General features: G+C 42.5%; 1 protein-coding gene across 2 annotated transcripts; it reads left to right on the top strand.

Moving 5' to 3' along the window:
* The first annotated feature begins 15,245 nt into the window (after positions 1–15,245).
* On the top strand, positions 15,246–60,805 carry ADGRF1 (adhesion G protein-coupled receptor F1). Of its 2 annotated transcripts, XM_057303930.1 has the most exons (16): positions 15,246–15,536; positions 21,496–21,556; positions 28,422–28,552; positions 29,878–29,935; positions 31,944–32,093; positions 33,337–33,510; positions 35,187–35,287; positions 36,140–36,198; positions 40,405–40,565; positions 41,714–41,877; positions 43,522–43,710; positions 45,373–46,746; positions 48,367–48,408; positions 49,676–49,735; positions 59,125–59,191; positions 60,589–60,805. In XM_057303930.1, the coding sequence occupies exons 3-16, from the start codon at positions 28,484–28,486 to the stop codon at positions 60,660–60,662; spliced, it is 2,742 nt and encodes a 913-aa protein (XP_057159913.1). In that variant the 5' UTR covers positions 15,246–15,536; positions 21,496–21,556; positions 28,422–28,483; the 3' UTR covers positions 60,663–60,805. The 2 variants fall into 2 exon arrangements, with proteins under 2 accessions (XP_057159913.1, XP_057159912.1); XM_057303929.1 differs by lacking the exon at positions 21,496–21,556.
* The last annotated feature ends 11,284 nt before the right edge of the window (positions 60,806–72,089 follow it).

Here is a 72,089-nt window from a genome sequence, read left to right as displayed (position 1 = left end):
GTGGAATTGGCTTCAAAACCAACAGGTGTCCCCCTGAGCCCCTATTCTTAACCCCTGCACTATCTGCTTCTCATGGTGGAACAGGAGAGACAAGATGGAGTTCTGGGAAGAAATGGGGAGTGGATTTGATTGGCAGAATGAATGCAGTCTACATACATTTTCTGTGCTCAGACATGGGATAAATGCTTCGTACTTTGGGCATCTGCTGATCTAACAGTTATTATATCAATGTTATAGAAAACTCGGCTGTAACAGCATAAATGAGATGCCCCAAATTCAGTTTCATATAACGTAGAATCAACTCATTGTGAGGTGAATGAAATGACCTGGATGAGTCTGCTCTTCACCCATCAGCCCTATTAGACCCAAGTTCCTGTTATGTTGGGTGAGGTGGTTACACTAGTACTGTTTATTTGTCCATGTCCTTTATTAATTTGCATGTCCCCTGAGGGCAGGAATTGCTAGTATTTAGCTCAGTGAAGTCCCTCAGTAATTGAAGAAACTCTCTCTGGTTCCCTCAGTCCTCTCAAGATGTTCTCAAGTTGAGTTAGTTAAATCAAATTATTTCGTGGTAATCATTTCACAATATATGTGTATATCAAGTCATCACATTGTACCTTCAAACTTACACAAAGTGATATGTCAGTTATATCTCAATAAAGCTGGAGAAAAGAAAAAAGAAAAACAACTTCAGCCATATGATTGTGAGTAAAGTTACAAAACAGCTAGACTCAAGGTCCTGTTGTCTCCTCAAATGGTCAAACTCCTTTTAAGAATTTAAAGCAGTGATTTAAATTTATGTTCTGGGACCCAAAGAAAATCTCTGAAGTGGCATTTCTTTTAACCAATAGGTCCAGAAACGTATATGCATTGCACCGATGGGGGAACTTCCTCCTTTGAAATATCCCAAGACCGGTAAAGTTTGCTTTAAACCATATACTTAAAGTCTCATGATTTCTAAATTTGGACAGAGAAGCATTAAGGCATGATTTAAAGATAAATAAGGAAAAGCTCAGAAACCCGAGGTAGACAGACCTAATTTCCAGAGTCAGCTTTTCCACTGATTCTGTGACTTTGAATGAGCTGGCTAACCTTTCAAAGCCTCAGTTTCGTTATTATAAAATAGAAGAAAAAGTAGAACCCATCACAGGCGGTTGTTGTGAAATTTAATTGAGAAAATACATGTGAAGTATTTCCTGGAACTAGTGTGTTCCAGAAACGTGAAATTAGGAGGTGAAGTAAGTAGAACTGCCTTGGTTGTTTCCATTCAAAGGCTACTCGTGTCCCCTAGGAAGGAGTAGGTGGCACAGGGGGTGGGTGGGTGGAGGAAGCCCTGTGGTCTGTTTGTTGTGGGACAACCACAGGGAGCAGCTGCTACAACGGGTTCCATGAGTCAGTGGGGGGAATTGCGTAGTATTGTTGTGCCTGAATGAAATTCACTGCTCCCCCTTTCCACGCCATTAAGGTGGAGCCTCACATTTTCTCTGATTGGCAGTTTTCCTTGTTTCTTAATATAGAAACCTGTGCTGTGAATCATTACACTTCTTTTCCAAAGACCTGAAATAGTCTATTCTCAGAAAAAAGCTTCTTTTCTTTCCCTTGGATTTTGTTCCTTGTATCTAGTAGGCATGCCAGTGCCTTAACGTAAGGAAGGACTGATATTAATAATGCTCAGTGTATTCCCCCTTCCCAAGTATTCACTCTGAAAAGACGTTGCCCTTGGAGACCTCTTGAAATGTTGGGTCATGGTAAACACAGTAGTGATGCTTGTTGAATGAACGCGAAGGGTCCGGATGTTCCTCTAGCTCGTCAGTTGTTGGGGACAGTTGGATTTGATCTAGGGACCTTCATGTATTGTGTGTCCAATCACCTGACATCTACCAGGGTCAGAAGAGTTATCTGTGGGAGCAGGGTGGCTTCATCCAGATGAAGTGCCAGAAAATTTCCATACCCTTGACAAAGGATGGCCGCTCTTGATGTACCGATGGCTTTTGCGCAATGCCCAGTTTCTCATTGACTTTTGTCTATTTCTGGTTGGTTAGATAGATGAGTCTCAACAAAAAGTACGATATTACAATTTTCAAACAACGTGGTCGAAATCATATAGAGGCCAATAAGAGTAGCATGAAAAATCCAGACCAACATGGGTTGGATCATCTGTGTCTACCGCTAGTTAGCTTGTAAGGAGGGGCGGGGTGTATTTGGATGAGATTAACATTCGAACTGATAGACTGAGTAGAGCAAATTGCTCTCCATGATGTGAGTAGCCCTCATCATATCAGGTGAAGGCTTGAATAGAACAAAAACACTGACCTCCCTGTGAAGAGAGATAATATTTCCACTTGATTGATTGAGCGGGGACCTTGGTCTTTCCCAGCCCTCAGACTTAGACTCTTCTTGGATCTTGGATCTTGAGTTTGCCAGCTTTCAGCCTGGAACCTACACCATTGGCTCTCCTGGTTCTTAGGGCTCCAGTTTCAGACTGGAACTACACATCAGCTCGCTTGGGTCCCCAGCCTGCCCATGGCTGAACTTGGACTTCTCAGCCTCCATAATCACGTGAGCCAATCCCTTACAATAAATCTCTTTCTGTCTATGTAGATATATACAGATAGCCTATTGGTCCTATTTCCGTGGAGAAGCCCGACTAATAATACACTTGCTAAATTAAACGTGCTTTTGTTTTTGTTTATTCTGTCCAGGCATTTGATGAGTCATTTAAATTTGCTTTCCCACTTTAAGTAATTGCATCCCAAACTCTGGCCTGCTGCCTAACTGTGAGCTGCCGTTATGACGGGGAACTAGAAAAAACAATGTAGGTTTATAAAGATAAATTTACATTACCCCCTAAAATCCTCTATGTGGATCTTTCTTTAAAAGTTCTTGTTAAAAAGTTTTGTGTATGACAGATTATAAATTAGGTCTCCAGCTTGCGAAGTGTGAGTGTGGGAATGTGTTTGATCAAGTTCATGAATAAAGGCTTACAGAATATGTGAAAGAAGCATTACATTTGAGAATACTCCACGTAAGAGCCTGCTTTGAGGTCTGAAAATTAGAGTTAAGTCAAGTTGAAAGAAGTCTTTTAAGAGAGGTTGCACTCGTCAATACCAGTGCTTGCCTGGGCCCTGAACACATATTTCAAAAGAAAGGTTTTGGATTTATTCTTTATCATTTGCAGTACCCTCCCCCACCCTGCGTTGCAAGGCAGAGGAACTGCCAAGGTGAGGAAGAGGTGGAAGGGAGAGGGGCAAAAAAAGGAGGTAACAAAGATTGATAATGAAGCATGCTCTGACCCTGTTTCCCTTTCATCTGTGTGCAGGAAAATAGAAGCTGTCTGCAAATGCACACCATATCCCAAGGCCATAAAGAAGGAGCAGCAACCACCATAAATAACCAGAGTAGCAAAAGTGAGTGTATTTTTTCGGTCTCTCTGTCTTTCCTCTCCCCTGCCACCCTTTCTCTATGAAAGAAACGTATTGCTCTTTAAAGGTGTATTTTTTTTTTAATCCATTTATCCCAGGAGCTCTTCTTTGCAATTTCATGGTAAACTTGCAATGGAACATCATCCTGAGTGGAACTATTTCTCAACATCAGGTTAATTTTGTTTGTATTTTATTGATGCGTGTGAGCATGCTCGCGCGCCTCACAAGCCTTGGATGGAACTAAAACTCTTTTGTGTTCTTTAGTAAATATGGAAGGTGTGTTCATATTGATCGTGTCTATTTGTTGGAATCGTTCCTTGCTATTTTATTTGAAAAAGTAGAAAAATCAAGCCATATTCTTAATTATGGGAACCCAACATTCAAAAGATACTAATTATCCTCAAGTTAACCTATACATTTAACACAATCTCAATAAATATGTTAATAGATTTTGGGGGCACCTGGGTGGCTCAGTCAGTTAAGCGTCTGCCTTCAGCTCAGATCATGATCCCAGGGTCCTGGGATCGAGTCCCTCGCTGGGGTCCCTGCTGAGCAGGGAGTCTGCTTCTCCCTCTGCCCCTCCCCACTGCTCATGCTCTCTCACTCACTCTCTCTCTCAAATACATAAATAAAATCTTTAAAATAAATAGATTTTGAAGGAGGTAATGTTTGTTGGAGGGAGGGACCCACAGGCTGATTTTAAAGTCTATATGGAAAATTATTCCAAAGTTTAGATAAAAACTACTAAACAATAGAAAGAAAAAAAACTTGAAGAGGGAGAATGACAAGGGGGAATTATTATATTGGGTCTGAAAACGTGTCATGAAGCTACAGCAAATAGTGTTGAGCTTGTGCTTGCATAAACACAGATGAATAAAAAGGACAACAAAGTCCATAAGTAGAGCCCAGGACACATAGGAATTCCATATTTAATGAAAGGAACATCGCAAAACAAGGAGGAAAAGATGGATTTTTCAATCAATGGTGTTGGAACAAATACCTAGATAACTGAAAAAACAGTTATTAGCATGATTTCGCTGCTACTGGTCCACTTTGACTACATAGCCTAAGAAAACAATGACTGGTTCTTAAGCAGGAGGAAAAAGGAGGAAAAATAAGGACAAAAATTCCAGACAGAAGACGCAACTAATTTCTACCTCTAACTACTAATATATACAACTGAGATGGACTGTCAGCGATGAGGACCAATTACAACTAAGCCTCCTGACAAGGAACAAGTCAGCGTATGGCCATTAAGCCTGGTGCTTAAACAAGTGGATTAAGATGGTTCTAAGTAAATCCTTTCAGTTGGAAAAAATTGTTCAGGGAAAAGACACCAAAGGTATGGCTGTCCCCAAGAAGCCTGATTCCCTCAAGGTATCTGCCTGGAAAAGAATAGGGGCCATAGCTATTGGCACTAAGAGTTCTGTATCCAGTTCCAACATGTGTGGGGGGGGACAGGTTTCCCCCCACATGTCCAAGCAATTCTTGGACACCAGCTGGGTGACCTACAATTTAGCTCAATTCCGACATTGTCTATCTGGAAATAGCACCAGATTCCATAGGCTGAGGGCTAGTCCCACAAGATTGCCCCCCACACCCCCCACTTCAGATGCCAATTGCAACTCCAGGTTGCTACCTGTACTTCTGAACAACTGGCTATAAATCAGAGGTTTCCATGACTCCCTCCTTGGGTTTGTGCAATTTGCTAGAGTGGCTCATAGAACTCAGAGAAACATTTTACTTTAGATTACCAGTTTATTAAAAAAGGATATTACTCAGGAACTGCCAGCTGGAACAGATGCATAAAGCAAGGTTGGGGAGAGGGCTGGAGCCCTCTCCCAGTGTGCCACTGTCCCCAAATTGCCACCTGTTTACCAGCCTGAAAACTCTCTGAAACCTGTCCTTTTGGATTTTTATGTAGGTTTCATTACACAGAAATGATTGATAAAATCATTGGCCATTGGTGATTGAATCAACCTCCAACACCTATCCCTTCCCGGGAGGAGTGGGGCTAAACGTTCTGTTCTAATCCTTCAATCACTCAGTTGGTTCTCCTGGCACCCAGCACCCCCATCCTTAGTTGCTAAGCAAAAATCATCTCCTTAACATAACATAAGACAATTTTACCGCATTCATTACTTAGGAAATTCCAAGGGTTTTAGGAGCTCTGTGCCAGAAACAGGGACAAAGACCAAATACATGTTTCTTATTATTAGTCACAATATCACAGGCACAAAGAGCTAATTGGAATGAAATAGATAAAAAGACAACTATGTTTTTAAGAGAGTTGCATGAGGGAATCCACTGTTATACTAAAAGGAATTCTAACTCCTTTGCCTAAAGCCAAAAGCGTGGTTAGCCCCTTATCTGCCATCTAACTTCACACAAATGTTTCACTGCATCCCACCTACCACCTCTGTTCTTTTCCAGTAAGTTTCCTTGCTTCCCACCAGCCAGACCAGAAGCAAATGCCACAGACTTTAAGATTTCGCTTAGGAAAGAGTTTGTCCCACGTTTGGTACCCATTTCTGTATTAACTTAAGCTAATTTACACTGCAGTAACAATTTCAGAATTTCAATGGCTTGAAAACAAAGAAAAAAGTTTATGTTTTGAACATATAACATTTTAAACAAATATAATCCACATTTATTGATGGACTTGCATACTGCTTTCAATGTTCACATATTGCAAATAATTCTGCCCTGGATATATTTGTATAGATATGTATTTGAATGATATATTTGTATTATTTTGCACATGAGCAAGCATATTTGTAGGTTATAGTTCTAGAAAGACGGGCCTATTTTGGAGATCCTGCCAGTTGGGTTCCTTACCACCACAATAAAGTGAACAGAGCAATAAAACAAGTCAAATGAAAATGTTGGTTTCCCCGTGCATAGAAAAGGTATGTTTACACCACACTGTACTCTACTAAATGTGCAATAACATTAGGTCTTAAAAAAAAAATGTACCTACCTTAATTAAAAAGTACTTTATTGCTAAAAATTGCTAACCATCACCTGGGTTTTCAGACAGTTGTAATCACTGATCACAAATCACCATAACAAATAAAATAATGATGAAAAAGTTTGAAATACTGTGAGAATTACCAAACTGTGACACAGACATGAAATGAGCAAATGCTTCTGGAAAAATGGCGCTGATAGACTGGCTTGATTCAGGGTCACCACAGACCTTCAACTTGTAAAAATGCATTAGCTGTGGAGCACGGAAGAGTGAAGTGCAACAGCAGGATGGATGCCGGTAGAATGGCTAAGCCAAAGGCTACATGCATTTTAAAATTTGATACAAATTTACTAGTTTATACACCCACCAGCGGTATATGAGACTGCCTGTTTCCGCCTACGGACAAAAATACCATCAATTCTTTTGCTTTTTTTCCCCATCTGAGAGGTGACAGAATAATTTTTCATTATTTGTATCCTTTTTTGGTTTATTCCTGCTTGTCCATTTGTCTCTTTGGTTGTGTTCATTTTCTTATTGATTTATAAGAACTCATTACATATTCAAGAAAAGAGGCATTTATGATATAAATCAAAAATATTTTTCCCATTACTTACTCATATTTGGATGTTGTTCGTTGTATTTTTTTGCCATGGAGGATATCCTCCCTTTTTTAGGAAGTCAAATACCAACCTGTGCGTGATGTCTGAGTTATGGTCTTTCTTTACAAAAGGTCTTTTTCATAAATGACCATATTATTTAAAGAATACAATGGAAAGCACTTTTTTGTTTTCTTCTAGTATTTGTAGTTTCATATTTTGTTTTAAAATTTGTAATACAGATGAAATTAATTTTGGTGTAAGGGGTGAGGGAGGGATACAGTCAATCTTTAACTGGTAATAATACTGAGGGCCTTTCTGGGTGATGATTTGCTGGCTGTGGAACAAGGCATAGTAGAAACTAATTTTCCAATGACTATATTCTTGTAATTCTGACTTTTGCACCCCATTTATATGAAATCTACCAAAATTTCATTGAAATAAATTCTTCGTTGTTATGAGAAAAGGAACAGGGAAGTAAGCAGCCCTTACTCAGCTCCAGTTAAATATCACCCTACAGGAATATGGAAACAATGTTGCCAGATCTTCTCATTTTTCCAAAGAAGCTGAAATCTGGATTTTCATGTGAAATCCCCTGATGTTTAAATGTTAGCAACTAATTCAGAGGTTTAAAAACACTGCATGGGCCAAGCAAAGCACATCTGCAGGCCAGATGGGACCCACAGGGTGCCAGTTGGAGACCTGTGGTTTAGACGTTTATTCTCACCCTTGGGGATTCATTTAAGTGCCTTTTCTATGGGCCACTACAACACAGGGTGGTCAGCCTTTATCACAATGTATTTTATTTTATTTTATTTTTTTTTTTTAAAGATTTTATTTATTTATTTGACAGAGATAGAGATAGCCAGCGAGAGAGGGAACACAAGCAGGGGGAGTGGGAGAGGAAGAAGCAGGCTCATAGTGGAAGAGCCTGATGTGGGGCTCGATCCCAGATCGCCGGGATCACACCCTGAGCCGAAGGCAGACGCCCAACCGCTGTGCCACCCAGGCGCCCCTATCACAATGTATTTTAACTGATTGTGCTAGCCTAGTCTTTCTGTTAAGCTACAAGGTCCTTGAAGGCCGTATATATAGATTTTGAGGTCCCCAGTGGCCTTGGAGTGTCTTCTATCTCGTAGATATTTAACAAGTTTGTTTGTTGAATGAATACATGGATGAATGCATAACTCCGCTGCACACAGAATTCCTGCCCAAGCATCTGAACAAAATGGCACAGGGTCTCAGATGTTACCCGATTCAGACCATTCCTTCTTTTTCCTCCCTTCTCACCAAGTGCCCCGTTCACCCTCATGGTAACCAAACCTCTGGACCCTACGGGAATTTTGTAAACAGGTGGCCTCTTCCACGGATGTGAGTCTTGGCCACTAGGTGTCTCCCTTTGCTTAAAGGACATTCTGAAGCCCTGGGGTCAATGGGCGGTTTGCTAAACAGAAACAACACTTACGCAAAAAAGAATGTCTTAATCTCAGGCCACATCTTCAGATGTTTGTCCTCATGAGGAAGTTGAGCACACCCACAATGTCAAAGCAAAAATGCCCAGGCACAGAATCAGATTTATTTTGTTCTGGGAGAGCTTCTCACCCACAGGAATTCTCCCCCAGGGGACTGAATGGCCGCCTGTTGGGTTTTAGCCTCTAACGCCGCAGACGCTTGACTGTGCTTCTGGAACCTTGTTTGTGTTCCTTCTTTCTGCTGCAATCAGCCAACAGAGAAATGCGTTCTACTGTTAAGGATCCGGGATTCTAGGACCTGCATCGTAAAAGCAGGATTCTTGTAAACTGTGATCAGGCCGAGCTTCACCAAGGCTGCCCTGACCCGCATGCGCATTTCCCCCACATCACGTGAACACGGGGTCACGTGGTCGGTTGCCTGCAGCCCAGTCTTCCCTGCCACCTAGGGAAGGTCCTCCGAGCTTGGAAAGGAGGATGCTTGATGCTGTGTAATGCTCATTTTAAAGACAGGCAGAGTGAAAAAAAACAAAGTTCTTTGCTTTCATAGTGCATAGCTTTCTCTCTCAGTGTTAGCTCTGCCATTGAGATACTGTGTGTGCTGAACCGATGAAAGGCTATGGTGGAGTTGCCTGGCCCTGCTGGCTTTGCCCAGGCCTTGGTTTTTAGTGACATTGGAAGCTTCCTTGTTGAATGAAATGGAAAGGTGGATTCTACAGGGCTTTGGGAGCTCTGCAGTTTACTGTGAAAGGTTCAGATGATAAGAATCCTACGTCTCATTAGCATCTAAGCCATGATGTCACCTTTGTCTTTTCTTTGGTTATTTTGGAAGAATTGGATACTCCTGTTTGCATTTCTTTCTTTTCTTTCTTTCTTTCTTTTTCTTTCTTTCTTTCTTTCTTTCTTTCTTTCTTTCTTTCTTTCTTTCTTTCTTTTTAAAGATTTTATTTATTTATGTGACAGAGAGACAGCCAGTGAGAGAGGGAACACAAGCAGGGGGAGTGGGAGAGGAAGAAGCAGGCTCTTAGCGGAGGAGCCTGATGTGGGGCTCGATCCCAGAACGCTGGGATCACGCCCTGAGCCGAAGGCAGACGCTTAACGACTGTGCTACCCAGGTGCCCCCTGCATTTCTTATCTGTCTCTGAGAAGTAGCAGAGTACAGGGTAACAGATGACAGCCTTTGAAGGCAGGTTGGCGCCCTGGCTCATCATTTACCTAAGCGCTCTGTACCTCCATTTCCTCACCTGGGAAATGGCGATGGTAGTGGTGATGCCTTGCAGGTTGTTGGGAGTATAAAAACACACAGGTGCTGCTCAGAACAGTACTTGGAACATAGTAAGTGCTTAGTAAATGTGAGCTGTTACTACGTGCTCAATCATTGATGTCTTCTCTGGTTTTCTGTCCCGACCAGAGTTCATGTGTGTAGATTGTTACTCTTGTCACTGATACCAATGGAAAAAGATTTCCTAGAGTTGTGTGAACTCTCCCTCTGTTTATTTGAATGTACTTTATTTAAAGGCTAACATTACATTTATTATTGAATATCACCCCCCCCAAGAGTTTCTTATAAGTCCCTTTGACTAAGCTTTATCCTCAAATAGCTTAATAATTCCCTGTCCACCTCTCTTTATGTTAAGTCCTAGTTCTGAGTGTTAGGAAACTATATCTGTTTTGATAAAATCTTATCATATTAGTTAGGAAAACTTTATAATTTACATTTTACACTCAACCTTTTTTCTTTCCACTGTTCTTTTCAGGGTTTTAAAAAATATATACCTGAAATATTTCTTTTCTTCTCCTTCCTTCCTTCCTTTTTTTTTTTTTTTTTTTTTTTTTAGAGAAAGAGAGAGCGAGCAAGAGTGAGTGGAGGGAGAGGGAGAGAGAATCTTAAGCAGGATCCATACCCAATGTGGAGCCCAATGCAGGGCTTGATCTCACAACGCTGAGATTGTGACCTGAGCCGAAATCAGGAGTTGGATGCTTAACTGACTGAGCCACCCAGGCGGTCCATACCTGAAATATATTTTTTAAGATTTTATTTATGTATTTGAGAGAGTGAGCCAGAGAGAGAGAAAGAGAGAGCACGAGTGGGGGGAGGAGCAGAGGGAGAGGGAGAAGCAGACTCCTGCTGAGCAGGAAGCCCCACATGGGGCTTCATCCCAGGACCCCGAGATCATGACCTGAGCCAAAGGCAGATGCTTAACTGACTGAGCCACCCAGGCACCCCAAAATATATTTTTTCAAGATTTTATTTAATTAATTATATATTTGAGAGAGAGAGAGTGTCTGCGAGCAGAGCAGGGGGAAGAGCAGAAGGAGAGGGACAAGCAGACTCCACGCTGAGCACAGAGCCCAATGTGGGCCTCGATCCCCTGACCCAGAGATCATGACCTGAGCCGAAATCAAGAGTCGGATGCTCATCCGACTGAGCCACCCAGGCGCCCCTGAAATGTTTCTTACTGCACTGAATCATTTCATAATATGAAATGAAGCCACTTGAAACAGCTCAGGGCCTATCCACCCTTGAGTCACCATATCACTCAAGGCAGCCAATTGTGTTTGCGGCCCCTGGATTAGAGCTTCTCTAAGACCAAAGGCAAAGAATGCCTAGCACCTCTGAGGGTTACACACTCTCCTCCAGAGTCTGCTCCAGGTTCACCTACTGCCCTCATTCAGATATCACCTCACACCCGGTGATAAGACGGGATGAGATTTAGAAAATGAGTTCCAATATCGTGATTCTGTTTTCCAGTCCTTTCTCCAGGGCCTCAGGTTTGTTGCTGTTTATTCCTGTGACTCTGCTCTTTTGCTGGGAAACTAAGCCATCGGACTGTTCAGGAAACCAACACAAACAAACAGAAGACATGGCAGGTCTCAAAGTGCTCCCTCAGCCTCTGGTCTTCCTCCTTGTTCTCTTGGGCATCTGTAGAATGCTGGGCCCGGCCTAGTCAAGGAAACTCTGTGGTCAAGATTACCAGAAAAGAGATGTAAAGTAGACCAGAAGGACTAAAACACATTTGTTTAGCTGCCTTTGTGTGCTCAGGTGAACAGCGTGTTCCTGCTTCACGGGTGAATGTGGGTGAGATTTCGTAGCGGAAGGAGAATTACAATTATACCAGAGGAGCAAGGCTTCCTCAACTCTGCCTTCGCAGAAGCTCAGCTCTTTCTGGGCACAGAACAATGATATGTCACAATGCTGCCACAGTGCTAAAACCCGTGCTGCTTTCTTTTGTTTTCTGTCCTCTGCAGGGACTGGAGAACCCTATAACCTGACCAGGAAGTACTGAGGAATTAACATCGCATGTGTTAGTACATCATTAGGGGGAAACTAGAAGGGGTGAGTAAGTGGCTTACTGGTGAGTCATCAGTAATTCAAAAGCACACCCTCTTTGTGAAGCAACCTAAATATTGGGCATACGCTATGGTTGCCTTCCATTAGATATGGAATTAAAAACTATTAAATATATTCATTTGTTTAGAGTCAGATTTCCCCCCCAAACCAATGTGCTCAAGAAATTATTGATGTCTATTGGTTGTCTCATTTTCTACTATCTGTTAAAATGTTTTTGGTCTAATAAGAAACTGTAGGGATTCCTTTGGTTCCTTGGGCCATAGGCCAGCCCCTCGGAAGTTACTGGGCTTTACAACACAACGAGCTGGAGATCAGTAACAAAGGTCTATGCGAGCGTCAAGCCCTCCCCACGCGAAGCTCCACAGTGAGGGGCCATTTGGTCTGCCTTACTCTTTCCCTTTATCCCTGTCCAGTTCCATAGCCACTTTTCTCCCTAAGTCATCGGTAGATTATTAGCCCCGTTTTATAAACACATTCCCACTAAGGTATCAGTGACTTCTGTGCTCCTTCAGGCACTCACACTTTAATACAGATAATAGGAAAAGGGCAGCACTGAGCTGAAAAGATAGCATTTAATCCTAGGACTTCAGACATTGGATCAATTAAGTGAAGTCCTTCTGGAAGCTCTCCACTCTCTGTATTTGGTCTCTACTTACAATTGGTGGATCAGAGAAGAGGCAAAACCCTGCGGAAAGGGCACAGAGGAGAATGGGATTAACTTGATTAAATTATGAGACCAGCTCTATCCTGCCCAGGCTGGTGGGATACAAAGGCTGGTTGATGCCTTTGAACAGTTAGGGGCAGTCAAGGAGACCTTTTTCTCTTGACAGGTTTTCCCTGGACCAGATTCCTACTTAATCAGGAAGAATTGTGCTAAAGACCAAGTGGCTCAACTGGTGTAGGAAACAAGAGGGTCACATTGTGTTTGGGCCTTCTTGGCACAAAAGAACTTCAGCATGAAATTATGGGCTCCGATTTTATTAGGAGTATTGTTCATTCTGTAAAAGATGTTTCTATTAGACTTTAGTGCTCCGAAGATTATTTTCTCCTTCCTAGGAAGAAGAATGTTTCCTCTTTTGTGATAAGAACAATATACCTGATTAGCTTCCCCTTTTCTTTGAATGCTAGGCAGCTCTGCTCCTAAAGTGAAGTTTCAAATTTATAAAATAGTGTAGATACCGCATAGGTTTTTATTTGCATTCTTTTTCTTAATCGACACTCTGCTTTTATAGCTTCCCTTTTTATAGTTTGTGTAGTTTATAAGGAAATTTTACAGTTTGTGTTTCCTTATTTCTGTTCTTTTTAAAAAAAATTATTATGTTAGTCACCATACAGTATATCCTTGGTTTGTGATGTAATGTTCCATGATTCATTATTTGCGTTTAACACCCAGTGCTCCATGCAGTACATGCTCCTTAATACCCGTCACCAGCCTATCCCAATCTCTCACCCCTCTCCACTCTGAAGCCCTCAGTTTGTTTCCCAGAGTCAATAGTCTCTCGTGGTTCGGCTCCCCCTCTGTTTTGCCCCCTTTATTTTTCCCTTCCTTCTTCTTTTTTTTTTTTTTAAAGATTTTATTTATTTATTTGGCAGAGATAGAGACAGCCAGCGAGAGAGGGAACACAAGCAGGGGGAGTGGGAGAGGAAGAAGCAGGCTCACAGCGGAAGAGCCTGACGTGGGGCCCAATCCCACAACGCCGGGATCACGCCCTGAGCCGAAGGCAGAGGCTTAACCGCTGTGCCACCCAGGCGCCCCTTCCCTTCCTTCTTCTAATGTCCTCCCTGCTATTCCTTATGTTCCACAAATGAGTGAAACCATGTGATAATTGTCTTTCTCTGCTTGGCTTATTTCACTTAGCATAATCCCCTCTAGCTCCATCCATGCTGATGGAAATGGAAATGTTGGGTAATCTTTCTTTCTGATGGCTGAGTAATATTCCATTGTATATATGGACCACATCTTCTTTATCCATTCGTCTGTTGAAGGGCATCTCAGCTTCTTCCACAGTTTGGCTATTGTGGACATTGCTGCTATGAACATTGGGGTGCATGTGCCCCTTCTTTTCACTATGTATCTTTGGGATAAATACCCAGTAGTGCAATTGCTGGGTCATAGGGTAGCTCTATTTTTAACTTTTTGAAGGACCTCCACACTGTTTTCCAAAGTGGCTGTACCAACTTGCATTCCCACTAACAGTGTAAGAGGGATCCCCTTTCTCCACATCCTCTCAAACATTTGTTGTTTCCTGCCTTGTCAATTTTGCCATTCTAACTGGTATAAGGTGGTATCTCAATGTGGTTTTGATTTGAATTTCCCTGATGGCTAATGATGTTGAACATTTATTTATGTGCCTATTAGCCATTCGTACGTCGTCTTTGGAGAAGTGTCTGTTCATGTCTTCTGCCCATTTTTTGACTTATTTGTTTTTTGGATGTTGAGTTTGTGAAGTTCTTTATAGATCTTGGATACCCGCCCTTTATCTGTAGTGTCATTTGGAAATATCTTCTCCCATTCCATGGATTGCCTCTTTGTTTTGTTGACTGTTTCCTTTGCTGTGCAGAAGCTTTTTATCTCTATAATTTTTTTTAAAGGATTTTATGTATTTATTTGACAGAGAGAATGAGAGAAGGAGCACAAGCGGGGGGAGGGGCTGAGGCAGAGGGAGAAGCAGGCTCCCAGCTGAGCAGGGCCTGGAGGCGAGGAAGGGCTCGATTCCAGGACTCTGGGATCATGACCTGAGCCGAAGGCAGACAGGCAGACGCTTAACAGTCTGAGCCACCTAGGCACCCTCCCTATTTCTATTCTAATATAGTTTTTTTAGTGCACTGGTATTGTGAGCCACCCCAAGTCATTTGCAAAACAGGGAGTGGCTTAAGGCCACTTCAAGTCATTTGTAATACAGACAGTGTTAGTTTTCTAACCAGGTGGGTCCTTAGGAAGGAAAGAAACATGTATGAAAAAGTTAAGAAGTTTAGTTCTAGGTTTTCTAAGGACAAAGAATCTACAGAAGTCATTCACCGACGGCATGTACACTGTTGTTCTGTTTGGCCAGCCCCCGTTCCGTATTATGCCCCCATTCCGTAACACGCCACCGCTAGGGCTGAGCTTCCTTTGGGAAAGAACCGAGTTGGTTCTTCAGCTTTGAGTGAGAATGTCAGCAAAGGAAAAATAATACGGATCCCTCCCTTTACTCCCCTGGAATTGCCCACCTCCCCCAAGTGGAATGATACGTGAAGGTCGCATTCCTTCTGCTTTGTGGGATATGACCCGGGGCGTCCTGAGGCTGGACCCGAAAGCTCGACAGAGGGGCATTTTGTAGCAGACAGATCTAGGACAGAAGTGGTCCGCATTCCCCGGAGCATTTTTCTCCCATTTTCCTTTTGTGGTTTCAGAAATCTGTCTGTTGTCGGTGGCAAGAATCATTAGGTCTTGGACTCAGAGCTCCTTCCTCTTACCCGCCTGGTATTGACTCCAAGTGGGAGGGAGAGTCAGCCGAAAAGTATTTCACTTTTCTTTCTTGAAGGGGGTGTGTCCTGGGCTTGCCTGCCTACAAGGACAGCCGCGTGCACCAGGAGTTGATTAGGTATCAGTGGACCTGCCTGAACGTCCGTGAGCTGCTGTTCAGATATTAATCAGCGATGTATTTCCAAACAGCATTAAGAAGTGATTGAATCACAAGTACAGGAGGAAGGGCTCCCAGAGGCTGTGGAGAGAGGAATCACCAGGTAAGCCCGAGAGCTGTGATTTGATTCCTTAGAATGTGTATTACTCTCACCAGTACTATCTGCTAATTTGAGACCGTTTCCCCTCCCCCTGGGGAAAGACTCTGATTTCAAGCACCCATTTCCTGATGAAGGTTAAATAAAGGAACAGAGAATGGAAAAAGCAATGTGTTGGTGACTGTATTAATTAAGGTGATTTGCTAATTTGCAGATTTCAGGTTTTCCCACTCAAAGCACACACTTCTTTTTGTGGATTAGAACCCAGGACCCCCTATTCTCCAGGTGCGCCTGAGAGGTAGATTGACTGGACTAAAGAAGATGCCACCAAGAATCCTCATTAGACATAACAATTTCAGGATTCCACTGGTCACTAACATACCCGCTTTAGCAATCTCTTTAAAAAATATGCTTGAGCGGATTAAGTTTATTTTCACTTTAAGACGAATTTATAATGAGCTTTGCCCGAACCAGTGTAACTCTGGGAAGTATTTCCCAACTTAGCTCCCTCCCTGGACTCAGAAAAATCCCAAAATTGACCCTTATAATCATTTCTCCTCTCCTTCCCCCTAATAAATACAAAAGGATACACTGTATTTTCTGACTGACAGGCGTTGAAAATTGGCAATTTTTCTTTTCCTTTTCTTTTTTTTTTTTTTAAAGAAAAATCCATTTATGTAAACCCGATATCCTAGATGATGGGAAGTTACTGAAGAAAGTACAGAAAGAAGGTCAAAGGGGAAGCGATGTGGAGAAATGATGTCTGTGGCTTTTGCATGGTGATATTCATTAATCGAATCCTGATAACAACACACACAGGTGGAAAATTACAGATAGAAAAGAAATAATAAAGACAGATAAACATTTATTCTATAATTTATTCAAATATTAGCAGAGCCTTTTATGGGTATTTCCCTGTAATAGAGCCACCGCTAATTATCCAACCATAACCAAAATCAAAAACAATCTAACAAAAATGGCTGCAAAAATAATACTTTACTCAACTATTAGCCAGTATTGTAACTTTGAGCACATTATTTAGCTTTTCATGCTCTGGTTACTTGATTTGCAAAATGATGGCAATAAGCATTAAGATTTAAAATAAGGGGGGCTCCTGGGTGGCTCAGTTGGTTAAGCGTCTGCCTTCAGCTCAGGGCATGATCCCAGGGTCCTGGGATCGAGCCCCATGTCGGGCTCCCTGCTCAGTGGGGAGTCTGCTTCTCCGTCTCCCTCAGCCTGTCGCTGCCCCTGCTTGTGAGTGTACGTGCGCTCTCTCTCTCTGTCAAGTAAATAAATAAAATCTTCCAAACAAACAAACAAAAGATTTAAAATACGATTTAAATTAGGATTTAAAATACGTATATGCATGTTGAGGCTTCTCAGGTTGACTTGCAAACCCTTCTCTTCTGTGCAGAGCCACAAATTGATGGGAATTGTTGCTGACGTGCCTTGTAGGTATGCATGTCCTACTTCTCTAGAAAGAGAGTACATTTCTTTAATTTTTTTTCCAAGTAGAGATACAGTTCCCATTAGAGGATTTATGTCTTGTTGTGCTGAAGGTAAGGGGAACACCAGATTTTTGCATCCATACGCCCTCTGCTGTCATTCATTGCACAATTAAAGGAATGCGACTATTCTGGGAAAAAAAATAAATGAGCACATTCACTTAAACTAGGGTATAAGTGACTAATTTAAGCCCTTTGGTTGGGAGCGAGGGCAAACTGAAAGCAGTAAGAGGGTCCTGGGTATTGAAGGGCGTCACCAGTGGTAGGGGTGTGTCACAAGGGGGAAGAGCTCAGAAGGTAGACAAGCGGCGTCCTTGGGACAATGGCACTGAATTCGGTTTTGCTGAACGCCACTCCTTATGAAACCGCGTTCCACCCAATCTAAACATGTATTTGCAACTTTAACAATATTCTACCTTGTTCTCTCTCTAAAGTTCTTTGGCAGGAAATACCCATAGCTACAGAAAAGGGGAAACCCTGTTCCCAAACACATCACGGAGTTTGAGTTGTGTGTGAGCAGGGAAGTGCTGTCGGGATGTCAGGGTCTGTCTCCACAGTTCCAGAGGGGCTAGATACCTGGTCTTAGTAGCTGTGAAAATAATCTAGAAACTTGGAGAGACAGTGCGAAAGGTCTACAGCATCATGGCCTGACACATCCTCTCTCACACGCCCCGCTGGTTCCAGACTTGCTGAGAGCCACAACCCTAGTACCCAAACCGGTGGGGAAGGGAAGCTCTCTTACCACACCCCTCCCCTGCAAGCCACAGAGAGTCTCAGAGGCTCCTGTCCCATGGCAGGTGGAAACCCGGAACTCTGAGATGTTGCGAATGAAAATCCATGAGAATGAACAAGTGTGAAAGTGCCCAGGCATTTCATGGAGTTGTAGTAAATTCCCCGTGCGCAGTCGGTTGAATAAATGAGATGTAAAGGAAACAGCGGTAAGCTATGTAGCTCTCACACTGGGCAAACTGGAGTTAAATCTTGTTGATGGGGGTTCTCATGGACGCCGTGGGGTCTCCGGGTCCTCGGTGCAAATGTCCGTTCTTGATCTCTGAGACCCACAAAACTTGGAAGCCTAGTTTTTCATTTTGTTTTAAATAAAGTCTTTTAGAATAAAGACTTTAAATGAAGTCTTGGATAATTTCCTTGTTTGCTTTTTTATCATAAGATGAAATTTAAAAAACCGATTGTATGAGTTTCTTTATTGTGAGGGATAAGCAGGCGTTTACTATAAATTCGCACTATTGGGTAGCTTGTCATAATGGGATAGATCCACACCTGTGAAGTTTTGGGTAAAGAGACTTGGTATTAAGCAGATTATATTTTCCATGAAAACCCTGCATACTTGTGTTTGTAGTTTAGCCCAATTTTGCTTGAAGACTTCCCTGTGCTTAATCTCTTAGAGACCCAGGCTAATTGTTTCTCATAAGAAACTTAATGATTTATTTCTGAGGCATGTAACACTCTACTAGGTTGTTGACCAAAATACCGATTAAACAAGTAAGTAGAAGAAAAGACACAGCGGTAGAATTTACAGATATTTAAGTCAGGATTTTATTATACGACGAAGGTGGCCTTTAAAGCTGATAAAGAATTATCAAGGTGTCTTGCTAAAGAATGTTTTAGTCAAGAAACATAGTTGGGATAACTGGTTGTTCATTTGGAGGAAAATGAAAATAAACACTTATTTCATACCAAAACCTAAAGTAACTCCAGAAGGATTAAAAGTTTAAACGTATTTTAAGATTAAAGAAGGTTTAGAAAAAAAAAAAAAAAAGAATATTTTTACAGTCATTTCATAAAAAAGATTTTTGAGCAGAACCCCTAGTTTAAAATGTATCTTGGGAAAGAGTGACAGATGTGATTTCATGAGCTCTTGTGCAGAACACAGAAAGTTAAAAAAATTTTAACAGAATTTATACCAGAAGTAACAAAGAGCTAATATCCATGTTATATAAAAATTCCAAAGAAGCAGTTCTTAAGAAAAAGTAAACATTCCAATAGAAAAACTTAGAACAATGACTTAAAAAGTCAAGCCAGGAAAAAAAAAAAGTACAAATGGCTAATAAACATCTGAAAAAAAAGAAGGCATAATCTTAGCGAAAATCAAAGACATGAAAATTAAATCAATTAGACAGAAATTTTGCCTATCGTTTTGGCAAACTTTAAAAAAGGTGCTGGGGACGGTGTGATGAAACTGGCATTTCTACGCCTCGCTGGGGTGTGTACAAATGGGGAGGGCATTTTGGCCACGCTGATCAAAATTCAAAATGCATAGACCTTTTGAAGTAGCTGGAAAAATCCCAGTTTGCCCAGAATTAAGGATGCACAGGAAGAAGCTTAACAGAAAGGAATGTTTGAAGGCAGATTGTAGGAATCTAAAGAACTAATTTGCCACCGTCATGCGTGTGCTCTTTATCTGAACATAGCGTGGGGCCTGGGAGGTTTTGGAGTATGGACTGCGGTAATATTTGCAGGATAGGGGGAATGCCAGGAAACTGGTTGTTTGTCTAGAAGAAGCATTTGGGGAATATGATTGGGAAACCTGCTTTTACTCATTAGGAACTTATGATGAAAATACTGTTAATAGGCATAGGGGAAACAAAGAATGAATGTTCTTAAGTATATTTGAAATAATTAAGATTTATCAGTCTAAGCATTGAATGAAAGTTGGGTATCCGTTTTTCTCTTATCTAAAAAGGTACCCAAGAAAAGCTTGTAGCATCTTTAATCTGACCATTCGCATAGGAAGATGCCACAAACTTGTTCTCTGGTTCTTTCCAATAGGCCTGATAAAGTGTGTTTTCATCCTTAGACACTGACAACACTCACATTTGCTAGGAGGATAGCTTTGAAATGGATATTCTTCTTTTTCTTGAACAAAGAAAGCTTATTTGTAAGGAACTCAGATGGACATCAAATTAACAATCAAGACCTTATTAAAATCATATCCCAAGCAACAAAATGCACTGGCTCAGAGTCCAAGAAAAATACTAGATTCTTTGGGGAGAGAAATAGTTGATAAACTCTTTTTATTTAGAATTTAGGTTTACCCTTCTCTTTTTCCGCAAGTGTGAAATAGAAATGATCCCCACTTTATTTATAAGATTGTCAAAAGAAGCAAATCGATACATATGAGAGCATTTAGCAAATTACAAAGAATTTCTCTTATTTCTTATCATGTAACCATCACCTCCCTCAAGTGCTATTCAAGTACTTTTTCAAGGGAACAATGTAAGAGGAAGTTCAAATTCCTTGGGTTTTTACCCGCTCTAAGTAAGCAGAATCATGCGGGGAAGATGGGAAATAAACCCGACCTGGGGATTCCGGGAAGGCTGGGTCCCCACTGCTGAGCCAAAGGCTTGGCTGGAAGAAGCGTCTTGGCACCTTCCCTGGAATGCCACTAATCGTCCTTTAAGGGCTTGGTGCTAATGTTGGCTCTACCGAACCATGAATGAGAGGAGAAAATCTTCAGTTATAAGGGGTTGGAAGAGAGCCAACCCCTGAGTGTGGCAGTCAGGCTCTTACAACGGAGTTGAGCTGGACTTGTCTGTAGGAAATGAACTCTACCAGGACATCGGAAGAAGTATTGGGTGATGAACTAAGAACAACAGATCATCCTGTATCTTCGCTGAGATACAAAGTACAGATGAAAAAGCTTTAAAAAGCCCAGAATCTTTGTTACTGGGGAGCACACAGCCGTGCTGGGCCGACAGCACCAGCAATATGAGAAATGCTCTGTAGCCAAAGGTCCCAAGAGTGGGAAAGGACACACAGACTTGTAAAAAGTGTTTCTCAATTTTTGGATCGAAGAGGACCCGACGAGGAGGTAGGGTCACATACTGGACTCTAAAGGGAGATCCATTCAAGGAAACGTTGCAGAGTTTAAAATAGGGAACAAAGAGACCCTAGCCACCCAGCAGTTGTTTTCAAAAGTGGGTCTGGATCACTGCTTTTGGAGTTTCCCTTAATGGGAGGAGCTAGCGTGTATGAACGCCCTGCCTGACTGTATTGTGAACCGCCAGTGCCTGGCACCGTGCCTGGGAAATTAGAGGCTCTCAATATCCAGTGGTTGAACAAATTAGAGTTTAGCAGATTGGTAAAGCGTCCTGGGGAAGGAATGACCGAGCTAAATCATTCCTTTTGTCTCTTCCAGCCTTATGATCCTAGGATTCTTAAAAATCACACCTCTCTTCTCAACCCAAGGACTTCATTCTTAATAGGTGCTCAGCCCATCTCAACAGATAACCCAGAATTATAATAACAAGTTTAAGGAGGAAACAGGTATAAAGCCCAAGAAAATTTTAAAATCTTTCCTAGCTTAGATTTGATGACCAACAGACACTAAAGAAAAGAATAAATAAATAATAACCAAAGAGAAACTGGGCAATGGGTGTATGACAGTAGAATCCAAATGTGGGTGGATCTGAGCTCACCTTATCCTATTGCTTATTTTACAGAAGAGGAAACTGAGTTCCAGCATTGTTCGCTTTTCTCTTTAACTGTCACAAGTTCTGACAGGTAAGAGACAAACCTGTGGTTAGAGTCTAAGTCATCCAGCTCTTTGCCATTATGGTACACAAGAGAAACACACTAAAAACATGCGAAAATGTAAAATACACCCTTAAAATTGTACCGTGCACACGTTTCTGCAGACAGTCACTGAGATCTTAAATAACTTTAAATCGTAGTTCTTTCAGAAATGCGTCTAGCTCGAGTCACCAAACCTCTCCGTAGTTTTCCAGATGTGGAGTGGTGGTTTTCTCTATCCCCACCTACCTTTTCATCTGACGGCTACTCGATCTGCCTACTTAAAGCAGCACAAAGAAACTTGTCTCAAAGGCAAAAGACCCAAGGATTCCTCCACAAAGGCAGATCCCAATGAAAATGTTACCAAAAAGTTATAAAACACAGGGTGAAATAAAACCAAGGTTTTACAGGTCCTCCGCCTGTAAAACAGTCACTTGTATTTGAGTCATGGTGTCCTTCAGATCCTAACTGGAGATCTGCTGTTTCCAATAGTGTGTGAATGCACGTGTGTGTGTGTGGTATGCACGTGTGCTCCTGTGAGCTCAGGACAGAGAGGAGGGAGACAACTCTACTGGGAATTCTTCTATTTATAGAGGAAGAAACAATCCCATAAATATTGGTGCCAGGAAAGCAAGCCACGTGTGCAACAGAGCCTAAGTTTGGACTGTTGCTAAAAATGTTGGGAAGTGTAGGTGCGGGCAGTTCCAACTCAGCACTACTGTTGATAAGGTGACAGCTGTTGACATAAATAACTAATATTTGGAGCCCGTAAATACGTAACTGGAAGAATGGAGAGACAATGGACGGCCTTCTCCAGAGGCACAGTAGCAAATCCTAATGATTGTTCTCTGGAAACTGAAGGACAGGGATTATCAGGAATGAATTCACTTGAATGAATTCGAGGAAGTGAGGGGGGTTCTACCATGACCACGCCTTCCCACCGCAGCTGGTGCCAACACAGCTGTGGGTCGGGCATCATCGGCCCCCAGCTGCCACAGAGCACGGGATGTAAACACACATACTGTGATATCAACAAGAGCTCCTTGTCTGTGGCAGGGGCACACAGATTCCGAGAAGTTTTTCATAACCAGGACCCTTTCAGCTTGGAAAGGAAGTGCTGAAAATGCCATGAGGGTTGCCTCTAGGAAAGTCGGAGTTAAGTGGGGTTTAAGATTGCCCTGGACGCACAGACACACAGACACACACACAGACACACAGACACACAGACACAGACACACACACAGACACACACAGACACACAGACACACACACAGACACACAGACACACACACAGACACACACACAGACACACACACACACACACACACACACACACAGAGTATTTGTTGACATCCACACTGTCGAGGACTCTCTTTTGAGTCAGATAATTCAGTTACTCTAACAATGTATTTTTATTACCTTGAGGCTGGGTCCCATCCTTCCATTTACATCGTGGTGGTCATTGACCCGGGAGCACTTTTTATTTGGTAAGTTAATCTGACTCACAATTGAAGTCAAATTCTGACACAATTCAACAAGTAACTATAAAGAGTGGTGATGAAATTTAAATTTCAGTAATGTAGTATTAATTGCTAACCATAATTGAGGCTTACTACCCGCGAGGCATTGTTCTGGGTACTTTACATGCAATAATGCATTCAGATCTCCTAAGAACCTCTGAATTAATACTGTTTTCTCCATGTGATAGATTAGTAAACTGAGGTATGGAAACCCTGTCAAATGTCAGAGCTGGCCCCTGAACCCTGGGCAATCCAGCCACAGTGCTTGGGTCCCGTGTGCCTTGAGATACCATTTTCCCAAATTGACTAATTGTTAAATAGAGGATGCCCAGTTAAATTTGAATTTCAGAAAACCAACAAATAATTCTGGACAATGAACAGTGTCTCAAATATTGTGTGGCACATACTGAACACTAAAAAATTAGTCATTATTTATCTGAAATTGAGTCTTCCAATTACCCCAGAAGGAGGTGTATGCACCAAAGAAGCAAAGAAAACATTTTGACTAGTTTGAGCTTTGGTCCCATACCCCAGAGTAGAATTCAAATCACAGGCTTGGCCTCAGTGCTGAACTCCTGTTTCCCATTCCAGAACCAGTCTAGAATAACAACTCTGACATCCCTTGGTTGCTTTAATTATGCACATGGCTGGGCCTGGCCTGTCTAAGGTTTAGTAGGGTTTAGGGTGGGATGGGGGCACCTGTATTTTCTAATGAGTCTCCAAATATTTTCCTTTCTCTCCCTCCTCTTCCTTCCCCCTCTCGCCCCCTTCTCCTCCTCCTTTTTTAGAGTCTAGCTATTCATGATTGGCCTACAGAACAGTGACCAGGAATCACTGGTCTTGAAACCCTGACTGTAAGTAACAATTTACCATTTCTAGCAAGTCCAAGAGACAGCCTGGAATACACCCTCCACATGGGAGGAAGAAGGGATAAAGAGGCCAAGAGTATGGGAGAGAGTTTCCTCATAATGTCCAGGCTGTCATCCAGGCTTTCTAGACTTGGGTTTGCAGGCTCAAGCCTGGACAACATGAGGGAGAAAGAAGATTTTTCAGAGAGAGAGATATTGAGAGAAATGATTGAGAGAAAGAGCCATAAAAGGACCAGGCCTCCCATCTGGAAGCAGGCCCTGGCATGAGGAGAGGATAGGTCACACCCACATGCATGGTGACTGTTTCCCTCTTTGAAAGCTCTAGCACTACAGACCTGGTCCCAATAGTGCTCAGCGTCAGGAAGTGACATTAAAAAGTTTTCTCTGGAAGTAGAGAAAAAGTGACAATGAGGTTGGAAAGAGCACAAGCTTCCTCTGTAATGTGGCTGCACTCGAAGCAGGTATTGGTAAATCAATTTAGTAGGATGTGATGATTTACCAAAGCAGAAACAAAAACAAAAACAAAAAACAAATGAAATAAAGACAAGTAGTTATATTACAAAACTATAGTGATAAAAACAGTATGGTACTGGCACCAAAAAAAAGACACATAGATCAATGGAACAGATTAGAAAACTCAGAAATGAACCCACAACCATATGGTCAATTAATCTTTGACAAAACAGGAAAGAATATCCAATGGGAAAAAGACAGTCTTTTCAACAAATGGTGCTGGGAAAACTGGACAGCCACATGAAGAATGAAACTGGACCGCTTTCTTCTACCATACATGAAAATAAATTCAAAATGGATTAAAGACCTCAATGTGAGTTAGGAAACTGCAAAACTCCTTGAGGAGAACACAGGAAGTAACCTCTTTGACATCAGGCATAGCAACTTCTTTCTAGATATGTCTCTTCAGGCAAGGGAAACAAAAGCAAAAATTAACTCTTGGGACTTCATCAAAATAAAAAGCTTCTGCACAGTGAGGGAAACAATCAACAAAACTAAAAGATAACCAACGGAATGGGAGAAGATATTTGCAAAGGACATATCTGATACAGGGTTAGTATGCAAAAAATATAAAGAACTTGTAAAACTCAACACCCCAAAAATGAATAATCCAATTAAACGATGGGCAGAAGGCATGAATAGACATTTTTCCAAATAAGACATGCAGATGGTCAACAGACACATGAAAAGATGCCAGCATCACTCACCATCAAGGACATGCAAAGCAAAACTATAATGAGATATCGCCTCACACCTGTCAGAATGGCTAAAATCAACGACACAGGAAACAACAGATGTTGGCGAGGATGTGGAGAAAGGGGAACCCTCTTACACTGTCGGAGGAAATGCAAACTGGTGCAGCCACTCTGGAAAACAGTATGGAGGTTCCTCAAAAAGTTAAAAAGAGAACTACCCTGGGGCACCTGGGTGCCTCTGTCAGTTAAGCACCCGACTCTTGGTTTCAGCTCAGGTCGTGACCTCAGGGTCATGAGATCAAGCCCTGCATCAGGTTCTGTGCTCAGCCCAGAGTCTACTTGAGATTCTCTCCCTCTCTCTCTCTTTCCCTCTGCCTGCTCGCTCTCTCTCTGTCATAAAATAAATAAATAAAATCTTAAAAAAATAGAACTACCCTACAATCCAGAAATTACACTACTAGGTATTTACCCAAGAATACAAAAATACTAATTCAAAGGGATACATGCACCCCAATATTTATAACAACATTGTCTACAATAGCCACATTATGGAAACAGACCAAGTGTCCATTGGCGGATGAGTGGGTAAGGAAGATGTGGGGTATATATACAATGGAATATTACTCAGTCATATAAAAGAATGAAATCTTGCCGTTTGCAATGACATGGCTGGAGATGGAGAATATTATGCTAAACTGAAATAAGTCAGTCAGAGAAAGACAAATACCATATGACTCGTGTGGAATTTAAAGAATAAAACAAATGAGCAAAGGGTAAACAAAGAGAGAGAGGCAAACCAAGAAATAGACTTTTAACTAGAGAGAACAAACTGAGGGTTAGCAGAGGGCACAGTGGATGGGGGATGAGTGAAACAGGTGATGGCGATGAAGGAGAGCACGTGTTGTGATGAGCACTGGGTGTTGTATGGAAGTGTTGCATCACTATATTGTACACCTGAAACTAATCTTGCACTGACATTAACTAACTGGAATTAAAGTAAAAACGTGGAAAAAAAGAGTAGGAATAATCAAGGGCACACCTCAGAAATATTAAGTTCTGTTTCACAGAGCTGTTTTCTTATTTAACTATTCTGTTTTGGTTTTTATACATACAAACTCATACATTTTATTATATATGTGTATATATACACGTTATAAAATATATTTCTTTTTATGGGTCCTGATCAAAATGTTTGGAAACCCCTGCTCTATGGATAAATGCCTATCACTTTTGGAAAGCACAGAGCCGGCCAGAGCGAATAAGACCCAGAGCAGATAAGTTTAGAGAAGCATGATCTAGAAGAATAATCTGGAGCACAGGGTGTTGCTCAGAGTCAGATCTTAGGTAGATTTTTGGAGGAGCTTTGGCAAGCGAGAATGTAGGGACGGGAGAGGACCATTCAGCTTAGGGGAGAAGGGAAACATGAAAGTTGTGTGTTTCATTCCTTTTCATGCTTCTCTAGAAAGCTCTGGAAAGGGTCTCTGCTAACATGTAGGCCACATCTATGGTAGTCTTTATCCTGTCTCTAACATCTTTTTTCTTTTTGTGTAGATCAGAGAGCGAAGTGTGGGGTAGCGCTGTCAGGCATGGCCGGGTTTCTAGGAGGGTTAAGTACACCCGGGGAAACTAGGGAAGGGCTGGAAGGGAGGGTCCAGCTCTGCATTTTCTGTGCTGCTAATTGAGGACACTTATTCTCATGGTGAGGTAGTGAGTTTGGGAATTAGAGTTTTTCATTTTTTCCCATGGAGATATGAAAGAACGCGGAGAGGACCTAAGGATGTATTCCTTCATTTCCTTCCATGCTGGCCGGTACAACTTTTCAAAAAATGGTGTTTAAAACCCCACATAACGCAGAATGTACCATCTTAACCATTTGTAACTGTGCAGTTTCAGTGGTTTTAAGTACATTCGCATTGTTGGGCATCAGAGCTCTGGAACTTTCTTGTCCGGCAACCCTGAAACTTACACCCATTAAATAATAAGTCCCTGTTTTCCCCTCCACCAAGCCCTTGGCAGCCACCATTCTACTTTCTGTTTCTATGAACTTGACTTCTTTAGATACTTCATAGAAGTGGAAGCATACAGGATTTGTCTTTTTCCGATTGGCTTCTATTTTTAAATCTAAGGTCCTTGAGGTTTATCCACGTTGTATCATGTGACAGCATTTCCTTCTGTTTTAAGGCTGAATATTATTCCATGCCTGAGAAAACTTTTGGCAATAATGGAAGTGTTCTGGGGCGCCTGGGTGGCTGGGTCAGATGAGCGTCTGGCTCTTGATTTCGACTCAGGTCATGATCTCAGGGTTGTGGGATCAAGCCCCATATCCGGGTCCCCGCTCAGCATTGAGACTGCTTGAGATTCTCTCTCTCCTCTCCCTCTGCCTCTCCCCGTGTGCACTCTCTTTCTCTCTCTCGAAATAATAAATAAATAAAGAAATGAATCTTTCAAAAAAATAGTGGAAGTGTTCTGTGTCTGCACTGCCTGACATTGGTAGCTCCTAGTTACATGTGGGTATTGAGCACTTGAAATGTGGCTAGTGTGACGGAGAAATTTCATTTCATTTCATTTTGTTGTAATTAAAATTAAAATTTAGGTCGCCATATGTATCCATTGGCTACCATATTGGACAGAACCGTTCTAACTTACGGTGATTTTGTTGTTGTTGTTGTTGACACCAAATAACTTGGGTATACATAGTTAATTTTGTGACCATGACTATGTGCTGAATTTTGTCCAAATTATTCTGACATAAGCATAAACTTGAGGATAATTTGTTGATAATTACATCAACTATGAAGAAAGAAATTTGCTGGATTGATTCATTATTATTTTTATGCTTAAACCCTCTGATTCTACCTTTGTATTCATGGTTCGAAGGATCTTTGGTTATTTTAATGCTTGTTTTTACTGAGATGAAAAGGCAACCGTGAAATATAAAAAGGCTGGATGTTAAATGCATTTGGTGGCAAAGTTAAGCAAGTCATGATTTTAAAATAGCCTGTGTTTTGTCAAAGGTGATCATCAAGAAGAGAGCTCTTGAGCAATTTTCTAGGCAGTTTGTAAAGATGGAAACTTCCTACTTCTGCAACTGGAGTGGAAGTAATGGTATCTCAGGCTACATATTCGAAGTTGAAAAACCATCAACCACTTGGGGCTTCTGATTCGCTCAGTTAGGCCCTACCATTGTGTACATTTTTACATTTTGTCTCGAAGGACTTGTTTTCGTGCCTCAGCCTTGCATGGTTCATCTGTTGTCTAGCCACAGACTGCGGCCCAGGTTGTTTACGTTGAGTCCAGGAGGAGGAGGGAGGCCTGCTGAAGATGCAAGTCTGCACGGTCTGGCTCCTCTCTTTCTTCACCCTCATTGAAGGCCGGGAAGGCTTCCTGGGGGTGAGTTGGCCTATGCCCCGTTTTCCCTCTCTACCACCTCCCCTCTCCCTCTGCACTTTGAAAACCCGTCTCCACCACTGGAACTACATAATTTAATAGACTTGAAATCAGGAGTCTTGGGTCCTTGTCTCAATAGGATCCACGTTAGCTGTGTGTAGCCTTGGACAAACAGTTTCATCTCTTGGAATTTAAAGGACCTAACTACAAAATAAGGAACCCAGACCGAGCCATCTTGGAGATCTCCTGTAGCTCAGCACATTTCTTTCTATGGCTTCTTTGACCGAGGAAAGCCATAAAGAATGGCATGGTCAATCCTGGGACTCTCTTCCTTCACTACACTCACTTTCTTGACCCTTTCATCTAGGATGATGGTTTTAAGGTTTTCTATACCCTGATGGCTCCCAAATTTACATCTGCATCTCAGCCTTCTGCTCTGAACTCTATACCCACGTATCTAATACCTCCATGGTATCTCCAGTTGGGTGTCCGATAGGCCCCTTAACTTAATACGTCCAAAATTAAATTCTTGATTTTTTTTTTCTCACCAAACCTGCTTCTCCTTTCTCATCTCAGCAAGTGGTATCAATGTCCTTCCATTGTCCTTGGGCAAAAAACTGATTTTCATATTTGACTCTTTCCATAATCCCTATCTAAATCGTTGGCTCTTGTTTTGTTTTGCTTTATCTTTAAAGTACACCCAGAATTCAAACATTTCTCACTACCTCTATGGCTACCACCTTAATCCACACCTTCAGTATCTCTCACAGTATCTCTCACCTGTGTTATTTCAGTAACTCCTAGGATGCTGTCATTGCTTCTGTGCTTGTCTATTCCTAACATGGCTACAGGATTGAGCCATCCAAAAAGTAGAGTAGAGCACTCTCACCTCTGTTCAGAGCTCTCTGGTGGGTTCCCATCTCACTCGAGTAAAAACCAAGCCATTGCCTTATAAAGATCTACACAGCCTACCTCCTTGGAGATAATCTCTGATCTCACTTCCTCCCCCTCTCCCCTTACCCACTCCACTGGGCAACTCTGGCCTCCTCGCTCTGTTCTCACATGCTAGGCATACGCTTACCCCAGGGCCATTGCATGTGCTATTCCCTCTGCTAGGAAAGTTCTTTCTCCAGGGATCCTTACTTCCTCACCTCCTTCAGCATTGTGCCCAAAAGTTGCCTCAGGGAGGCCTTCCCTAGCTGCCTCTCCACCATCCCTGATTTGGATTTTAGATCCATAATTTCAGTTCATCCGGAGATCCAACAAGGCCTTAGGAAGTACATCTTTACCAAACCCTTCCATAATTATTCTTGTTTTCTTTTAAACAGAGAAATGAAGGCATCAAAACAAAAAGAGGACTCAGTGTGAATAAGAAAAAGCATCCAGGTGAGTCTCCCTTAGGGAGTGTGGTGCAGTAGACCTGGTGCTAAGGGACCAGGGTGCCAACCTCAGTGCTGCTTCTGGCCATAGGACCTTTAAAACACTATTAAACACCTCAAATCTGGGAAATGAGCATAATGGCAATCTGTACTAGCAAAACATTTGTGAAGATTAAATAATACATAAAGGCATAGTATCCTGCACCATACCTGGCAAGTAGCTATTCCATACTCTTCCTTTCCTTCCTTATCTCAATCCCAACAGTGTAATTAGTGGGCGCAACCCTCAGTCTAGGAATAGGTTGTGTTCTGGAATTTAATTTGTTGTTCTGATGTTTCAAGCACTGCATATATTTCCTCATGGAAACAATGATGCACGCAGATGGTTGTTAGGTCCCCGGGTCAGTCTGCAAAAGCCTTTCTGCAGGGCAGTGATCTCTCATACAACAGTGTGCTAATGGTGTCATTGAACTTCCACCACACAAGGCTGCAATTCTCCAGTAAATGAAATAAAAATTCAACTTGGAATGTCATGAAAACATTTTCTCTGACAGTAAAACTACAGTTAGTATTTAGTGAGCTGTTCCTAGGTGCCAGGCACTATTTTAAGTGCCTTAGATGAATTAAATCCTCACAATGACCCTCTGATTTAGGCACAACGGTCATCTTTATTTTACAGATGCTGAAATTAAGACACAGAGCCAGGGAGCAGGAGGGATGATGCAAACCTAGTCAGTCTGGCTCTAGAACCAGTGCCAGGAGCCTCTGACACTGACTGTTCCCCCACTTCTTACCTGCTTGGGCAGTGGGAGAAGGAGTCCCCTTAGCTTTCCCTCCTTGGTGTGGCTCCCAAGACCTGGGACAGAGGCTCCAATCTGCAAAGAGAGGCGGCGCTGAAGCTCTATGCAGTGAGGTGGTGGAAGTTATGACAGCGGGAAGCTCTTGTCCATGTTTGGGACATGTCAGACTCAGCCAGCTTCCTGCTACCTTCTTGACTGCCACCTCCGAAGTCTAGGGATTGATCTGCTCATTTCCTTCTCTATAAATTTCCCTTCTGCCTGGTTCCCTGGGCCCCTAGGAAATGGGACAGTCTCAGAGAAGCTCCCCATCTCATCTGTCCCGGCAGAAAGCATGGATGTCTTGAGAAATCTGAGACTTCTAAGAGATTTCACTGCCAGTGGCAATCAGAGGAGACCCAGGATAAAAGGATGTTCACTTTTCCCCTCTTTTCTCTAAGGTCCTTACATTCCTAATCTGGGGTGCTTAGATGAGCTTGGGATGATCTGGAAATGCCATGAAATCTCACACTACGTTTCATGTGAATGTGCCTAAGTGAGTTGTGGGTGGGAGACTACTCCTAGGATTCATATTCTCCTGAGCCCAGAACACGTAACGGCCTCTCCTTAGGGAAACAAAAGGTGCTGCTGAAGAGTGGTAAGGCGGAGCTGAGGGCGCATAAAGGCTCAAGTAAGGTTTGGTTTGGTTTGGTTTTGCTTTTGCATTTCATAAAAGGTACTCAAAGTTGACTAATTACTGAAAACTCTTCACGGGAGAAAAAAGGGCTCTTTGGAGAGGAAAGTGTGAGACCAGGGGTTTTATACTGAATATCCTTCAAGGAGACTGGAGCTGGGAGAGCAAGAGGGAAGAGTGACTAGGATTTTCTCACCTCTTCTCTCTTGGGTCTTGATGCCTGAAACTTGACCTTGGATGCATCCTGAGGAGCTGTGTGAAGTCAGGAGGGTGACTGATGCCGGGATGGGTCAGGGAGAGTGGGAGCACCTGGCCTGGCAGAAGTGGGAGAGTAGACATAGATTAGACCACGTGGGGCTGTCTGCCAGTGTTCCTCTGGATGCTAATTTTTACTTAACGTCTGGATGAACAGAAGTCGGTAACTAGCAGCGTGGCATAACCCGTGACCCCCAGAATGCATGTGATGATTCTTCCTGGTGGCTTCCTTGGCAATACTTCTCTCCCATACTGAAAAAGAAGGCTCCTGACTATCTTCCTCTCTCTAGGCCCAGTCCAGGAGTATGAGCTGCTGCTTCAGGTGGCCTATCGAGATTCTAAGGAGAAGAGAGACTTGAAGAATTTTCTGAAGCTTCTGAAGCCTCCATCGTTATGGTTACAGGAACCAGTGAAGATTATTAGAGCAAAGGCCACTACATGTAAATCTGCCCTCTGGGGGCTGGGAGTGGAAGGGGGATGTCGGTAACAGTCGGTATAGGTTAGGTTATGCTGTGGAGACAATCATCCCCGCAATATCTGTGGCTTGAAAGAACACATGTTTTACTTCTTCTTCATGCTACATCTCTATTGCAGGTTGCCAGCGGGGTTGTGTTCATGTGGTCACTTGGGATTCCAGGCTAATGAATCACACACTATCTCAAATGTACCCAGTTGGAGCCAAAAAGAAATAAAACACTCAAGGGTTTCACATTGGCAGTTGAATTCTCTAACTTGAAAGTGACACACATTAATTCTGCTCCCAACTTATTGGCCCAAACTGATTTCATGGCCCCATTCAACCTCAGGGGCCAGGATATGTAATCCTACTATGTGCCCAGAAAAGAGCAAGAAGTAATTGACAAACAGCACTAATGATCGCAATCTGGGTTTCAGAGACATTAAATCATTTGTCTAAAGCAGGAGTTCTCGAAGTGTGGTGCCCAGATTTGAAGCAACAGCAGTATCAGGGATCTTAATGGAAATGCAAATCCTTGGCCCCACCCCAGATTTACTGAATCCGAAACTTTGGGATGAGACTCTCGAGGTGATACTGACACCTGACAAAGTTTGAGAATCATTCACTGTATAATGCATATTTTCACAAAGAAGCCTGGTGACTTAGTCCCAATTTTTTGTGTATTATAGAGGAATGCCTTTTGATGGGTGTTTTAGGTCAGTCAGTAGGGAATAAGCATACAGAATTGGCTGACGGAATTTTTCTTCATGACTCTCAAGAAAAAAAAAAAAGTCGGTCGGTGTTTGCCATCTTGCTTATGGGACCTACCCGAGAATGGTAATAGATGGATGGGAGGAGTCTCCAATAAAATAGAGGAAAAATAGCTTCTAGAGCTCTCTTAGATAACTGTCAGGTTAGCACACATTCTTTGCTTCTCTTTCCCATTCCGAGGGCTATCTACTTGGCATCCATCCTTCTTTTGGCTTCTAAGCTCAGCCACCTGATTTTATGTTTGCTAGGTGTCTGATGTCAGACTCACAATCTATTGAGTTGACGTATCCTTACCTTAAACATACTGCCATCCTAGTTTTATCCTTCTAGCTCTTGGTGAGACACACTTGGTTCAGATTCTAAGGCAGAGCCAAGGATGAGAGCTTAGCACTGGTCGGTTTATTAACCAGATCCCGTGAGACCAAGCTCTGTTTATTTTTACTTTTTTTGTGCAGACTGTGGCAACCAGAATGGGGTTTTGCAGTGTGCCTGTGAGGACGGCTACACCTGGTTTCCTCCCTCATGCCTTGATCCCCACAAATGCTACCTCCACACGGCTGGAGCACTCCAGAGCTGTCACTGTCACCTCAACAACCTCACCCAGAGCATCAATTTCTGTGAAAGAACAAGTAAGCCCTGAAGGGTGCCAGGAGGAGAGCTCTGGCCCCGGGCAGGGGACAGGAGGTGGGGAGAGGTGGGGGGAGGAGGGGGAACTCTAGCTCCTCACCCACATGTTAACACTTTGTGTCCCTGGGCAGAGCTAGTGTTTGCAGGGTCATCAAAGGGCAATAACCATATACCCCACTAGGCTTAGCTGGACACAGCAAGAGCCTCCAAGTGCAGAAAATTCAGAAGTGTGAGTTGATGTTTGGACATCACTTCAACCTTCATCCAGCTCAGCTCCGCAAGTCTATGATTTTATTGAGATTGAGGCGGATTCACAGAAATCTCAAGTAGGGGAGCTACTTGAGTAAATACAATTTTTTTTCCTCCCTTCTCTTCATTGCTTTTGCCAACATCAATTTCCAGACAAGGGAAGTCGAGAGGTGTGAGAGCAGGGAGGAACACATAGTGTTTATACTGAAATATATTTTCTAGATGGCCAACAAGTATGTTGCATCACCAAAACAAAACAGAGTGAAAAGTCTAGCTTCGGAAACCAGTGGAAGCTGAGGAAGCTAAGGCACCTTAGGTTTGTGTTCAGTGGATGAAGAAGGGAGCCAAATGACATGGGCTCCAGCGCTGGAAGGACCTTGGGAAGTGTCCTCAGAGACTACTCCGGTTCTCTTAAAGCTCTGGTTTTTGGTAGAGCCACGCAAAGAGAGGGAGAACCTGAAATAACCCAGCTTCCCTGGGCATTCCTGGCTCCCCTTCCCAGGACCATGCCAATTCGTGATGGCCACACATATTTATTAAACACCATCTTTAGACCCAGATCTGAGGCAGATTTAGGGAGGACACAATGAAGCATTTCTCTCTCTCTGAATTAGCAGCCCAGCTGGGGAGGCTAGGCTGTAATACAAGAAAGAGGACAGTGTAATTTCTTCAGCAAATTTGAGTGAAAGCCTACCTTGTGAAAGGTGGTCTGTGTCTGATGCACCTTGAAGAGACACAAAGATGGATCAGGTAGGAATTACACTCACAAGGGTCTCCCCAAAGTGGAGTGGGTTCGTAGAAACACAAGAAATGCTCACGAACAAGTATGTTGGTACAAGAGGTTGTAAAGGGGGGATGAGAAGAGTACTGTAGGAATTTAGAGGAGGGAAAGAATCTTTGCGTTGGGGGATCAGGAGAGGCCTTGCAGTGGGGGTACATTTGTGTAGGTCCTGAATGAAGGATAAACAGGGTTTGTCCATATGAAAATGGGCAACAACTTATCCCAGCCCAGAAAAGCACCAGTGATGGGCAAGCAAGGGGTATATTGGAGTTAGCAAGTAGTGTTTTATTGTTTTTTTCTTTTTAAAAATTTTTTCCTAAGGACAGTGTTTGAGCTCAAAGCCTAGATGGGCACACATTTCAGTGTTAAGTGATTGCCTTTCTTAACCACATGTGGGTGGCCACACATCTACTTACTTACAAGGTTTTCCTGATCACCAGCACCTTCTCGTTATATTCCAAATCCACAGCTGAGAAGTCTAGTTTTGCGTATGCTTCCTCTATTATTTTAGGTGAACGTTCATTACAAGAAGAAATTGAAATATTGCTGTTAGATAGATGGGCTTCAAATGTACTTCTCTAATTCTATGCTGTAATAAATTCAAGTGAGTAATTTTTGTATCTATAAACCTCTTTTTATTTCCCATAGAGGTTTGGGGCACTTTCAAAATTAATGAAAGATTTGCCAAAGACCTTTTGAATTCATCTTCTCCTTCATTCTCCAAATACGCCACTGGAATTGAAATTCAAGTAAGCACTTTCTACTTACTACATAAGACATTGTTGGCTAAACTTAAGTTCAGATGTTTTCAATTCAGCATGTTTGTTTAATACCTATTCTTAATTATTCACGTTCAATGAGTTATTACAGAGCAGTTAATCACATTGCCCACAACTGACGGATGTTGAACATTTTCTTTCTGGGAGAGTTTTAGCAGTTGACTTCTTTCCATTTCTCTTGTGTTCCCTTTTGTTCATTTACGTGAGTCATATTCTAGCAAGGCTTCTTGGTTATGTTCTGTTTTTTATTTGTCCAAAGAAAATTTTTCATGCTCTAGGCTCCATTGTTAGCATTGGGGATTCGTTCCATAGAGAAGCCTCGCTTGTTAGGGGCTAAACAGAAGTACTGAGCAAAATTCTGGACTGTGTAATGAAGTCACAGAAAAACTAAATCAGTGTCCGTCTGCCGAGGTTGCTCGTTCAGGTGCCATTTTCACGGAAGACCTACACAAATGCTTTCCAGATAGATTCAGTTTAAATGCATATGGAAGTGTATGGCTTATTTTTGTGAAGGAGAAAACAGATTTTGGGTAAATTTATATTATCTGGCACCCAATTCCCTCTTCTAAACAATTGGTTCTTCCATCTTTATTAGCAAACTCAAAAATAAATGACGTGTGTGTGTGTGTGTGTGTGTGTGTGTGTACAATTCTCAGCTGTCATTTGAACTGCATTTGTGTAATATGCAAGCACCCCCTGTGGGATCTCTTTCTTTCTTCAGTGGTTCTGTGGGTTTATTTATTGTCTGCATCACTTTTTTCTGAAATATCTTTCTTGTATGGGGACAAAGATGAACATATTGCCCCTTTCTCTCTTTGTAAGCTTAAAGAAGCATTCAAAAGAATTCAAGATTTTGAGTCAGTTCGTGTCACCCAATTTCGGTAAGTAACACAATTGCCTTGGAAGGGCATGCCCAGAGGGGCACCTGGGTGGCTCAGTCGGTTGAACACCCGCCTCTTGATTCCGGCTCAGATCATGATCTCAGGGTCCTGAGATGGAGCCCTGTGTTGGGCTCTGAGCTCAGCAGGGAGTTTGTTTGAGATTCTCTCTCTCCTTCTCCCTCTTCCCCTCTCATTGTGCTCTCTCTGTCTCTCTCTTCCTTTCTAAAATAAACAAATAAATCTTAAAAAAAAAAAAAGAAGGGCATCCCCAGAATTGTGCAGCCATCCTGCAGAATGCCTAGTGCCATTCCCAAATGACCCTGACAAAAAATAGGGAAGAACTGGTCTTTCTAATAGGATTCTTACTAATACTGGACAAAAGTCTGTGATGTTTCTTAAAGTCAGAAGAGGAAACTTAAATGTTGAATGGCATTTTCCAAGCTGTAGATTAGAGATTGAAACTGCAAACCCACAGTTGCAGAACTTGGGGTGAAGCAGGAGATCATGGTATGCATGTACGGGAAGGGAGGAGGGGTGGAGGTGAGTTTTGTGAGTTGCAGAAGGATGGTTTTTTTCTGTCCACAAGCACAGGGGGGTATGATACAAAGTTGTATAATTGGAAGCCATGAGGGAAGCCTGGGGTAAACTACTATATTTTTGTGTAGATATCATGTATGCACCATAGCTGAAAACCCAGTAGGCATTGTCTACAGCAAATAAAGAGATATTTAGTAAATTATCCTTTTGTTTATGCTTTCATTCCAAAAGTTATTTGGTTAGTTAGTCATGTGTGCATTGGTTAATAACTATTAATAGTCTGCCTGATAGAGGAAATAGCTTAGAGGTCAGAGAACTTGACTTTATATATATATATATATATATATATATATATATATATGAAGTTTTATATATATATATTTTTTCTTATATATATATATATTTTTTTTTCACAGTTAACTTAAGGAACAGCCATGGGAAATTTTCAACAGCATTGCTATAAATATACTGTCCTGGATATTATCTTTCCAGTTATCTCATGTTCTTATATAAAGGTCCATGTGTCTACTTTTCTTTACAATTCAATGCTAGGAAAGACTGCTTCTTTTTTCTTATACCAAGTCCTATATAATGAATTATATTTTCCTTCTTGACTTTGCAGTCACCTAATTCATAGACAAACTTGAAACTTAATCAAAGTAATTTTTGTATTCACTATTCATATTTTTCTTTACCTTGGTCCTGGCTTTCCATTTATAATTCTAACCTATATTTCATTCTGTACATCTTCTGAGATGTCTCCAATAATTTGTAGATACAATCATAAAGTAGGCATAAGTCTATAAAATACAATTATTTAGGTTTTACTCTTTATGTATATGATTTAAAGTAAATCTTAATCTCTTAGCGTCTCAATTTACTTCTCTGTTGAACAGGACTGTTAAAGCCTGTGGAATCTGGTTTAACTTCATTAAACCAAATGAAATAACTGGCAGGAAAATATTTTGTAAGCAATGTTTTGTTGATAGAAGAGCCATATCAACACAAAGACGCTATGACTTTCACTACATAAAAGAGTTTTTGGATTTATTCAAGCATCGTGAGTGGTGGCTCCATGTAGTGATTAAGAATTTGATATTTGGGGGTGCCTGGGTGGCACAGCGGTTAAGGGTCTGCCTTCGGCTCAGGGCGTGATCCTGGCATTGTGGGATCGAGCCCCACATCGGGCTCCTCTGCTATGAGCCTGCTTCTTCCTCTCCCACTCCCCCTGCTTGTGTTCCCTCTCTCGCTGGCTGTCTCTGTCGAATAAATAAATAAATAATTTTAAAAAAAAGAATTTGATATTTGGAGCATCAGAGATTCTAATCCATCAGTTAATAATTAATAATTACCTGACCCAACTTCTCTTTGGGACTCCAGCTCCCTTTACTACAAAATGGGGACAATACAATGTTTACCTCATGGAATTGTTGTGACCTCACTCACTTTCATGACTTCGAACACCATGTGTACACTGATGGTTTCTAAATTTATTACTTGACCTTGACCTCTCTCATAAAGTCCAAACCCAAATACGCAACTGCTTGTTAACATCGCCACTTGATTTGCTAGTAGGCATGTCAAACATAATGTGTTCAAAACGGGTCATCCATCTTTTCTCCTCCTTTAAGGTTTTTCTCCCACTGCTGTGTCCATCCCAGTTATAGCGATGCGAGTCTTCCAGTTGGACACACCCAAACTTGGAGTCATCCCTCGTAATCATTTTTTATGGAGGTGTAATTTACATACAATGATAGCTCAAGCCTTATACATATAGTTTCATTAGCTTTGACAAATGCTTTTACCAGTTACCTTTTTAAGGAGACAGGACATTTTCATCACCCCAAAAGTTCCCTTGTGCCCCTTTCTAGCCAATTCCATGCCCACCCCCTACCTCCCACCAGAAATCACCACTGCTTTTATTTCTATCATCGTAGATTAGTTTTGTCTATTCTAGAACTTCGCGTAAATGGAATCACCCAGTGTGTAGTTTTTTTGTGTGTCTGGCTTCTTTTCCTCAACATAATGTCTTTGAGAGTCTTCCTTGTTTTTCTGAGTGTCAGGGGTTCCTTCCTTTTGTTGTTATTTTTAACGATTTATTTATTTATTTTAGAGAGAGAGAGGGAGAGAGAGAGAGGTGGAGGGAGAGGGGCAGAGGGAGAGGGAGAGAGAGTCTTAAGCAGACTCCCCACTGAACTCAGACCCCGTCTTGGCACTCGATCTCACAACCCTGAGATCACAACCTGAGCTGAAACCAAGAGTCAACACTCAACCAACTGAGCCATCCAGGTGCCCCTGGTGGTGGGGGGTGGGATTCCTTCCTTTTTATTGCCCAGTCCTATTCCATTGTATGAGTACACTGCAGTTTGTTTTTCCATCCCTTGCAGTCTTTCTTGACTGGTTCCTTTCTCCATTCCCAGCATCCTACGCAATTCCTGTGGCTCAGACTTCAAGTACAACCTGACCACTTCTCCCCACAGGCACTGTCCCCAAATTCAAGCCGCTATCACCTCTTTCCTGATGGGTCCTCCTGTTTCCCTGCTTGCCTCTCTTCCGTCCATTCTATGCAGCAGCCAGAGTGATGCTCTTAAGCAATAAACCTGAGCATGCCACTGACTTTTACTAAAGAAAGAAAGCTTTTAATAAAAGTAAAATTCAAACTCTAAGGCCCCACCCCATCTGGCTCCTGGATACTTACCTAATATCACCTCCTACCATTTCTCTACTGCTCATTGAAACTTAGTTATGCTAAAATCAATTCATTAATTTTTGTCCTCTAACTTAAACTGATTTTACTGAATTCAATTTATTCTCCCTGGGATAATTCAAACCCACATTGAGAAGCAAGTCCAGTTCTTGACCTGGCAGCTAGTTTTTAAATGTGCCTAACTCATAGGCATTTTCCTGCCTCAGGACCTTCACACATGCTGGCACACTACATTGATGTTCTTTGTAACACTAGCCTTTTCTTCTCATTTGGGCCTCAGCTTTTACCCTCTGCACAGAAAAGCCTTTTCTGACCAGCCTTATTGAAAGTGGGCCTCATCGGGACGCCTGGGTGTCTCAGTTGGTTAAGCATCAGACTCTTGTTTTTGGCTCATGTCATGGTCTCATGGTCTCATGGTCTCATAATCCAAGGAACCAAAGAAAGAACGCACATATCTCAATCTTTAACACATACACACCCACACACGCACGCGCGCGCACACACACACACACACACGACACTCCACTACTTTTCTTCAGACTTTTTCCCCTTTTTTTTTTTACATTCAATCTGGGAGTCTGCTGGAGATTCTCTCCCATTGCCTGCCCCCCCGCCCCCGCATGTATGCGTGCACACTCTCTCTCTCTCTCAAATAAATAAATAAATAAATCTTAAAAAAAAATAAAGTGGGCCTCATCTCCACCTGCTATTCTTATCACTGCATCTGTCCCTCATAACACTTAACTAAATTTATATATATATATATATTATATATAATTATAAAATTACTTATATATGGTGGTGACTGGTTCTTATTTGCCTCATCTTCTGCACTAGAATGTAAGCTTCATGAAGGCAAGGACTGTATCTATTTGATGCGTTCCTATGGACCCAGTGACATGCATACACACAGCCGGCCCTGAGTGACCGACTGAATGAATCTCATTTTTCTTTCCACGCAGTCATTATAGAGATGGAAGCGTCATTGCCGGGTTTGAAGTCGTGGGTTCCAGCAGCACATCTGAGCTGCTGTCAGCCATTGAACAGGTGGCTGAGAAGGTGAAGGCTGGCCTTCACAAGCTGTTCCTACTAGAAGACAGCTCTTTCAGAGTGTTTGGAAAAGGTAATTCTGAATTCCCACCCCCGGCTTAGGTGACGGGGGTCCCCCACTTAGTAGCTCATTTATGTCTTTGGGAAGTAGACTGGACATGTTTTCTGATACAGAATTGTTCTAAGACTGACTGACTTTCAGGAGACACAGGCAGCTGTTTTCTCCCCGACCATGATGAAACTCCATGTCGGCCACCGATTTCAGATCCTTGCCGACCAGTGATGTGGTCTCCAGCTCCCAGGGTAACACTGCGGAATGCTGACCACTCTGCAGGCTCTGATGGAAATCGCTCAGCAATAGTTTACTGCGACACATGCTGAAGGAGCCCTGGGGCTGACATATTCCCAAATCATAATCCAAGGAACCAAAGAAAGAATGCACATATCTCGATCTTTAACACATACACACCCACACACGCGCGCGCACACACACACACACACACGACACTCCACTACTTTTCTTCAGACTTTTTCCCCTTTTTTTTTTTACATTCAATCTTAAGCCTCTTGTACCTAGATATGTGCCACTTTCAATAACATTTATTCAACAATATTTACTAAGTGCCGCAACTGTCTAGGCATTTAGGACACAGTACTGGGAAAAACAAGCAAACATCAAAGCCCTGGAGGGTCTTCGATTCAGGGTTTCCTTCTCCTGGTCCCAGTCACGGTCAGAATATACTATTGAGGGCTAGTGGTTGGTCACAGTGTGAAAAGCTTTTACAAAGGGCAAAAAGTAGGATGGGTCACACTAAAATGGCAACTGCCAGTCTTGTAACCACATCATTACTGCTTTGTTCCATAGCTTCTTGCAGGTTTTCTGATTTTCTAACATTGCCTTACAGAATGAAACTCTTTCCTGAGAATGATCATACCCTGTCTTTTTTTCACCTGATGCTTACTAGTTTATGGCTCACTAAAATCAGGATTGTTGGCACAGGTCAGACACTTGGAGGGAAAGGGGCTGGCCTTGGAGAGGGCATCAGAAAGGAGAAAAGGTACTGAGAGGGACGAGGCTGGGCATCAAGGACATGTTTCTACTCCTGAATTTTGCCCGGGCTTTGTCTCTGAAACTATGACTTCTAAAGCACTGCTGTATGCTTTGTATAGAGTGCCAGGGTATTTATACGTTTTCCTTTTTGTTTCCATTTTTCCCCCCAGCCCAGTGTAACAACATTGTCTTTGGATTTGGGTCCAGGAACGATGAGTACGTTCTTCCCTGTAGCAGCGGCTACACCGGGAACATTACAGTCAGGTGCCGGCCCTCTGGGTGGCAGGTCCTCAGGGAGACGTGTGTACACTCTCGGCTGGAAGAACTGAGAAAGGTAAAGTACCTCTGTCTTGTGTTTTGAGTTTCACGTGGGCATCTCCCAGTGAGCACGGCTAGGTGGAGAATAATATATCAATTTGTCTCATTGGTCAGTGCGCAGAAGTCAAGGGTGTTATCAGACCCTGGTAAACTAAGGCAGTGTTGGCATGAGTAGCAGAGTCTAAGTAGAAGCCAAGAGAGTCAGAAAAAGTCACAGTCGATGGTTCTAGTGGGGAGGGAACTACAGAAGAATGAATCCGTGCTGAATACATCTATGATAGGTGATAAAACACCAACTAAACTGCTCTTAGAAGTCCAGAAAGCCTGGGAAACAAAGATCCAAGGAGAGGTGTGAGTCAGAAACTGTAAACTCAGTACAAGTAAGGATATGTATATATGTCAGAAATCTGGGCCAGGAGTGGGTCAGCCAGAGGTGAACCATATACAATGACCAAACTACACTGGGTCTTAAGGGTCATTTGGCTTGTCAACCTGTTTTATAGATCAGGAAATGAAAGACTAAGAGCCCAATAGTCCCTCTGGTAGCAATAGTGTTGAACTAGAAACATGGTCACTTGATTTCCAGTCCAGAACTATCACCCCCACATGATACTTTCTTAGGAAGGTTCAAGTTCTTAAGGCAAGGAAGATACAAAGATGGAAGCAAATAGTGAGGAATTTGAACTCAAGTCATAGAAAAGAGGAGGGACTCTGAGACCAGTTCACAGACACTGTTTTGCAAATAGATGTCCATATTGAGCAGAACTTCTCACCCAGCCAGAGACCCTACTATTACAGATGAAACTCAGAATGGTTTTTCTCAAGGGACTATAGAAAGTTTATTGCTCCCTTTCTGAGGTTTTTCATCTGTAAACTGGATGCGAGAGATTGGACCAGATGGCTTCTGGAGTCTATCCTTGCTCATGCTTTCTTTGCTTCATTTCTGAACATGGACCATAGCTGGGACTAGTCCAACCCAGGGTGTGAGGGCAGGCAGATGCCAGGCACTTTGAGCAGAGAACATTACTGTCAGCTGAGAAGAGCAAACAGAAAGACAGATGAGGGGTGCCTGGGTGGCTCAGTTGGTTAAGTGTTCAACTTTTGATTTCCGTTCAGGTCATGATCTCAGGGGCGTGAGACTGAGCTCCTGTCAGGCTCTGCACTGAGAGTGGAGCCTGCTTAAGACCCTCTCTCTCCCTCTCCCTCTGACCCTCCCTGCCACACTCATGCCCCACTCATGCTCACATACTCTCTTTCTCAAAAAAAAAAAAAAAAAAAAAAACAGATGGGATCTGGTTCCTGGGTTGACTTGTTTTGAACGGAAAGGAATATCCCTTTTTGGCTGCCATCCAAGATAGCTCAGTGTAGTAGAAGCGAGAGGAGCCTCAAGGAAGAAGCAACTCTGGATCCAATGACAAAGTGTAGTCAGATCTCCCATATGTCCCTCTATCTTTTCATCCTACAAGGATTTCTCAGCATAGTATAGTGGATATAACAGGATTTAGTACCAGTAGACCCTACCTTTCCACTTTCTAGCTGGGTGCCATTTGGAAAGTCACCGAATCTCACTGAATATCAGTTTCTGTATAACTAGGATAGTAATTTATATGAAACACAAGCATTTCATTGTTCTCTAGAATTTAACCATTTTTATTCCTAGAATTTCAGTGTGATTGCAGGCAATGCCACTGAGACAGCTGTGTCATCCTTGGTACGAAATCTTTCAGTCGTGATTCAGCAAAACCCATCAACCACAGCTGGCAATCTGGCTTCAGTGGTGTCAATTCTGGACAACGTCTTGTCCCTGTCACTGGCGAGCCATTTCAAGGTGTCCAACTCAACAATGGAGGTATGGTCTGTCTGCCTGTGCTTCTGGACTCACTTTAGAAGCTCAGTCTCTCAGGAGGAATGACAAAAGCCCGAGTTGAAGGCGCACTAATGGAAAGGAATGAAGGGTCATGGAACAGTCGTTGTGTGAGCATTATTGCGTCCTCCACAGTGTACCAAAAACTCATGGGATCAATTATGTGAGTTCAAAGCAAGAGGGGGCTACCTCTAGGCAGGCTTAGAGGAAGGGGTGAGCATCTGCACCGTATGACACTGTATGACACAGACACCCACTGTTTAATGTCTTTGCAGTTGTCTTTCCTGTGGCTAAGAGCTCTGACTTTAGTAGTGTATATTTTAAGAACTCCTGCTTTTCGACTGGGGAATTCATGATTTAATTTGGATATTTAAAAGTTATCTTGAATTTTATGCAAATAAAACTTGCTTACTAAGAAATGCAAGTAGGCAAAAAAAAAAAATTGGTATGCTATCTGGTCACCCTAGGGCAACCACTGCTTGCATTTTAGGTATCATCTCAGTGCCTAGAAAATGAAAAGTAGCATATAGCAGGTACTCAATAAATATTTGTTAAATAAATGTCCTTCCAAATATTTTGGATGTGTGCATTTCATATTTTAAAGTATGTAATATTTTTTTACAACAGTGGGTTATACTGTTACATAATACACAATTATACTTTAGCTATATAAGGTGACATTATGTCAGAGACGACATTAAATATAACTAAGTTAAAACTCTGAATTAAAGAGAAGATGCTCAAATTTTTTTTTAAGCCTGACTTTGTGTTGTTTACAAGAAACCAACTAAAACAAAATGACACAGAAAGGCTAAAAATAAAATGAAGGGCACAAGCAGAGCAGGCAAACAGAAACCAAAAGAAGGCAGAGGTTAGAGGGCAGTAAAAGAAGCATGTTATGGGACTCGGGGCCAGAAGCCGCAGAGGGCTCATTTAGGGCAAGGCTTGTTCAGCGTGACAATGCCTGAGGCAGAATGCCTGGGAACCAGAGCCATAAGCCAGAGACAGGGTCCTGTTGGGAAAGCGGCACCTTTCAAGGACTTGTTTGGAAAAGGAATCGCTTAAACTAAGACTGACCCTTAAAACCGACAAACAGTTCCACATTTCTCAGTCACTCGTCCAGTGTTTAAAGATTTTTGCTTTATATTCTCTTTTGCTTTATATTTTTTCTATTAATTCATAAATACATGTGAATTATAACTTGAATGTCCATGACATAAATTTAGAACTTCTGATGTTAGCAAAACAAATATAATGTTGGAAAGCAGTTCAAAATAATGTCTCACTCTTTGAGCCTCAGCCTGAGCAGTAAGGCAGCCATGTTTGTCATCTCTGACGAAGGAAGTGGGCCCTAAGGCAGCCCACATCACAGGATTCTCTCTCAGCCATGCTGGAACCCCAGTGTGCATACGAATGCCCTGGGGAGATCACTGTGGAACTTATATGATTCCGCTGACCCAAGTTTCTTAACCCAAAGCTCCCACTGTGCAGAGTGACTAAACTGATTTTCACTGTTGAGTTTGCCGTGGTCCTCAACGGGGCCATCTCTGGGGCCATTGTGCTATCCTTAATACTAATGACTATCCCCTCCTAGTCCTCTGACCTGCTTATTCAAAACACAAACTGACTTTCATCCTTGTATTTCAGGATGTCATCAGTATAGCTGACCACATCCTGAATTCAACATCAGTGACCAACTGGACGGTGTTACTGCAGGAGGAACAGCAAGCCAGCTCACGGTTACTGAAGACACTGGAAAACATCAGTAGCCTCGTACCTCCAACAGCTCTGCCTCTGAGTTTTTCTCGGGAATTCATTAACTGGAAAGGGATTCCAGTGTCCCAAAGCCAACTCAAGATGGGTTACAACTATCAGACCGAAATGTTCCCCCCAAATTCCTCCAGTCCCATCAGAAGCCATGTGTTAATTGAGTCAGACCAATTCCAGTGGTCCCGTCCAGAAACTATTGTCAGCATGGCCTCTTTGACCCTGGGGAATATCCTATCTGTTAACAAAAATGGAAATGCTCAGGTCAATGGGCCCGTGATATCCACAATTATTCAAAACTATTCCATAAATGAGATTTTCCTGATTTTTTCCAAGGTAGAGTCAAATCTGAGCCAGCCCCATTGTGTGTTTTGGGATTTCAGTCGTTTGCAATGGAACAATGCGGGCTGCCACCTGGTCAACGAAACTCCAGACACCGTGATGTGCCGATGTACCCACCTGACCTCCTTCTCGGTACTGATGTCACCCTTTGTCCCCCCTGCCATCATCCCCGTGGTGAAATGGATCACTTTTGTGGGACTGGGCATCTCCATTGGAAGTCTCACCTTGTGCCTGATCATTGAAGCTCTATTTTGGAAGCAGGTCAAGAAGAACCAAACCTCCTACACACGTCATGTTTGCATGGTGAACATAGCCCTGTGCCTCCTGATTGCTGATGTTTGGTTTCTTGTTGCTGCCGCTGGAGGCTCCACCGTAGACCTTTCTGGAGTCTGCATAGCTGCAGTGTTCTTCATGCACTTTTTCTACCTCTCCTTGTTCTTTTGGATGCTCACCCTCGGCATCCTGCTGGCGTATCGGATCCTCCTCGTGTTCCATCACATGGCCGTGCCTTCAGTCATGGCTGCTGGCTTCTGCCTGGGCTATGGGTGCCCTCTCATCATATCTGTCATCACGATTGCTGTCACGCAGCCAAGCAATAGCTACAAAAGGAAAGATGCATGTTGGCTTAACTGGTCTGATAGGAGCAAACCCCTCTTGGCCTTTGCTGTTCCTGCACTGACTGTTGTGGCTGTGAATTTGGTGGTGGTGCTATTAGTTCTCACGAAGCTCTGGAGGCCCACTGTTGGAGAAAGACTGGGTCATGAGAACAAGGCCACTATTGTCCGCATGGGGAAGAGCCTTCTCATCCTGACCCCTCTGCTGGGGCTTACCTGGGGCTTTGGCATAGGAACAATAGTGGACAACCGGAATCTGGCTTGGCATGTTATTTTTGCATTACTCAATGCATTCCAGGTGAGAACAATAAGAATAACTTCTTCTTTTTTTTTTTTTTAAGAATAACTTGTTCTATCATCAGGTGACTGGAATAATGATAGAGAACTGAGGTTGGTCCCACCACTCTGCAGGCTATCTCGTCTCCCTGCCTCCAGCAACTCTGTAACCAACACTGCCTGGCAGCAGGGAGTAGAAAATAAACAAATAAACAAACAACAGGATCCATATTTTCTAACAGTTATTCTCATACTGAAGCAGAGTATTAGACTTCTTCAGGAATCCACCCAGGATTTTAAATGTTTGAGTTCATAGAGCTAATGTTAATCCCTCTTGCTACCAACTCAGTCCTCTTTCTCTTGGGCAGGACCTCTGCAAAAGCACACAGGGAAAGGGAAAGAACTCAAGAGTGCTTGTTGACTCTGAATGGCGCACAGGAAGTCTCTAGAGCACGACAGAGCGGGAGATGGCAAACTAACCAACTCTGTTTTTGTCAATAAAGTTTTATTGGAGCACGGCCATGCCCATTTGTGTAGATCTGGTTTGTGAATGCTTGCTTTACCCGGCAAAGTTGAGCAGTTGCACTTGGACTACCTGCAGAGCCTAAAACACATCCCATCCGGCTCTTTGTAGAAAAAGTTTGCCTACACCTGCTGGAAAGCATGGGTTTTACAGTCCACGATCAAAGAGTGTTCAGAGAGTAGGTGGACAAAGTAATCTTCAGGTTTCCATGAGTCTGGAAGAGAGCCTTTAGCCTTGGTTCGATGGATGTTTGCTGGTCACCTCTGCAAATGTTTGAGCTGTGGAGTTAAATAGGTCTGGGCTCAAATATGGCATGTTATCAACTGTGACCTCTAAAAAATTACTTAATCTCTCTTTCAGTTCTCTCATCTGTTAGACAGGGATAATATTACTTTTATTATCATAAAGTAAATTAAATAACATAATTTAGCTCTCAGCACAGTGCCTGGCATGTACGAAATGCTAATCTGTCTTCTAAAAGCAACTGGTTCTTCCCCTATATCCGCACACCAGTGAATGTTTTGGGGGTAGTACAGCTCACAAACTTGGGGAGCACGTGCCTAATGGGGGCAGGTCCATGGGTAGATGCTGTATGAACAGGCACCCACTGAGGTGCTCTGACTGGGAGGGGGATCTCAAGGTCCAAGAAAGCCTCTGCCCAGGGTTCCGCAAGGGCTGGGCTTGATGGAAAGAGTGCAGATGCAGGTCCTCTGCTTAGGGTTGGACCTCAGTGCCTGCTGCCGTCACAGACTGACATGCACTCAGTAAATGTTTATTTAATGCCTGCTCTAAAGAAAGACTAAGATACAGAAGCAAATGGAAGTGATTTGTTTGGCGTTTAGGATGACCTAAAGGGGAAAAGAAAGCTCCGCATGCATTTAAAACCGTATTCACTCATTTATTTATTTATACATTCAATATTATACATTTTTTTGAGTGCTTTGTGTTATGCCAGGCACTGTAGAGTCAGCCGGTGTCCTTGCCTTGAGAAGCCCAGAGTCTGGTAGGGAGACAGGAAAGAAAACAATATTGGGTGATAGAATAGTATTACAGAGCAATGCTTTCTTCTCTGGGGAAGAAAAGACCACAGAGGTGATTTATTCCTTTTTTTTTTTTAAGGGTTTTTTCATCTTATGTTTTGGAATGCTCTTGGACAGTAAGGTAAGTGTGTTCATTTCTCTCTTCATCTCCTTCTTCTAATCCAGGGCATCCATCCCCTTCAGTTCTGGGCTCTTATTCAGATGTAAGAGGTGAGACCATGGGTACTCTTGTCATCAGATTCTATAATTTTATGAAAAAGAAGATTCAGTGAAAACACTCACTGTTGATAAGAAAACTATAGAGAACTAATCACAACATATATAATGTGCTGGTAAGAAAATTTATAGAACTAATGATAGCATATAACCTGAACATTATAGAAAAAAAGGAAGTTGTTTTTACTTTTCATTTTGCTACTTTCATCTATGGTTAGGCAATCATCAAAGAGCAAAAGTATTTTCTGGAGGTGTGAATTCCATTTTGTTCCTTTATTAAATGTATGCGTTTATATAGAATATGCAGAGAGATATATCTAGAATACTTCTAAATTTCTAGAGTTTTCTATGATAAATATAAATAGCTCTTAACATCAAATAAAAACTCTAATGAAGGACAACAAATGGAAGGAAAAGATGGTAGAAAAAATTTATATACACTTGTTTCATATTTTTCCCAAGCCTTGAACAATTCTGTTGAGAGAGGCGAGGACAGTAACTAAGCTAAGTGATAGAGACTTTGTTTTCAATGAGATAAGAAGATTTTTTTTTTTAAAGATTTTATTTATTTAGTCGACGGAGATAGAGACAGCCAGCGAGAGAGGGAACACAAGCAGGGGGAGTGGGAGAGGAAGAAGCAGGCTCATAGCGGAGGAGCCTGACGTGGGGCTCGATCCCAGAACGCCGGGATCACGCCCTGAGCCGAAGGCAGACGCCCAACCGCTGTGCCACCCAGGCGCCCCGAGATAAGAAGATTTTATAATTAGCACAACTGTAGCACATACACAGAATCCCTGTTTACAAAGAAGCAATTTGCTTTTCTTGATTGGACTAAATAATTCTCTAGATGGCACCATTCACATGATTAGGAAACTCTTTACTTGAGAGATAAATTGCAGTTTGGCAATTATTATCAATTACTGTTGTCTAGAATCTGAATTATTATGGCTTTTGGTACTGTTGTTCTTTGTTTAATCCTAGATTTGTTTATAGGTAAAGCAAACAAATAAAACAAATCTTTTCATCAGATAGCTATGCTGATGATGGTCTAGTAAGTACTTCCAGAAAATTCCTCTATTAAGTAACAATTCCAATCTGCAGTTTTGTTCTGGGTTTTTGTCTATTGTGATTGTATATGTGCCTCTCCTTAATATTTCTTTGTTGCCTTCTAGCTGCGACAATTGCTGTTCAGCAAATTGTCTCCTTTAAGTTCTTGGAAGCAAGCATCCAAGGTAATTATCTCCCGCTGCCACAGGTCCAATGCCTGAAGTTCCGGTTTCACACTTTTCACCGTGTGCAGTCCCACAGTGAGCCCACCTTTGTGTCACCCCCTGAGCCTCCATCACCATTTTATTTCTGCTATCTGGTGTGGTGCCTAGCACAGGGTCGCTATCCATAACGTTGAGTGAGTGAGAAAATGAACAAGGGAGAGAGAGAATGAGAAGCCATGGAAAGGTACAAAGATGCTTAAGCATGGAGGTCTGTGTGTGCTGCGGTGGGCAAATACCTTTGAATGGTATCATTTGCTTTAGTCGGACTTGCCTTCAACATCTAGAGTCCGTGAGAACCTTTTCTCTGCCTGACTTTCTGGACCTTCTGTAGATCATTTTGCCTTCGTAAAAGGAAAGGGTGAAATCTTGGTTAACTTCTAACACGCGAGATGTTCTCTGAGTTTTCCCTCTTTAGCAGGCATAACTGACTTTGTCCCTTGCAAGTTGAGCTCTTAAATCTACAAACTGAGACATCTGGATGGAAACAGAGGATTCCTGTTTCATTCTTTGCCACGAAAGTACAGTCCGTAGGAGGAGACAGAGTTTGCAACAAAAGCCCTCGTGTTCAGATTTTGTATTTTTGAAGCTGATTTAGACTTCTGCCCTTCAGCAAAACATTGAACGCCTTTCAGAAGGAGCCCTAAGGCAGAGAAGTTTCTGTGTCTGATAAAAGTCAACTGACTCAAGTGCCTGGAAAGCTACATGGGTGCTTAGAGATTTCTACAGGGGACAACATAATCTTTTGAAATAATAATTTTTAGAAAGTGAAGAAATTAACCTTTGACCTTAAAATTTTTCCCTGGGTCTGCATTTTCTAGTACGGAGCTCTGCTGTTAATTAGGGAGCAATGGCCCCATTGCCAGCAGACCTGCCCTGTATTTCTGATTCAGTAACCGTTTGGCTGAATGATCTTAGGAAAGTCATATGGTACCATTCAGTTTTCATTTTTTTCTTTCTTTCTTTCTTTCTTTCTTTCTTTCTTTCTTTCTTTCTTCTTTCTTTCTTTCTTTCTTTCTTTCTTTCTTTCTTTCTTTCTTTCTTTCTTTCTTTCTTTCTTTCTTTCTTTCTTTCTTTCTTTCTTTCTTTCTTTCTTCTCATTCTGTGTGTTTTATTATGTTAGTCACCATACAGTACATCACTAGTTTTTGATGTAGTGTTCCATGATTCATTGTTTGCGTATAACACCCAGTGCACCATGCAATACGTGCCCTCCTTAATACCCATCACCAGTCTATCCCATTCCCCCACCCCCCTCCCCTCTGAAGCCCTCAGTTTGTTTCCCAGAGTCCATAGTCTCTCATGGTTTGTCTTCCCCTCTGATGTCCCCGCCTTCTTTTTTCCCATCCTTCTCCTAATGTCCTCCATGCTATTCCTTATGTTCCACATATAAGTGAAACTATATGATAATTGTCTTTTTTTCTTAATTTATTTCACTTAGCATAATCCCCTCCAGTTCCATCCACATCGATGCAAATGGTGGATTCATCCTTTCTGATGGCTGAGTAATATTCCATTGTACATATGGACCACATCTTCTTTGTCCATTCGTCTCTTGAAGGGCATTTCAGCTCCTTCCACAGTTTGGCTATTGTGTACATTGCTGCTATAAACATTGGGGTGCATGTGCCCCTTCTTTTCACTGCATCTGTATCTTTGGGGTAAATACCTAGTAGTGCAATTGCTGGGTCATAGGGTACTTCTATTTTTAACATCTCAAGTACCTCCACACTGTTTTCCAGAGTGGCTGTACCAGCTTGCATTCCCACCAATAGTGTAAGAGGGTTCCCCTTTCTCCACATCCTTGCCAACATTTGTTTCTTGCCTTGTTAATTTTTGCCATTCTAACTGGTATAAGGTAGTATCTCAATGTGGTTTTGATATGAATTTCCCTGATGGCTAATGACGTTGAACATGTTTTCATGTGTCTGTTGGCCATTTGTATGTCTTTGGAGAAGTTCACGTCTTCTGCCCATTTTTTGACTTGATTATTTGTTTTTTGGGTTTTAAGTTTGAGAAGTTCTTTATAGATCTTGGATACCAGCCCTTTATCTGTAGTGTCATTTGGAAATATCTTCTCCCATTCCATGGATTGCCTCTTTGTTTTGTTAACTGTTTCCTTTGCTGTGTAGAAGCTTTTTATCTTGATGAAGTCCCAAAAGTTCATTTTCGCTTTTGTTTCCCTTGCCTTTGGAGATGTGTCTTGAAAGAAGTTGCTGTGGCTGATGTCAAAGAGGTTACTGCCAATGTTCTCCTCTAGGATTCTGATGGATTCCTGTTCTCACATTGAGGTCTTTCATCCATTTAGAGTTTATCTTTGTGTATGGTGTGAGAGAATGGTCAAGTTTCACTCTTCTATATAGCTGTCCAATTTTCCCAGCACCGTTTATTGAAGAGACTGTCTTTTTTCCGTTGGATATTTTTTCCTGATTTGTCAAAGATTAGTTGGCCATAGAGTTGAGGGTCCATATCTGGGCTGTCTGCTCTGTTCCATTGATCTGTGTCTGTTTTTGTGTCAGACACCATGCTGTCTTGGTGATCACAGCTTTCTGGAATAGCTTAAAATCAGGCAATGTGATACCCCAGCTTTGTATTTCTTTTTTTCAACATTTCCTTGGAGATTCGGGGTCTTTTCTGGTTCCATACAAATTTTAGGATTGTTTGTTTCAGCTCTCTGAAAAATGCCATTGGTATTTTGATGGAGATGATGTTGAAGTGTAGATTGCTCTGGCAGCATAGACATTTTAACAATGTTTATTCTTCCAGTCCATAAGCATAGAATATTTTTCCATCTTTTTAGTCTTCTTCAATTTCTTTCATAAGTGTTCTGTAGTTTCTAGAGTATAGATCCTTTACCTCTTTGGTTAGGTTTATTCCTAGGTATCTTATGGTTTTTGGTGCTGTTGTAAATGGAATCGATTCCCTAATTTCTCTTTCTACAGTTACATTGTCAGTGTATAGAAAAGCAGCTGGTTTCTGTGCATTGATTTTGTATCCTGCCACGTTACTGAATTGCTGTATGTGTTCTAGTAATTTGAGGGTGGAGTCTTTTGGGTTTTCCACATAAAGTGTCATGTCATCTGTGAAGAGAGAGATTTTGACTTCTTCTTTGCCAATTTGAATACCTTTTATTTCTTTTTGTTGTCTGATTGCTGAGGCTAGGAATTCTAGTACTACATTGAACAATAGTGGCAAGAGTGGGCATCCTTGTCATGTTCCTGATCTCAAGGGAAACGCTCTCAGCTTTTCCCATTGAGAATGATATTCTCTGTGGACTTTTCAGAGACAGTTTTTATGAATTTGATCTCTCTATCCCTACACTGTGAAGAGTTTTAATCAGGAAAGAATGCTGTATTTTGTCAAATGCTTTTCTGCGTCAGTTGAGAGGATCATATGGTTCTTGTCTCTTCTCTTATTAATGTGTTCTATCACACTGATTGATTTGTGAATGTCGAACGACCCTTGTATCCCAGGAATACATCCCACCTGGTCAAGATGGATAATTCTTTTAATGTACTTTTAATGTAAGATCCTATCAGCTAGGATCTTGTTGAGAATTTTTGCATCCATATTCATCAGGGATATTGGTCTGTAATTCTCCTTTTTGATGGGATCTTTGCCTCGTTTTGGGATCAAGGTAATACTGGCCTCATAGAACGAGTTTGGAAGTTTTCCTTCTGTTTCTATTTTTTAAAACAGCTTCAGAAGAATAGGTATTATTTCTTCTTTAACTGTTTGGTAGAAATCTCCTGGGAATCCATCAAACAAATTCTTGACTCTTGTTTTTGGGAGTTTTTGATCACTGTTTCAATTTCGTTTCTGGTTACTGGTCTATTCAGATTGTCAATTTCTTCCTGTTTCAGTCTTGGTAGTTTATAGGTTTCCAGAAAGGCATCTGTTTCTTCCAGGTTGTTTAATTTACTGGCATATCGTTGTTGATAATAATTTCTAATAATTGCTTCTATTTCCTTGGTGTTAGTTGTCATCTCTCCCCTTTCATTCATAATTTTATTAATCTGTGTCCTTTCTCTTTTCTTTTGGCTAAGTCTGACCAGTGGTTTATCGATCTTATTAATTCTTTCAAAGAACCAGCTTCTAGTTTCGTTGATCTGCTCTAATGTATTTCTGGTTTCTAATTCATTGATCTCTGCTTTAAACTTTATTATTTCTCTTCTGCTTGGCTTAGGCTTTATTTGTTATTCTTTCTCCAGTTTTTTAAGGTGTAAAGTTAGTTTGTGTATTTGGGATTTTTTCTATTTTTTTGAGTGAGGCTAGAATGTGTATGTATTTCCCCCTTAGGATCACCTTGCTGTATCCCATAGGTTTTGGACTGACGTGTTTTCATCCTCATTGGTTTCCGTGAATTGTTTAAGTTCTTCTTTAATTTCCTGGTTGACCCAAACATTCTTTAGCAGGATGGTCTTTAGCTTCCAAGTGTTTGAATTCCTTCCAAATTTTTTCTTGTGATTGAGTTCCAGTTTCAAAGTATTGTGGTCTGAGAATATGCAGGGAATAATCTCAATCTTTTGGTATCAGTTGAGACCTGATTTGTGACCCAGTATGTGGTCTATTCTGGAGAAAGTTCCATGTGCATTAGAAAAGAAGGAGTATTCTATTGTTTAAAGGTGGAATGTTCTATATATATATTTATGAAATCCATCTGGTGCAGTGTGTCATTCAAAGCTCTTTTTTCTTTGTCGATCTTCTGCTTAGGTGATTTGTCTATTGCTGAGAGTGGAGTGTTGAGGTCTCCTACTATTAAAGTATTATTAATATGTTTCTTTATTTTGGCTAATAGTTGGCTTATGTAGTTGGCTGCTCCCATGTTGGGGGCATAGATATTTACAATCGTTAGAGCTTCTTGTTGGACAGACCCTTTAAGAATGGTATAGTGTTCTTCTGTATCTCTTACTACAGTCTTTAGCTTAAAATCTAATTTGTCTGATACGAGAATTGCTATCCCAGGTTTCTTTTCAGGTTCGTTGGCATGAAAAATTGTTCTCCATCCCCTCACTTTCACTCTGGATGTATCTTGAGGTTCAAAATGAGTCTCTTGTAGACAGCATAAGGATGGGTCATGTCTTTTTATCCAATCTGCAACCCTGTGCCATTTCATGGGAACATTTAGGCTGTTCATGTTGAGAGTGATTATTGAAAGATATGATTTTATTGCCATCATGTTGCCTGGGAAGTCCTTGTTTCTATAGATTGTTTCTGTAAATTTCTGGTCTATATTACTCTTGGGGTCTTTCTTCTTTTACAGAACCCCCTTAATATTTCTTGCAGAGCCAGCTTGGTGATCACATATTCTTTCAGTTTCTGCCGATCTTGGAAGCTCCTTGTCTCTCCATCCATCCTGAATGACAGCCTTGCTGGATACAGTATCCATGGCTGCATGTCCTTCTCATTTAGTACCCTGAATATGTTTTGCCAGCCCTTTCTGGCTTGCCAGGTCTCCGTGGACAGGTCTGATATTCTTCTGTTGTTCCTTCCTCTGTACGTAAGAAATCTCTTCCCCCTATCTGCTTTCAAGATTGTTTCCTTGGAGCTAAGATTTGTGAATTGTATTATTATATGTCTGGGCCTCAGTCTATTTTCATTGATCTTGGAAGGGGTTCTCTCTGCCTCTTGGACAGGAATGCTTGTTTCCTTCTCCAGATTAAGAAAGTTCTCAGCTATGATTTGCTCAAATATATCTTCTAGACCTCTCTCTCTCTCCATCTGCTCAGGGATCCCAATAATTCTGACACTGGAACATTTCATGGCATCATTAACTTCTCTGTTTTATCTCTTGGGCTTTAATCTGTTTTTCTCAGGCCTCCTTGGTTTCCTTCTTTTCTATCATCTTATCTTCTAGCTCACTAATTCATTCTTCTGCCTTATTTACCCTGGCAGAGTATCCAGTTTAGACTGTGTTTCATTCATAACATGTTCAAGTTCAGCATGATTAGATCTCATTTCTGCCCTTAGAGATTCTATATTGTCGCTAATATTTTTCTCAAGCCTAGATATTGACTTCATAATTGTTCCTCTGAAGTCTATTTCTGACATCTTGCTTATATCCATATCCATTAGGTCTGCGGCAGAGGCCACAGTCTATGATTCTTTTATTTGTTGGGGGTTCCTCCTCTTAGTCATTCTGTTGGGGGGTGGTTGAGGGAATGTACAGAGTCCAAAGTACTAACCACAACCCAAGCAAGATGCACCTGTTTTATAGGGACCCTAGGGTTGTCATCCTCTTGTTCTTCCAGCCTGTCTTCTGGGGGAGGGGTCTGCTTTGCTGTTACTGAGGCAACCCTGCTTGGGCAGAGTTGCCCTGCCCCCAGTCAAGGGGTGGGGCTCAGTGAAAACCAGTGTTTTTGGGCTTTTGTCCTCTGGCAGCTTTCCCTGGCGGCTTTCCGCGTCTCTTCTGAGAGTCGGAGCAGAAATGACCGCATCCAGACCTGTCTCAGAACAGAAAGGTCGTGTTCTGCTCTTCACTGAGCTCACCAGGCCACACTGTCTCCATTTTTGTCTGTGCTGCTAAAAACCCACAGCATCCTGGGTTGTGCACCCCACAGCAGCTCTCCCAGCGGTAGAACCCAGGGCCAGGCACACCTCGGCCCTTTGTGCTTCTAAAACCGCGAGCTGCCCTGGATCCCATCTGGGGGCTGCACTGAAGTCCTTTCCCCCCTGTACCAGTTTGTGAGTCTGTGCTCAGTCCCCAGCACGGGATGCTTTTGCGCTCGGGTGTTATGTTACCTTCCCGTCACCAGCTTATGGCGGCCCTCCCCCTTCTGTTTATCTTCCAATATCTGTGCACAGCATCATGGCTCCCCACTTCATACCTCGAGACCATCAGAGATATTCTGTTTGTAGAGATCCAGGTATATATTCTTACATCTCAGGCAGATTTCATGGGTGTTCAGAATGGTTGGGTAGATATCCAGCTAAATTCAGGGGACTGGTTGAAATAGGGTCCCCTACTCCTCCGCCATCTTTTTTATCTTGATTTTCATTTTTTTTCAGCCGTGGACATTAACCGTTGGACTAGTTACTCAAAGTAGAAGTTCTGACTTTCTGTGATTTCGAGTTTATGTCTTGGAGAACTAAAATCTCTTGAACCAGAGAATGTGAAACTAATACATCACTCATTATGCTTAAGAAAAGGAGGGAGCTACAGCCTATGTGACGGCAGTATAGAAAAACCTGTCATTAATAAGTGAGACAGGCGCCCCCCACCCTGCCAGGAAGTGAGCATTTTTCTCATTTGAAAACCAAAGAGAGAAAAACACCCCAAAGTAAATTAAAACAAGAACAAAAGCAAGGCTGCCCCACAGTGTTTTTCCCTCCCTGTTTCTAATGTGAAGTGTTGACGCTTTTCTCTGCATCTCCTGGATTTGCGCTCCCTTCCCCATGTCGTTTTTAAATCAGATGACTTTGTTTTCAGGTTAGGTGGCTCATTTGCTTTAAAATAAATGTATATTTGGCAGAAGAGAAGATGGGTGTTTTTAATTTTCTGAGGGAGTTTGATGTAAAGCAGGAACCCAGATTACAGCAGTCGAGGAGAGAGAAGGCGAGGAAGAGATACCTCAGTGGGAATGTTCCTGTCAAGAGACTCGTGAGAGAAAAGAGTGAGGGTGGAAACCAGACACAGACTCGGGACCAGCGGCGACAGTAGAGCTGAGTCACGAGGATGTGAGCAAGTCCATATGCTGGGAGGGATGAGCCAGCAGAGAGTCTTAGAGAGTCTGAAGACAAATGGCGGTTGGGGGCGGGGATGATTGAGGGAAGAAGATTCCTGGAAAGGCAGATGGAGTGGCTGGACTGAAGATGGAAGGATCGGCCTCTTCCCCGGACACAGGAAGCATCAGTCTGATGCACATAGGGCAACATAAGCAGATTGGGTTACAGCGTGAAAGAATTCAGACCTGGGTACCTTTTTGTTTTGTTTTGTTTTGTTTTGTTTTTCAAGTAGGAGAAAAGGCTATACACTAAGAGATGGAAAAATGGATGGTAAAATAGGGTCTTAAAAGGGTAGTGAAAATTTGGGTTGTTGGCTGAAAAGAATGAAAGAAGCCTACAATGTTCTCCTCAAGGACCATCCCCCCCAAGCCACCATGACACTGTGGGGACCCACAGTGTGGTTTCTCTCAAAATCCTCTCTCTGCTGGAGGCTCAGGGCCCCTTCTTGTCCCTTTCATTGTCCCTGGCCAAGTTCTCTGTAACTCTTTACTGAGAAACAGACACTGGTGGCCCCTACAGATTCTCTCTCCAGAGAGAAGAGATTTATTTATTAATGGTTCCAATGACTCAGGTCCTGTTATTTGACCAACAGCTTAGCTTCATGTCTGAAAAGCCTGCTTTTCCCCAGACCATGTGGAGTCCCTGAGCGTGTTGCAATCTAAGTTGTCTCCAAATGGGGCAGGATGCAGTTTTAAATGCAATGATGATGACTGTAGAATTTTTCTTAAGGGCTATCATTTTATATGTTTACTGAGTCCTGAATTCTAGAAAATCAATTATTTTGCTTTGGAATTTTTAGACATTTCTCATTACTGTTCCTATGATAATTTTTCCCCCCAAGGCTCAATATGGGGTAACCATTTATATATTTCAGTGAAAATCAGAAGCTATCATTGGGCTGTCCACTGCATATAACAGGAACCTATTTCTCCCATCTTGAGTTAGCTTCCTCATGACATGGACTGTGGCAGGAAATGGAAACTCATTCTTTCCAATATTCCTAGTGTCTACCACATGGCGGTACTCAATAGGAGATGTTAAATTAATGAATAATTCAATTAACGAGTGGACAAAAACACAATTTATCTTAAACGTCTACCTTTCCCCATAAGTACGTTTTTTATTAAATATTTTATTTCCATTAGATAATTCGGTTTTCAAAAACTTGAACTCCATTTAGCCTCTACTCCAGTTACTAAAAGATTATTCATAAAGGGATTTGAATGCTAAGATGAGTGAGAATAAGGCAAAGTATTATTTTGAGACCATTATTGTAGAACTATTGTCTTATTCTCTGTGGGTTCCTCTTCTAGAGATAAATGTGGGAACCAAAGAAATGCAAGCACGGACATGCAAAAGGAAATGCCTTCCTTAAAACTGCTTTCTAGTTTGTTGTCAAAAGTTGTGAGAATAAACAGGAACACAGAATTTACTTAGAAATATGTTCTTAAGCATTTTAAATAGATTAAAGCCAGAGAAAGGGTAAGAAAGGAGTACTCTAATTTCTTGAATAGGGCACCACGTAAGTGAAGCAACGAATTGCTAATGACATTAAGATGTCAGGAAATGCAGAGCGTGACTAAAAGAATACTATTAATGCCCGAATGACTTGTTTTTCTTTGATGCAGCAAGACTCATCAGATATATCTGCCAAACCCAAATTCCCAAAGCTCTTCAACCCATTGCAGCACAAAGGTGAGTTAACAATAAGCCAAAGGTTAACGAAAAGTAAAACGAAGGGCTATTTTTAAATTTATTTTTATTTATTTTGTATTATTTGAGAGAGAGAGAGAGCACGCACAAGAGGAGGGGAGGGGCAGAGGGAGAGGGAGAAGCAGACTCCTCGCTGAGCAGGGAGCCCAATGTGGTGCTCAGTCCCAGGACCCTGGGATCATGCCCTGAGCTGAAGCCAGATGCTTAACCAGCTGAACCACCCAGGCGCCCCTGAAGGGCTACTTTTAAAAACCAGTGAGAAGTGCAGGAGTACCAGCTGGCCATGTTTTTGGAGCTCATCTGGCTGGTGCTCAGGGCTGATAGAACAGGGGCAGGAAGTAGATGCTCATGGAGTCCACTATTGTCCCTTTTAATTTCATCACAAATGACAGCCATTTCCTCACTTAGACATTCTGTAAATCGGTGACCTTGATCACTGGGGTCATGGGGTGCAGGAGTTTGGTTAGATGAACATCGATGGTGTCTTGACTGGAGAATCACCCTTCTTGTGCCAGCTGCTGAGCAGTGGGCGTGGGCCAGGTATTTGTGCCCCATCAGACATACCCTTCTCCCTAAAATGTTCCCACCGAGGGAGAAGCCACCACCTGCTATGGGTGTGAAAGCACTATCCCCTTCACCTGTGACATGCATTGTTTTATGTTCATATATTGGCTGTTGCTAAAGTCAAGGATATTCAGCTCTTGTAAGCCTTGCAAATAGTCGCCCTATGCCTGGGGGAGGAGTGGAGCAGGGGGGGTGAAGGAGAGTCACTGCATTACAAGTCAAGCTGAAGTCATCTTTAAGTGTCCGATTTCCTTTTCATGTTGAATTTTGTTGATATCTTTATTAAAGCAGAGAAATGGGTCATTCATTTTAGATCGTAAGCACAATTATTTGACTTCCAAAGTAAAGTTCAAGGTTCTGAACTTGAAAAGGCACTTCCCTCCCAAAATGTTCAACATGCTCGCCTAGAAGCCTTGTATCCTGTTATCACTGTCACCAACCAGCCTCAGTACTTTTTACAATCCTCTTAACCTTTTGGACATTTGTCCCTAATCAGTAAAACGAAAAGCGAAGAGATCACGAAGTTTCCTTCCAGCAATAACATTTTATGATCTCAAATCTACTTTATCTCACTTCCCAACAGTATCTGAAAGATGTGATGCTTCTCTTCTCTAATGAGAGATGTCTGACACATGCAGGTCTCTTTGGCATTAATGAAATGCTGTCTGTCAACCAACTGCCTTCTGCAGCTTTCCCTATCATCTTCCTGGAACTGGCCAGAGTTGAAAGGAATTGCATAGGCTTGGTTTCGTTTTGGTCTCATGCTTGATTCCAATATAGAAACAATAACTCTTATTCTCTCTTTCCTCTCTTAGGCATTTATACAGTTTCTCATACTGGAGAATCCTCAAACGACATCATGCTAACTCAGTTTTTATCAACTGAATAAGGCTGCGAACCATAAAATCAAGAAAAATTTTTTGGAGCAACTTGACATTTACAGCTAAATGTCAGTGAAAAAATTAGCTCAATCTTAAATGGAATTTTCTGATTTAGGAGTCTGGAATAAAATAATAAGTTTTCAGCAGCTTCCTCACTGCTCTTTGTATCTTCAGTTAAATGGAATGATTTATTTCCATGTGGTTTGATTCAAAGGAATGACTTCATAAATGTAGAAAAGTAGGTTTTATTAGAAATTGCGTCAGTGGTACCAGCTTTTCACTGCCACAGACTGTGATTTCCTTTCTTATAAAATAGCATTATTCATGTGGCATTTCCGGTTATCTGAATTGGAGTAAGAAAACATCATGAAATCACCTTAGATACATTGATGGACCATGTGTGCTTTCTATCAAAAAATCACTGGCGATGGGGGCGCCTGGGTGGCGCAGTCGTTAAGCGTCTGCCTTCGGCTCAGGGCTTGATCCCGGCGTTATGGGATCGAGCCCCACATCAGGCTCCTCCACTATGAGCCTGCTTCTTCCTCTCCCACTCCCCCTGCTTGTGCTCCCTCTCTCGCTGGCTGTCTCTATCTCTTCAAAAAAATAAAAATAAAATCTTTAAAAAAAAAATCACTGGCGCAAATTTCCTAGAGAAAGGGCATTCCCCTTCCAAGTTTTTGAGTTGAATTATGTGCTTATTTTTGCCTTTTCGGTTTAGTCACTTAACTTTGAAATTTAATCAGAAATCAAATAAAAAATTCCATTGCAGACAGCTTTGTAGCCATTAGTTAGGAAGGATAACAATCTGATTTCATAGGTAATGCAGTCTTTTTCAGTCTACAGGGTGCTTTCATCTGGTCCCCCATCCAGTGAAGGGAGGTGTCCGGGCTGCTCTAAAGCGGAGATGAGGAAACAGATGCTCAGAGAGGCAGAGTGACTTGTGAAGATTGGGAAGCCAGTAAAGGGGTACTGGGGATTTTTAGGACTTTGGTTCCTAGTCCGGTTCTACAGTCCATAAAGGCCTTTGGGAATCACCCGCAATCCTAACAAGGTCAGATATGAGATTCATTACCCCCAGAATTCTCTTCATGTAAGAGGCAAATTGAGCTACTCTAACACGTCCTGGTTTTCTTTGATAACCGCTGTAAGTACTTTCGGGATTCTTTGCATGTATAGCCAGTGCCACTGTTAGATGAGATACAGAACAGCAGGTGGATAGACACCACATGAAGTGACATTTCCTTTCCATACTTTCACCCCTTGGACTCACCTGAGTCTCAACCCTGACTACTGGGCCCAGAAGGATGGAGCCCTTTGATTCATCCCCACTTCCAGAAATCTTAGAAATCCTAGAAATCTGCACAGGTAGTGTTTCAAGCAAGTGTCCACTATTCTAAGTGCTTGCCTACATTAACTCATTTAGTCTTTATGATAAACTTATGAATGGGGAACATTAGCACCCCCATTTTACAGCTGCAGGTAAAGAAGGCACGAAGAGGTTAAATAATGTGAGCAGGGTGACACGGATGGTGAATGGCAGTGCCAGGACAGTAGCTGTGGATGTTGAATTATAATGGGAAGTGGGTTATATAAATCAGACTAGAAGGAAACGGCATTGTTTATGTAATTGTAATTAGAATCCTACACTCCTTGGTCTGTAGAATCCTCTAGAGGTCTTGCATCATCTAGTTACTATTTTACATGTAACCCTGGTGACCTGAGTCTCAGCAACCCGTGATTACAAGATGAAGTCATGTCCACTTTTAATGGCTCTCTATAGTAGCATATTAATTCAGACTGCCATAACAAAATACCACCAACTGGATGGTTTAAACAACAGAAATTCATTTTATCACAGTTCGGAGGATAAGACACCCAAGGTCAAGCTGTCTTTAGGGTTATTTTCTGAGACCACGCTTTCTGCTCACAGACAGCCACCTTCTTGCTGTGTCTTCACACGGTCTCTTCTCTGTGTGTATGTAAATAGAGGTCTCTGGTGTCTCTTCTTCTTCTTCTAAGAACACCAGTCCTGCCAGAGGAGGACCCCCCCCACCCCCGATCTCCTCATGGAACATTAATTGGTTCCTAAATGGCCTTATCTCCAAATACAGGCACATGGGAGTTTAGGGCTTCAACGTATGAACTTTGCCGAGACACAGCTCAGTCCATAACAAGTAGCTAGAGTAATTTGCCTATTTAATTGAAATTAGGTTTTTTCAACATGCTCTCCCAGTTATTTCTTGACGTCCCCAAGGGAATGGTGAAGGACAACCTCACAGGGTCACCGCATATGGCTTCACAGACTGTGTACTGAAGAAGGTGTCATTCTCATACCTGCACTATTAATGGTGTTACTGAAAGTGGTCTAGGCCATAATCTGCACAGTCGTTTGTGGTAACTCTGACTAGGTCCACCCACTTTGGCCTCCCTTTCTTGTTCTGCCTCTCACACATTCACAGTTGCTGCTTATAGAAGCTCTTTGGTGAGTTCACAACCCCACACCTCTCTCTGATGGCCATGCCAACGGCCATGCCAAGAGTTCTGATCCTAGATGTCTCTACGGCTCCCGACGCTCATGGCCTAAGAGTGGCTCAGGGTAGCTTCCTCCCAGTTTCTGCCTCACTTTGCCTGGTTACACCCACAGTCAACAGTTCAGTCTTTCAGGCTTGACAGGTCAGATGTGAGTGCCAGCACTTAGTGAAGAGCAAGGCCACGGAGGTCAAACTCCTGGCTGGACAGTTCCTGCTCCACACTCTTTCACTGTTTTCCTACTGACAAGAGAGAAGATGTGGATTTTCATGATGCCCATTTGGAGTCACTGATGGAGGATGTGAATTTGTGCCAACCATTTGGTACGCAAGCCAGGCTCTCTACCACAACAGGTCCTACTCAGGGTGGTGCACCTGAATTCAGTCCCAGGGACACATTGACCATTCAGTAGGCATGTTCTAGTAGGACAGAGAACAGATTTCTGAATGGGCCACTTTGAGAGCTACAAGTATCTGTTGGCCTCCTGACATGAATAACCTTCATAATGTTCAAATAAAGAGAGCAACGGGGAACTTCTGGTTAGTGGTGGCAGATTAAATAGGCATTCATACAGCAAACGAAAATATGAGGTTCCATGTGGCACCAAGATGTAGCACACGTGAAATACTAAAGTGAGATGTTCAAAGAAAATAACGAGGGACCAGTAGATGGTCTCAAACTCCACAGAGGTATACAAATCAAAAGAGAAATTTTTGAGCATTTCCTTGGAGAAAGCTACTCCATGAACCTCCTCATCTCTCCAAAAGGTGAGAGAAGAGATGCTTGTCCCTTGACCTCAAACCTAAGGAAAGATTTCTCAGCTTTCTATTAGATCACACAGCTGACCGGGAGGAGAGAAGAGGGGTTCTGATTCTTGCCTGAAGCTGTGGCCGCAGCTCTGGTAGTGGGGCCCTAAATGGTCTCTGCATTGAGACCAGCCTCCACGCCTAGGGTCTGGCAGGGTGAAGCATGTCTGTGTGCTTCCCGTACACGTGGTACATGGTGAGACAGGCAAGCAAGAGATGGCCAATGTGGGTTTGTCTTGGGTACTGTGTGATAGGACTACCCAAAGTGGGGAGGAAGAGCAGCAAGAAGCTGGAGAGGAAGCCAGATTAGGGGATGAGGAAGGAGTCACATGTGAGCACCTGGAATACAGATGAATTTGCACGAGGTAAAGAAATTACATGTGAGAGAGGTCAGGGATATGGAATTTATGGAGTTCCTGAGTGCACCTTCCCTTATTATCCAGAGAGACCTGAGTCCATGTAAAGGCAACGCCATCTTGTAATACAAACCTCTCTTCCCTGGGCTTGAGGGAAAGGAGGTCAGAAACCTCAGTGCTCACGATGGGCTGGAAGGAGAATAAGAAAGACTAAGCAAAAATGTCCCTCAGCACAGATGTGCCAGTGCAAGCAGCTATCACAAAGCAGGACTCAGTTGGGGGAGAAGAGAAATTTAATGCCAAATGATTTGTAGTTATTACTGTCACAGCGGAGTGGGCATCCTAATCACCAAACTGAGAGCGTGGTAGCTATTGAAAGTGACCACAGCGCTGCTGTTGCTGGAGCATGTTGGAGTAATATCTGGAACGTATCCAGTGGGAAGGAAAAGCTTTCCCCACTGAATGAATTTTATAAGGATGATGAAAGACAAAAAAAAAAAAATGCGTTTGACCACGTCATATGCCGTGTTTGTCTAACCCATTGATTACATACATTCATCTCAGCTCCTTACCCAAATGCTACTAAAAACAATAAAAGAGTCAGAAAGAGTAAGACATTGTAATAGTTGTTATTGCTGAATTAAAAAAAATTGCTACACACTTAGGAGCTTAAAACAATATATACACATTTATTATCTCATAGTTTCAATGGACCGGGAGTCCGGGTGCAGCTAACTTGGGTGTTCTGCTCAGGGTCTCACAAGACTGTAATCATGGGCTGCATTTTCAACGAGGGGCTTGACTGGGGAATTCCAATTTCAGGTTGTTGACAGAATTCATTTCCTTGTAGTTGTGGGAATGAGAACCTTGACTTTTTGCTGGCTGTTGGCCAGAGGCTACCCTGAGACCCTAGAGGCCATCTTTACTTCCCTGCCGCATGGGATTCTCCAATGTGGCCACGTACGCCCTTAAGTCTGCAAGAAGAGTCTCTTACTCCAGTCTGCTTTTAAGACAGAATATGACAGGAGGTAATCAGGGGATTGACATCACATATTTTGACCATATTCTATTGTCAAGTAGTCACGGGTCCTGGCCACACTCAAGGGGAAGATAGGGGAAAATAGACCCACACTTATGTTTGTGCCCCTCCAAATTTATGTGTTACTACCTAACCCCCCAGCTGATAGTAGTAGGAAGTGGGACCCTTGGGAAGTATTTGGGTCATGAGGGTGGGATCTTTGAAATGGGATTAGAGCTTTTTTTTTTTAAGATTTTATTTATTTGAGAGAGAGAGCATGAGCAGGGGGAGGGGCAAAGGGAGAGGAAGAAGCAGATTTCCCGCCGAGCAGGGAGACTGAGGCAGGGCTATCCATCCCAAGACCATGGGATCGTGACCTGAGCCAGCCTAAGAAGATGCTTAACCAACTGAGGCACCCAGGTGCCCCGGGACTAGTGCTCTTACAAAAGACGCCACAGAGCTCCCTAGCCCCTTCCATCAAGTGTGGACAAAGCCCGAAGTTGGCAGTCTGCATCTCAGAAGAGGGCCTTTGCCAGAACCTGACAATACTGGCGTCCTGATCTTGGACTTACAGCCTTCAGAACTATGGGAAATAAGTGTGTGTTTATAAGGCATTCAGGCGGCTGAACCAGCTAAGACAGCATCATTGTGAAATTTCAGGGCACAGAAGAAAAAAAGAAGATCCAAACATTTTTAGAGGGGGAAAAAAAAGGCTTCATGTAAAAGGTCAGAATCAGAATATTATCACACTCTTTCCAGTTCCATTGTCAGCTAAGATAACAGGGGAGAATGGTTTCAAAATATTGAGAAAAAGTTATTGCAACCCAGGAACAATTAAGTGCAAGGAAGAAAGAAGATCTCTTCAGACATAGAAATTCTCCATAAAATTTCCTGCAATTCTTCCTTTCCCAAAAGCTATTGGGAAATACACTATACCAAATGTGGCAATAAACCAGAAGAAAAAGACTTGGGACCCCAGAAACGAAAGGTGCAAATGTGCATTGGAAGAGAGAGCAGGGGGAGCGTCCAGGGTGGGGGTAAAAGGAGTTGCTACCTGGACAACGGCTCGGGGCGGATCCAGGCTGGATGTGAAGGGAGATTGCTCAAGGGGGTGAAGATAATAGGACACTTTTTTTTTTTTTTAAGATTTTATTTATTTATTCGACAGAGATAGAGACAGCCAGCGAGAGAGGGAACACAAGCAGGGGGAGTGGGAGAGGAAGAAGCAGGCTCACAGCGGAGGAGCCTGATGTGGGGCTCGATCCCATAACGCCGGGATCACGCCCTGAGCCGAAGGCAGACGCTTAACCGCTGTGCCACCCAGGCGCCCCAGATAATAGGACACCTACTAGATCCGAGTGTTATTTAGAAGAGATTTACATACCTGGGGATGGGTTGGGATGAATTTTGATGAGAACACAGAAATCCGAACAAGTGAAAAAGAAAAAAGAAAAAAGCAAGTGTTACATCTAACAGAAACAAAATGTGCAGAAAAGAAAAAGTAATTAAACCTACTACCCAGCTCAACTATGAATAGAGTATACAGGATACCAATCATGCAAAGTGATTTTTTTATACCCGAGATAATAACAATATAAATGTTTGGGAAGGTGGAGAATAAGATGTCTATTTGGGGGGACAGCAGAAGAGATCTAAATCTTCTTGCCTTGTGTTTGGAAATCAATAAAACTGAGAAACCAAGAAACAACCTATAATCATGATACTTAGAAATATGGAAATAACTATCACAAGAATGAGCTAAAACAGTTAACAGAGATTTTCTCTGAGAAGCAGGAATTATAGTTTTTTGAGTCTTATCCACGTAACCATGGTTAAATATAAATAAATGTGCATGAGTGTGTGTGTCTAAATTGGAGAGGGCATGGGCTCTCTTAAAGTTGGAAGTCCCCTTGATTCATTTCCTTGAACTCAGAGGCCCCAGGGCTGTCCAAGCTCATGTGGGTTTGGCTAGCTACTCCGGGTCTTTGAGATGCCTATGAGACCTCCAATTTGAGATGTCAAGTTGGCCACTGTGTATACTAGTCTATTGGGCTAAAGATGGTGCTTAAAGCTATGGGACCAGATGAAATAACCTAGTGAGTACAGTGCAGAAGTGAGGAGGTCCAAGCACTGAGCCTGGGCATCTCATCGTCTAGAGGTAGGGAGAAGAGGAAGACCTAGGAAAGGGGAATGAGAAGGAGCAGCCTGTTAAGTAGGGGGGAAACCAGGAGAACGTGCATCCCAGGAGCTAAGAAAAGACTATGGACTCTGGGAAACAAACTGAGGGCTTCAGAGGGAAGGGGAGTGGGGGATTGGGCTAGGCTGGTGATGGGTATCAAGGAGGGCACATATTGCATGGTGCACTGGGTGTTATACGCAAACAATGAATCATGGAACATTACATCAAAAACTAAGGATGTACTGTATGGTGACTAACATAACATAATAAAAAATCATAAAAAAAAGAAAAAGAAAAGCATTTCAAGAGAGATTTCAAGGATTCAAGAGTCAAGGAAGATAAAGACCCCGACTTGCTCATTCCCATCTTATTTTCTCCAAATTTTTCCTGTTGCTTTCAGAACAAATAAAGGGGCTGAAGAATAGTCATTCTGTAGCACCTAGAAGGTTTTTCACACTGATGCAGATTTTGGCAAGATGCCCAAATCTGTGTCCTTTCAAGTGATTCTTAAGTGGAAAGACAATTTGTCTTTTGTGAAGAAGGCAGCGGGGCTGTGTTGTACTTGCCTATATCAAACTTCAGGGGGCGGACTCTGACCAAGAAATAATCCCGGACAAATTGCTCAAAGCTTAAACACACCTGACATACTCTCTGGCATCTGGGGGAATAAAAGGCGTTTTAATCCAACTACCCTAATTAGGAACGATTTGCAGTGTTTCTGCTGTGTTTCGTACAGTAAAAGAGATTAGGGAGCTAAGAACATAATAGCTCTGTTTCGACACAGCAAACAATACCTCCATTTCCTGGGTTCATGCCCGAGGGCGCTGGTGAATAGTGAAGGCTGCCTGCTTCTCGGCCAAGCAGGAATTAGCCACGGTTGGCTCGAGATTTCTACCTGCTAGGAAGGCCGTGTTTTATTTAAATTTGGGCCGCATCAATGGGATATCCTTGGGTGCTTTGGGCAAATATAGAGTTAATTCAAGCACATGGTACAAAATAGATTGGGAATGTTCTGGATTTTTTTGGATTCCTCTCTTCCTTTGGGAGGAAGTCATTTAGTAAATTCCGTAGCTTTGTCAGATACGAGCCACACACTCCCTGACTGAGTTATCTACTCTTTTCAGGTTCCATTTTGTACCCAACGTCTTAGGGGTAGAGGGGACAAAATAACAGCAATATCAAACTGCTGTATTTAGAGCTGGAATTTACTCAGCCCTCGGAGCTTCCTCAGGAAGGATCGGGTGGCTGGCAGGGCACTCCTCGGCCCTCAGCTTAGAGCCAGCGTTCGCCTTAGCACTCAGTGGGATATGAAGGAAGGGTGGAAGAGAGAGCAGAAACTATCGAGCCCTCGATATCCCTGTTTCTGTGCTACACGCAGCATAGATGACTTCCTTTGATCCTCAAAACCACACAGCAAGTTGTATATCATTTTCCCCTCTGTAGAAGGAAGTAGGGGCTCAGGGTTTGGGTAACCTGCCTGTGGTGAGAACACGGGGACAGTAGATTCTGCTCCAAGGTGCCCTACTCTGCCTCACTTCCTTTGTTCAGAAAACCTCTCGGCCTCCGTCCACACAAGCAGCAATGATAGTTTATGAACAGAGATTTACCCCTTTGGGATAAATATTGGGCCCCCGAGGCTCTCTTTTAAAAGGATACCGTGGTACCAAAGTACCATGATGCTATTTTTCCAGATACTTGACTCCAGATTCTTCTGATCACTTGAGCGAAGTTGGGGGAAGGGCTGGGACTTGAGAAACAACCAAAACCATAAGCGATGGGGGAAGAGTCCCCTGTTCAGAGATGACAACGAATTTTCCCAGAATGGGTCTACGTTTCACCTGGCTTGATGCCAAACAACTGTGCTAGTTACATTTTCTTGATGGTGTCCTGGGGCGAACGTGGAGGGTTGTCTCTGGGAAGGGGTCCTTGTGAGGCCTAGCCTCCAGTTGCCTTGGGCATTTCTCCGAGCTTCAGTTTCCCATCAGTAAAACCACAGAGCTGCTTTCATTAGATAAGCTTAGAGAACCCTGCCAGTCCGGCCTCTCTCTGATTCTGTGTCTCTTCATAGGTCACACGCCGAGAGAAGAGAAATTTATCACCAAAGAGTACCAGCCCAAGTGGGTTTGGCAGGACCTTATCTTGCTGGGTAGGAATCATAGATAAAGCATTGCCAACAGCTACATTTATGCCAACCAGATGGAGGCAACACCCCTTTGGAATTCTGACCTGATGCTTCAAACCAGAGCAGGGGAGCGCCCCAGTGTGATGTGTTGCCAAGGGACACATTGCTTTTGTGGATAAGGTTTCCTGGTTCTTAGATGTCAGCCATGTCCCCCAACAGGGCATGAGCAGGGCAGCTGTGAATTCCATGACAATGTGCTTTTGGGCACGGCCAAGGACAACTCTCTGAGGCATGAGAGCTTCGCGGGCCCTGGCGATAATGTGGGTTTGTTTCCCCGAAGTTGCGTGGGTCCGGGAGCCAGTACCACCTGTCCTCTGCTTCACTTGATCGTGGGCAATGTTATGTGGCCTTCCTCCCCATCAATTTTAAAAAGGAATAAAAATCAAGTTGCATTTACAGAATCATTTCCAGAACTTACATCAACAATTGTGTGCACGTTGAAGTCTGCCATGGCAGGAAGTGCCCAAGCCCTGCTTTCTCTCACACCAGAGCAGTCATTCTCCAAGCATCAGCATGACCAGGAGTTTGTTAGACATGCCACCCCCAACCTCCTAAAGCACTCTGGAGTGGGGCGCAGGGCCTTCTGTTTTGACAAGCCCGCAGGTGACTCTGATGCACATGCAGATTTGGGAACCACTGACTTCGAGAACTCAGAGAGGGAATGTTCCAGACTGAGGCTGGAGATTAGCATTCTCAGACTCTGGAACCTCCCCTTATGTGGGAGTGTAGGTCATGAGAATGAGGATTTTTTTTTTTTCAGTTTTATTTTCTATTGCTAACACTTCTGAGCAGAGAAGTGTTTAACGCCGTATGGTGGGATTCTGGATGATGTAACATCACTGTTAAGAAAGAAAGGGTTTGAGGCCTGGCTCTTAACACTTGCTAATTGTATTAACTTGTTATATTCCCAAACCTCCGTTATTTCATCTGTAAGCAAAGGTAATAACTCCATGTAAAGTTAATGCTGGGAGCACATTAGAGAGAAGCTGAAAGTTCGTTTTTTGTTTTTTATTATAATAATATTTTTTTATTATATTATGTTAGTCACCATACAGTACATCCCTAGTTTTTGATGTGAAGTTCCATGATTCATTACTTGCGTATAACACCCAGTGCACCATGCAATACGTGCCCTCCTCACTACCCATCACCAGCCTATCCCAGTCCCCCACCCTCCTCCCCTCTGAAGCCCTCAGTTTGTTTCCCAGAGTCCATAGTCTCTCATCGTTCATTCCTCCTTCTGTTTTGTTTTGTTTTTTTAAGATGTATTTATTTATTTGAGAGAGAGAGAGAGACAGCAGGTGCAGGCACAAGTGTGGGGAGGGACAGAGGGAGAGAATCTCCAAGCAGACTCCTCGCTGAGCACAAAGCCGGAGGCCGGGCCTGATCCTACAACCCATGAGATCATGACCTGCGCTGAAACCAAGAGTCGGATTGAGCCGCCCAGGCGCCCAGAGAAGCTGGAAGTTTTTAGCATACTGCCTGGTATTTGCTAGTCATCCGACAAATGGGGGCTATTAATGACATTTATAATGACCGTGTTAATAACGAAGCATGGATTCCATATGACATTGTTACTGCACGGAAGCAGTGCACTGGGAGGAAAGGTACAGTCTTCAGGAACCATAGACAAAGCTGCAGATCTCAGTTCTGCTACTGGCCACCTAGGACAGGCTATCTTATCTCTATTTGTAAAACTGGAAAGATCCAGGGTCACTGGAAGGCTCAGATGAAGTCCGTAAAGCAGCTTGTTGAGTGCCTGTACACTATAGGTGTTAAATTTTCTTTCTCCTTCCTTCCCTAAATTTTAAGAGTATGAAGGTCAATGCGCCAGGGATTTAATCAAGCAAAATATTCATATTAGGACATCTATCTGGATGGATTAGAAAATACTTGTTTAAAAGGTGGGGGGGTGGGGGGAGCTGGCCCCTGGGTGGTTCAGTCAGTTAAGCTCTGCCTTCGACTTGGGTTGTGATCCCGGGGTCCTGGAATTGAGCCCCATATGGGGCTCTCCCTGCTCAGTGAGGAGCCTGCTTCTCTCTCTCTCTCTGCCTGCTGCTCCCCATGCTTGTGCTCTGTCTCTGTCAAATAAATAAATAAAATCTTTAAAAAAAAAAAATAAAAAGGAGGGGAAAGACCAGAGGAGGACATGAAGGAGAGGGACCCATTATCCATATTTCTTTTTCTTATTCATTATCCTATAGAAAGATTTAATGACCCTTGATTTGACGAAAGAAAAAAATCCCCCAGCAAAAGAAAGCTTTTAAAAAGAATAATACAGAAGAGCTAACACCCTCAGTTTGCAAATGTCTTAGCAGTTTTCAAGAACGAAGCATTTCTATCGCTAACCTAGCTTCCAGAAGGG

The sequence above is a fragment of the Ursus arctos genome, unplaced genomic scaffold (genome assembly GCF_023065955.2).
Source record: "Ursus arctos isolate Adak ecotype North America unplaced genomic scaffold, UrsArc2.0 scaffold_29, whole genome shotgun sequence".
Lineage (NCBI taxonomy): Eukaryota > Metazoa > Chordata > Mammalia > Carnivora > Ursidae > Ursus > Ursus arctos.
Note: the sequence above shows the minus strand (reverse complement) of the source record. Positions and strands in the feature narration are given on the sequence as shown.

Excerpts from the sequence above, each read along its gene's own strand:
- ADGRF1 (XM_057303929.1), top strand. The coding sequence starts at position 28,484 with ATGCAAGTCTGCACGGTCTGGCTCCTCTCTTTCTTCACCCTCATTGAA. Across the intron at positions 32,094-33,336 it reads TAGAGCAAAGGCCACTACAT|ACTGTGGCAACCAGAATGGG; the intron begins GTAAATCTGCCC and ends TTTTTTGTGCAG. Across the intron at positions 59,192-60,588 it reads CAACCCATTGCAGCACAAAG|GCATTTATACAGTTTCTCAT; the intron begins GTGAGTTAACAA and ends TTCCTCTCTTAG.